General features: G+C 40.7%; 1 protein-coding gene across 2 annotated transcripts; it reads left to right on the top strand.

Annotated features, from left to right (window-relative positions):
* The first annotated feature begins 17,399 nt into the window (after nucleotides 1–17,399).
* Nucleotides 17,400–70,041, top strand: mdfic (MyoD family inhibitor domain containing). Of its 2 annotated transcripts, none has more exons than XM_063059630.1 (5): nucleotides 17,400–17,631; nucleotides 17,942–18,072; nucleotides 30,323–30,457; nucleotides 51,699–51,959; nucleotides 68,399–70,041. In XM_063059630.1, the coding sequence occupies exons 2-5, from the start codon at nucleotides 17,988–17,990 to the stop codon at nucleotides 68,647–68,649; spliced, it is 732 nt and encodes a 243-aa protein (XP_062915700.1). In that variant the 5' UTR covers nucleotides 17,400–17,631; nucleotides 17,942–17,987; the 3' UTR covers nucleotides 68,650–70,041. The 2 variants fall into 2 exon arrangements, with proteins under 2 accessions (XP_062915700.1, XP_062915699.1); XM_063059629.1 differs by having other exon boundaries at nucleotides 17,938–18,072; nucleotides 68,399–70,040.
* Nucleotides 70,042–72,089: the final 2,048 nt, after the last annotated feature.

The following is a 72,089-nucleotide window of genomic DNA, read 5'->3' as shown; positions in this document are numbered from 1 at the left end:
ATCATATTGAATAGAGTGGACTTGGGCGGCGGGGGGGGGGGGGGGTGGTTGCCTCTGTGTTCCTGAAGCCACTGAGCCTCTGCTGCTATCACTGTAATAGATTGGTTTTCATCAGACCCAAAAGGCCCAGGCAATTCGAGCATCTAGGAAATGTGTACAAGCACAACAAAGTAACTTAAGCCTGATTTATTATCATAAAGCAGGAAGCCCAAATAAACAACACTAAATACTATGGAGTAAGTTATAAAGATTTCAAGGCTCACGACTCTTCACCTCCACTTGATTGTTGCTGATGTTGGCGGACTTGATTGTCACTATTGTTGGGGGATCTCCGAATTCCACTCGTGAAAACATTCTGGGTGCATCCTAGGCACCAAGTGGTCATGATTCCTCAGTCTAGGTGAAGTCCCAACAACTCAACGAAAGGTGCCTCAGTAAATAAAGTTTCAATCCACAAACAGAGCAAGATACAAAGAGATACACAAACCATTTGGTCTTTTGTTCTCTTGCCACTAAATCAGCATGTTTTTTTTGGCAGACATGCAGAAACAGATAAACTCTTTGGTCTTTTGTTCTCATGCCATTGGTGCCTTGAGGCCAAGAAAGAATCCAGCCACTATTAGCAAACGTTTAACAAACCCATAGAGTTTAACTACTTGTACAGGCGTCTTACATGCTGCGAGCTCACAGAGTTAAGGCTTCACTTGAAATTGTTCAGACTTCAATCAATTTTTACAAGATTTAATACACCACAACGCAATCACTCATCTCTGTTACTGGGTTTCCTGCAGTGATTTTTTTTTTTGTACAACTTTACAGGAGCAGTTCTGAGGAAAATCCTGACCTAATCTGTGTGGATTTCTCTGTCTACTTTGCTGAGTAGAGTTTAATAATCTGATCACTAACGGAAATGATAACTAAGCAGAACTTGTCCTGTAGCAGAAAAAAAGCAAAAGTACTTTTTGTTTTAGAGGGCTTAAAATAATTAGAATTAGAAAGAAAAATGACTTTATTGACAAAGATTTTAAGAGGTAATCCAGACCTGGTTCCTAGTTATGTAAACTAGCCATGACACAGCAATTCTTTCTTGATATTAAGACAATTACAGATGGACATACGTCCTAGCGTGTATCACCATGCGTCTAGGTCATCCTGGGCAAAGTCTTTTGTCAGTCTAGCTATTTATTCTATGGTTTAGTGCAATTTCTCCTAAGCTCTCGATGCCATGAGTTTATTGACACTAAATGTGGACTTTCACTTTTCCAAATAAAAGCATTTGTTTAAAGATACAGCTGAAGTTCTTTCTGATCTGTTGAATCTAATGAGGTGCCCTTGCTGAAGCTGTTGGCTGCTCCTGTCATAATTGTGCAAATGACCATTAAAGACCAAGAAACATCCTTTTCCAATTTCTGCTTTCCTCTCTGATGACAGACTCAGTTACTGAGAAGGATCTTGATAGATGCTTACTTACAGTGTAATGTGAATGTAATTGGGTAGATCTTGACTTTCTGTGATAGTGTAAAACAGATGATAATGAGTTAGCTGCCTGTTTTAGATCTTTCCTGTTTTAGATTTTTGTTTCCATTGACTCAGAAGAACAATTCAAAGTGCTACACAACTAATTAATTCCTTTTGAAATGCAGTTCCCGTTCTTTGGTTGACAACTGTGGCAACTCACGTGCAGCAAATCTTATGAATAACAATAAGATTAATGGACAGTATTTTGCTGATGTTGGATCAGTGAGTCATGTTGGTCAGGATGTGACAAGAGCCCTTTATCAAAAAAAAAGTGCTGCGGAATTTCCTACAGCTGCAGAACAGGCAGTTGCTCACTATATTATCTCACTTACGATTGTACCATTGAAATGCGCACCCACTTTATTGTTTACAATAAATGCTGAAATAATAAACACAGATTGGGCAGATGCTGTAAATCTAGAGCCATACACACAAAATGCTGGAGGAACTCAGCAGGCAGGCAACATCTGTGGAGGGGATTAAGCAGTCAATATTTTGGGCAGAGGCCCCTCATCAGGACTGGAATGGAAGGGGCAGAGGAGCTGGAAGAAGGTGGGGGGAAGGGGAAAGTGGACAGGCTGCCAGGTGCGAGGGAAGATGGGTGAGTGGGGGAGGGGGAAGGAAGTGAGAAGCTAGAAGATGATAGGTAGGAAAGATAAAGGGCTGAAGAAGAAGGAATCTGATAGGAGAAAGGATGAACCATGGGGAAAAAAAGGAGGTGGGGGAGCAGAGGGAGGTGATAAGCAAGTGACGAGAAGGGAAACAATATGAAGGGAGCCAGAATGAGGAATGAAAAAGAGAGAAGGGGGAGGGGAGAAATTATTAGATGTTGGAGAAATTAATGTCTAGGTTGGAGGCTACCTAGTTACCCATCTGGGTAGATGGAATATCTACCTCCAAGTGGTTTCATCATGACAGTTGAGGAGGCTGTGCCCTGACATGTTGGAAAGGGAACATAAAGTAGAATTAAACTGAGTGCCCAGTAAGAAATCCTGCCTGTTGTGGCAGACAGGGCAAAGGTGCTCTATTCCACATGGGGTCTTACTGATATAGAGGAAGCCACACCAGGGGCGCTGGATAAGAAACTACCCTGACAGACTCTCAGGTGAAGGACTGTTTGGGGCTCTGAAAGATGGTGATGGATGAGGAGGTGAAGGGACATGTGTAGTACCTGTCCCACTTTCAGAGATTAGTGCCAGGTGGGAGATCAGTGGGGAGGGACGCGTGGGCAAGGGAGTCACGGAGAGACCGATCTCTGAAGGAAGCAGAGAGTGGAGGGAAGGGAAGAATGTGGTTGGATCCTGTGACGATGGTGGAATTTGCGGAGAATAATGTGCTGGATGCGGAGACTCGTGGTGGTGGGCAACTCTATCCCTGTTATGGCCGATATCAGGGAAATGGAGGAGAATAGGGTGAGGGGGTATCGATGACAAAGGAAGGGAAACTCCATTCTTTAAAAAGGAGGACATCTCCGATGTTCGGGGGTGGAAAACCTCATCCTGAGAACGTATGTGGTGGACACGTAGGAACTGAGGAAAAGGAAATAATATCTTTACAAATGACAGGCCGGAAAGAGGTATGGTCGAGATAACTGTGAGAGTTAAATGCTGCAGAACTGGGATAAGTCAGTGCAAAATCTTTCATTTAATTTCTTAGTACCTGGCATTTTTGAGAAGGTAACTGTTTTTTCTCCATCCTAGTATTGTAGCACAGTGAGCCAAGTTAACTCCCACACTTCAAAAGCCCTCTGTGTCAAATGAAGATAACCCATTCTCTGCAAAAGTCCTGCCTTCAAGTTTACCTGGTCCATTTCCGACACCTCCCTCCCCTTTCTAGATCTTTCTGTCTCTATCTCTGGAGACAGCTTATATACTGATGTCTACTATAAGCCTACTGACTCTCACAGCTATCTGGACTATTCCTCTTCTCACCCTGTCTCTTGCAAAAATGCCATTCCCTTCTCGCAATTCCTCTGTTTCCGCCGCATCTGCTCTCAGGATGAGGATTTTCATTCCAGGACGAGGGAGATGTCCTCCTTTTTTAAAGAAAGGGGCTTCCCTTCCTCCACCATCAACTCTGCTCTCAAACGCATCTCCCCCATTTCACGCACATCTGCTGTCACTCCATCCTCCCACCACCCCACTAGGAATAGGGTTCCCCTTGTCCTCAACTACAACCCCACCAGCCTCCGGATCCAACATATTATTCTCCGTAACTTCCGCCACCTCCAACGGGATCCCACCACTAAGCACATCTTTCCCTCCCCGCGCCCCCCCCCCGCTTTCCGCAGGGATTGCTATCGCTCCCTACGTGACTACCTTGTCTATTCTTCCCCCCCATCCCTCCCCACTGATCTCCCTCCTGGCACTTATCCTTGTAAGCGGAACAAGTGCTACACGTGCCCTTACACTTCCTCCCTTACCACCATTCAGGGCCCCAGACAGTCCTTCCAGGTGAGGCTACACTTCACCTGTGAGTCGGCTGGGGTGATTTACTGCATCCGGTGCTCCTTCTATAGATGTGGCCTTCTATATATTGGCGAGACCCGGTGCAGAGTGGGAGATCATTTTACGGAACACCTATGCTCTGTCCGCCAGAGAAAGCAGGATCTCCCAGTGGCCACACATTTTAATTCCACATCCAATTCCCATTGTGATATGTCTATCCACGGCCTCCTCTACTGTCAAGATGAAGCCACACTCAGGTTGGAGGAACAACACCTTATATTCTGTCTGGGTAGCCTCCAACCTGATGGCATGAACATTGACTTCTCTAACTTCCGCTAATGCCCCACTTCCTCCTTGTACCCCATCCATTATTTATTTTTATACACACATTCTTTCTCTCTCTCTCCTTTTTCTCCCTCTGTCCCTCTCACTATACCCCTTGCCCATCCTCTGGATTTTTCCCCCCTCCCCCTTTTCCTTCTCCCTGGGCCTCCTGTTCCATGATCCTCTCATATCCCTTTTGCCAATCTCCTGTCCAGCTCTTGGCTCCATCCCTCCCCCTCCTGTCTTCTCCTATCATTTTGGATCTCCCCCTCCCCCTCCCACTTTCAAATCTCGTACTAGCTCTTCCTTCAGTTAGTCCTGATGAAGGGTCTCGGCCCAAAACATTGACTGTACCTCTTCCTAGAGATGCTGCCTGGCCTGCTGCGTTCACCAGCGACTTTAATGTGTGTTGCTTGAATTTCCAGCATCTACAGAATTCCTCGTGTTTACCTCTGCAAAATTAACTTGCTTTTCAATCTCTAAGGTACCTTGAGTAAGGAATGTAGAGTCATACAGTCATAGAACACTACAGAACAGAAGCAGGCCATTCAGCCCATCTAGTCTATGACAAACCATTAATCAGCCCTCTCGACCTGCACCCGAACAATGGCCCTGTATACCTCTCCTATCCCATTAATTTCTCTTAAATGCTGAGATCAAACCCACATCCACTACTTGCACTGGCAGCTCATTCCACACTCTTGCCACTCTCTCAGTGAAGAAGTTTGCCTCATGTTCCCCTTAAGCATAACCCATGACCTTTATTTGTGGTCTCACCTCACCTTAGTAGAAGCTTGTTTGACCTACCTTGCACAAAGCTATGCTGACTATCCCTACTCAGTCCCTGTCTATCCAAATACTTATATATTCAGATCCTTATAGTGCCTTCCAATAAATCTCCCACTCCTGATGTCAGAGTCACTGGCCTATCATTTTCTGGCTTATTCTTAGAGCCAGGGAATTATATAAGGTGAAGATTGATCACGTTTAGCTCGATGAGTCTTTCAGTGGCCAAAAGCAAAGTGCCCTGAAATATATTTCCACGCGTGGAAGAGAATCACGCACTCAACTTCTTCAGCCTTGTTTAGTATATTACTTTCAATGTGGCAGTGCCTACATTGCAGAGACTATGTACAGTATCCTGGCAAAAACTACACCATGAAGACAAAAAAATACTTTAAGCAACTCTGCAAAAAGGTTATTGAAAAGCGCAAGTCAGGAAATTGTTACAAGAAAATTTCCAAGTCACTGAACATCCTTTGGAGTACAGTCAAGTCAAGCATCAAGAAATGGAAAGAATATGGCACAGCTGAAAATCTACCTAGAGCAGGTCGTCCTCAAAAACTGAGTGACTGTGCAAGAAGGGGACTAGAGAGGGAGCCCACCAAAAGACCTATGACAACTCTGGAGGGGTTACAAGTTTCAGTGGCTGAGATGGGAGAGACTGTACCTACAACAACTGTTGTCCGGGTGCTTCACCAGTCACAGCTTTTTGGGAGAGCGGCTAAGAGAAAGCCACTGCTGGAAAAAACTCACATGAATTCTTGGCTAGAATTTGCCAGAAGGCTTGTGTGAGACTCTAAAGTCAGCTAGAAGAAAGTTCTATGGTCTGATGAACCAAAATTGAGCTTTTTGGCCATCAGACTAAACACTATGTTTGGCATAATCTATTTACTGCACATCATCAAAAACATACCATCCCTACCGTGAAGCATGGTGGTGGCTGCATCATGCTGTGTGGATGCTTCACTGTAGCAGGTCATGGAAGGCTTGAGAAGATAGAGGGTAAAATGAATGCAGCAAAATACAGGGAAATCCTGGAGGAAAACCTGATGTGATTTGAGATAAGATTTGCTTTCCACCAAGGCAATGACCCTAAACATAAAGCCAAAGCTACCCAGGAATGGCTTAAAAACAATGAAGTTAATGTCCTGGAGTGACCAAGTCTGAGTCCAGACCTCAATCCAATTGAGAATTTGTGGCTGGACTTGAAAAGGGCCATCTACTCACGATTCCCATGCAATCCGACAGAGCTTAAGCAGTTTTCTAAAGAAGAATGGTGAAAGATTGCAGTGTTCAGGTGATAGAGACCTTTCCACACAGACTCAATGCTGTAAAATTGCTGCCAAAGGTGCGTCTAGTAAATCCTGACTTAAAGGGGGTGAATACTTATCCACTAAATTATTTTGTGTCTTATGTTTCAAAAATAGAGATCTGCTTTATGTTTCAAAATTAGAGTTTTGTAGTGAACTGTTTTCACTTTGACACAAAAGAGTCTTTTTCTGCTCAGTGTCAAAAAAGCCAAATTAAATCTGTTGCGATTCAATGTTGTGAAACAATAAAACCTGAAAATTTCCGGGGGTGGGGTGGGGTGGGGGGTAGTGAATACTTTTTAGAGACAATGTATGTTCCATTTTCTGCAATTTTCACCTTTAAACCTGCATTGGTCTGGTGGACATGAGCCCCTGGCACAATGGTAACACAATTGTTTCAGCCAGGCAGTCCTCTGTCTAGACACAGCAATTTTTTTCACGCTGACTTTCATTCCTGGCTGCAATTCAATTTAATCTCAATTGCTCTTTTAAATGTGAGTTGTGCTTTAGTTAGGAGCTATTTTTGAATGCTTTCTTGAAAGATCCCCAAACTAAATGATCTCTCAGTGTATCGTTAAGCTCAATACTGAACTGACAATTCTCAGATAATTTGTTCAATTTAGCCACATTTGCTGAAGTGGACTTCCCTTCATTTTGATTCTGCGTATAAAACTGAAAACATTCTAAATTGAACAGTGGCTTCAGTTCTAATTTTTCCAGTATTACTTCACGAGATCAGCAAAACTCATTTTGGCTGGTTTGGTTGGAGAGGTTAAACTTCTAACTAAACTGTATGCCTTTATATCCAATGCACTCAGCAAAATTGGCACTAGCTTCTCATTAGCTATTTCATTTGCTTCAAAGTACTGCTCAATTCATTCAGTATACATTATTCAGTTTTCTCTTGTGCAATCGAACACATCTATCTTTCCAATGTAGCCAGCCCTTTCTGCTCTTTTTCTCATTTATTATTATAATCTGGTACACACCGTTTATGAACCATTTATAAATTCATCCATTTCTGCCTTTTTCTTTAACTTGATCATCTCTTCCTTTCCGAAGTATGTGTGCTTTGATTTTTTTTAAATTCAAATGTCTTGCTGCGCTACAACAGGAAGGTAGTTGTCTTGGGTTTGTTTAAGACTTCCTCATCACCACTGTGATGTTTTGTAATTCCAAAATATAAAACAATAATTGCAAGAAAAACACAGAGCCTGGATAACTCGTGTACATCCTTAGTTTTACTTTTAGTGAGATGTGTTGTCATAATAGCATATACTTTTCATGTTCCTCTTACACATAACCCACGATGCATTATGTAAACACCAAAGAATACTTAATCAAGCAATGTATTTACAATATTACTGAAATATTAAATACACAACAGCAAGCAAACTTCAAACTAACATTGTTTAGCTTCTGGCAGTAAATGGGAGCCAGTTAAAATACAAATGGCAAGCAGTAATCAGCTTAAAGCTAAAAACACAGCTTTGCAAACAAGCTCTTTCTATTGAGCAGACTATTAGCCCACAACACCTGCCTTGCTTCTCAAGTGGTGCAGTATAAGACAATCAGTTATTTCATTTGGCTTGTTTTAAAACCCACAACACTGACTAAGTTGCTAAGTTTTGCACCTTGGCCCCAGGGAATCGTTGTTTCATTTGGCTGCATCCATGTATCGTTTGAATGACAATTAAATTTAATTTGATTTTTTTAAATTATTTCATTCAAGAAAGCATGCAGACTAGATGAATACAACATAGCTTATTAATAAGCTGGGAGTTTTATGTACTCAAAGAAGTTAGCTTCATGGCATTGATTATAGGGACTTGTCAAACCAGCTCAATGGGAGATAAACTTCAAGCCCGAAGGAGCAACCTCAGCATTACAGGACTATTTTTGAAAATAGGGACTGGAAGATGTTCAAGAAGGTGGCTACTTATGACCATCACATTATCATCGAAGAATATGCAAGATCTTTGACTGATTACATGGAGAAATGCATTGGGGGTGCTGTATGTGAGGGAAAATCAGAAGCCATGGCTGACAGCAGAGATCTGTCTGGGAACGGTTCAGACATTGGGATGCTGCCTTCAGGTCTCAGGTCAGCAAGAGTTGTACCTTCCTGCACCATTGGAAGGCCAAACAAGATTATGCACAGAGAATGTACAACCATTTCAGTGACACGAGAGACATGAGTGCGTGTGACAGGGCATTTAGTTCATAACAGACTACAAGTCCATTCTGTACGTCAATGAAAGTGACACTTCTCTTCCTGATAGTTTGAATGCCTTCTACAATCTGTTTGATGCACAGAACGACGTGCCAGTAAGGAAGACCACCCACCCCCCCGCATTTCCCCAAGTAGCTGGCACACTGTCTGGCAACAGCTGATGTGAGGAAGACCTTAGCAGGTGTCAACTCATATAAAGCTGTGGGGACTGATAATATAACTGGTTGGATGCTGAGAAACTGTTCTGCCCCATTAACAGAGGTTCTAGCAGGCATCCGCAACCTACCTCTGGAAGAGTTGACTGTCCCCACAGGCTTCAAGGTGGACTCCATCATCCGGGTGCCCAAGTGGGTGACAGTAACCAGCCTCAATGATTACTGTCCAATGCACTGACCTCAACAACAATGAAGTGCTTTGAGCGGCTGGTCATGGATCATGTTAGATCCCATCTTCCTGCTACACTGGACCCTTTCCAGTTTACTTATCACTCAGATCGGTCCAGTGATGATACCATAGCTTTTGCCCTCCACTCCAGTCTGTCCCACCTGGAAAATGGTGCCTCATATGACCGGATACTGTTTATCAACTTCAGTTCGGAGCTTAATATGATCACCTCTCTGTAATTAGGTCCTGGGCTTCTCGACAGAGAGGCCCCTGTCAGTCTGTGTTGATAGAAACATCTCTAGCTTCGTCACGCTGATCACTGTGTGCTCCCCAGGGCTGCGTGCTCCGCCTGCTGCTCTTCACACTGCCAACAAATGACTGCATTGCTAGATGCAGTTCAAACAGAATCATCAAGTTTATTGGATGACACAACAGTGGCTGGCCTCATCAGCGTTAATGACAAGACAGCATTCAGAGAAGACGGGGAGCAGCTGGTAAAATGGTGTGCGCACAACAGCTTGAATGTCAACGTGGAGAAGACAAAATAGATGATTGCGGACTTTAGGAAAGTGCAGGCTGACCACTCCTCATTGCGCATGTATGGCTTCACTGCAGAGAGAGTTAGGAGCACCAGGTTTCCAGGAGTGCGCATAACAGATGATCTCACCATGTCTCTCAACACCACAGTTTTGGTTAAGAAAGTACAGCTGTGTCTCCTCTTCCAGAGGCGGTTGAGGTGAGTGAGGCTCACTCCCTCCCTGCCACCTGTTCTAATCAACTTTTACAGGAGCACTATCGGGAGTGTCCTGACCAGTTGCATCACCATCTGGTACAGGAATTGCAAGGCATCTGACCAGAAGTCCCTGCAAAGTATAGCGAGATCTGCTAAGAGGATCATGCACCCATCTCTTCCACCCATCAGAAGCACTGCATACGCAGGGCCCTTAGCTTTGTCAATGATCCCTCTTATCTGGCCAACAATCCCTTTGACCCTCTATCATCAGGCAGGAAATACCATAGCATTAGGACAAGAACTGATAGGATGGGATACAGCTTATTCTCCCAGGCTGTAAGGCTATTGAACTCCCTGTCACCATGTATGAATCTTGTCATACAGTCTCATCACATATGAAATACAAGTAGCATTATAGTGTTTGCGTTTTTACTTGTATTATATATGCACCTTATTATTGTTATTTATTTGTGGTAATATTAATTTATGTATTATGTTCATGAGTTATATGTATTAAGTTGTACATCTTGGTCTGGAGAAACGTTTCATTTTGCAGTATACTTCTGTACAACTGAATGACAATAAACTGAACTTGAACTTGTAATATATATGTGTGAACTCACTCAAGTAGCAGAAGAAGGGTATAAATGTAGAAAACAGTTCAGGCTTATTAGGAGTGGAGAAAGGAACATCAAGAAGCATGAAAGAAACATGGAGTGACCTAGAATCCATTCCTCTGGCTTCCATTTTTTTGTGGATGATTTGTTCATTTGTACCATTGGTATGTCTTTTTAATTCTTTGTGGTTTAGAAATGGTTTGTAGTTTGTAAGTCTCTTATAAGATAAAAATCCTTTGTGAGTTTTTAAATGTGTTTTAAGAATGTTACTTGTATTTGTGTGTGTATCACTGAAAATAAATGAGTTGTGCTTAATCTACTTTGCTGGAAATATCTTCTCCTTGGTAAGGAAGGGGAACCAGCCACTCAAAGTGTGGGAGTTTGCAGCTGAACTCATAATGGAGAATAAGCAGGAAGTGAACTAGTCCTTGAAGATTGGATAGTTGCAGTGAGAGCACTCATGGCTATTTATATCCGACAGGGCTTAAGGTCTTTGTTTGAGTTTAGAATTTTGTGATCAGCAAATCTAATACTTTCACAAAATTTTTTCAGGCTAGTTTGAGTTACCCTTTACTTGTATTTCTTAAGGCACAATTTCTGATATTTGGTCTATTCTTTGATTATTCTTTGTTAAGATTAATCGAGCAGTCACACTTCTAGTGACAATTCTATTTATCATTTCAGATAAGACACCTCCTCATACTCAGATTGAATAGAACATGTACTCATGTTATAGTTCATTCCTATCCCAATATTTCAGACTGTATTGGATTAAAAATAGAAATTTCTGGAAACGCTCAAGCAGTGAGAAAAGGAACTAAGTTAATGTTTCAGGGAGAAGACCCTTCTGCATCTGGATTGTATGTTGCCTTCTGGGTGCCAGGATCCAGGGTATCTTGGATTGAGTCCTCATTATTCTCAAGTGAGAGGGTGAACAGTCAGAAGTCATGGTCCAAGTAGGTATCAATGACATGGCTAGGACAAGTAATGAGATTCTGCATAGGGAGTTCAGGGAGTTAGGTATTAAATTAAGGGCAGGACCTCCAGGATTGTAGTCTCAGGATTGCTACACACGCCACATGCTAGTGAGGCTAGAACTAGGAAGATTATACAGTTTAATACATGGTTAAGGAGTTGGTATAGGAGGGAGGGCATAAGATTTTTTGATCATTGGCCTTTCATCCAGAAAGGGTCTGACCTGTATAGAAGGGACGGTTTGCACCAGAACTGGAAGGGGACAAATATCTTAGTAGGAAGGTTTGTCAATGCTGCACGGTGGGGTTTAAACTAAAGTTGCAGGGGGATGGGAACCAGAATGCCAGAACAGTTAGTGGAGAGGTTGTGGATGCAAATGTTGGTAAGACCTCAGACAAAGTTAAGAATCAAAAGGTTGAACATGGTGCAATTAGTGTCCTGAGCTGCATATATTTCGATGCAAGAAATAGCATAGGAAAGGCAGATAATAGTGCTGATGATGAGGTAGCTGGTTTACAAATAGTGATGAGAGGCTGTTGAAAGGGCAAAACTGCAGTCAACAGGATGAGTTGCAATGTAAAAGGTAGACAAAATCAAAAAGAGAAAATATAGGCCTGCAGGTGTTGTATCTGAATGTGCGTAGTATGCAGAATATGGTAGATGAATTTGCAGCACATTTGCAGATTGGCAGATACGATTTTGTTGGCATCACTGAATCATGGCTGAAAGATTATAGCTGGAAGCTTAATGTCCAAGGACACACATTGTATCAAAACAATAGGCAGGAAGGCAGAGGGATGGTGTTTCTCTGTTGGTAAAAAATGAAATCAAATCATTAGAAAGAGGTGACAAAGGGTTGGAAGGTGTTGAATCATTGTTGAGAGAGTTAAGGAACTGCAAGGGTAAAAAGACCCTGATGAGAGTTGTATACAAATTCCCAAACATTGTAATTTGTGGCTCACAAAATTGAAAATGCATGGCAATAGGGTAATTTTACAATAGTCGTTGGAGACTTCAAAATGCAGGTAGATTGGGAAAATCAGGTTGGTGCTGGATTCCAGGAGGGGGAATCTCTGGACTGTCTATGAGATGTAATTTAAGAGCAGCTTGTGATTGAGCTATTCCGGATTGGGTGTTTTGCATTGAACCAGAATTGATGAGAGAGCTTAAGACAAAAGAACCTTTCGGGGCAAGTGATCATAATATGATAAAATTCAACCTGAAATTTGAGATGGTGAAGCTAAAGTCAGATGTATCAATATTATAATGGAGTAAAGGGAATTACAGAGGCATGAGAGAGGAGTTGGCCAAAATTGATTGGAAAAGAACAATGGCAGGGATGACTGTAGAGCAGTAATGGCTGGAATTTCTGGAAGCAGTACGGAAGGCACAGTATATATGCATCCCAAAGAGGAAAAAGTATTCTAAAGGCAAGATGACACAACCATGGCTAACAAAAGAAGTCAAAACCAACATAAAAGCCAAAGAGAGGGCATATAATAGAGTAAAAATTATTGGGAAACTTTTAAAAGCCAACTGAAGGCAACCAAAAAGTCATTAAAAAGGTAAAGATGGAATATGAAAGTACGTGAGCCAATAATATTAAAGATGATACCAAAAGTTTCTTCAGATTATTAAAGTGTAAAGGTGAGGCAAGAGTGGATATCAGACCACTAGAAAACGATGCTGGAGAGGTAGCAATGGAGACAGGGAAATGGTGGAAGAAATGAACAAGTACTTTGCATCAGTCTTCAATGTGGAAGACACTGGCAGTATGGTGGATGTTCCAGGTGCTGGGTATGAAGTGTGTGAAGTTACCATAACTAAAGAGAAGGTTCCTGGAAGACAGAAAGGTCTGAAGGTTGATAAGTCACCTGGACCAGATGGTGTACACCCCAGAGTTCTGAAAGAAGTGGCTGACGGGATCATGGAGACATTAGTAATGATTTTCAAGAATCACTAGATTCTGGAATGGTTCTAGAAGACTGGAAAATTGCAAATATCACTCCAGTCTTCATGAAGGAAGAGAGGCAGAAGAAAGGATACTATAGGACAGTTAGACTGAAAGAAGATGTTGGAGTCGATTTTTAAATTAGTTTTATCTGTATATATTGAAGGGTGGTGACTATGATTAATGTTAAAGTATGAAGCCAACCTTGGCATTTCAGAAGCTTCCTATTGTGTTTTTTATAGTAATACTATGAGAAATTGAATCTCAAGAGGGGGATGTCCATTTAGAACAGAGATGAGGAGGAATTCCTTTAGCCAGTGGGTAGTGTATCTACCCAGTCTATCAAAGTTTACAGGGAAGAGGGCAGAAAAATGCAATTGAAAGGGATCATAAATCAGCGATAATGCAATAGTGGGCAGATTGGCCTAATTCTGCTCCTCTGCCTTGCAGTCTTAAAATTACTCGTCTCGAGTTTTCTTTGGTGCTTTAGTCATACTATATATTTCCCGCTTTCTTGTATTTTAAAAATTTTAAGCATATAATCAGCCTTCATTATTGAATGATTGTCGCCACCATCATAAACTCCTCAATATTTGCCACAGATTGATTGATTGCACAATCCTTACATAGTGCCTTCCTCCAAGTGGACCACACCCTTTTCATAGGGATTAGAGGCTCGTGTGCCTCAATGACCCGGAGAGCTATGTTGGCTGGAGTCAGGGCTTTATGCTTTGGCTCTTGGCAGGGTCACCCATGCCAAACAGGTCAAAGGATAGAGGTCCCCCAGTCTCAGCTCAGGGCTAACAAATCTGACTGGTCAAAAAAAGCTGCTCCAGAAACAACAATGAAGTTTCTTTAAAGGACCTTCATTGCTGTCCTAAATGCCAGTGCTGTCATGACCAGTAATCACATGATGCCCTGGAACACTCTTTTTTAACAAAATGAGTTAGAGAAGTGATATGAATATTGTTCCAGACAGTGGCTGTGGACCATGAGAGACAAAGGCCCACGAGAAGGAGACGCAAGGAAGAGAAAAGTGACTTATCGCTAAATATAGAGCAGGTATCGAGTACTTTAGTTTGTATTTGGTACTAATAAATGTAAATTTCTTCTGTTCACCCTTAATAAGACTAGTGCCTGCTTACTTATAGTTACAACTGGCTATAATAGCATTACTGCAGTTGTGCAGAATGCCTAATGAAATTTAATAAACTACAAAAGACAGCATTTCCTTACTCTATAGTGAAAGACTATTGCTTAAAGTTTAGAGATGATAGTAACCTTGAGGTAATAACTGATACCAGGATATCATTCCTTTTATCTCTATCCATGTAAATCTCAAGCTGAGCACTGTGGCAATCCTGGAAGTCAATCAGCCCAAAATCCAATGAGACTTAATAACTTCTGTTATCTTTCCCTTACCACCTCCCTTGTGCAAATGGGCCACCTGACAATATCTGCTGCTGACTGTAGTACTCCTGATGTGAGCTTGCTTTTGAGGTGACAATCATCTTCGTTACATAATAAGGGCAAACAGGCCCTCGTTTCTTTCTCCCTCCTTTGCTTGGCTATTGATTGGCTGAGACAATCTTTAATATCACAATATCTTAATTTCTGAATCTCATCTGGGATGGTCAACTACTACCTCAAGATGATCTGGTCAAAAAGCAGAGGTTGTACCTTATTGGACTTCTGTGATGCTTTTGAGTTTATATGTGTTGCTTCAATACATTTCAAGTGTGCAGGCAGTTTTATTGAGATCACGCAACTGGACATGTTTAAAATCTCTAAACACTTTTGATCCCTTCTCTCTGTGCCAACTAAGCTAATTGCATGGTAACATGAAATGCCATACATATGCAAACAAGTTACTCAGCAGTCTTTCTGACACAATAATTTATTGTTTCTAAAGATTATAGCAAAAAGGAACAGAGTCTCTGTAATGCGATGTATTATTGCTCTGTGGACAATCAAAATCTATGCAGGGAGGGATCAGGGTGGTAGAATCAGCCACATGCCTCCTCCTTTCTTTACATTTCACAGAGCTCTCTTGGGAAATACTGGGATACTACAGTTTTGGTCAGCTCCTGGAAATGTGGACCATAGCTGTTTCTTCATGTACTGCTGACTAAATGTCCACTGTCCCCATTTTTGTAAAGTGTACTTAGCCACTCTTTCTGCAGCTGTTGCTCAAGTGGTCAGGAGGATGGGAATAACTGAGAAGACTAGGTGATTTTTATTTTTTATGAAGTGAATGCTGGCAAATAGGACAGTCTTGGGTTTGGGCATGTTTTAAGTGACACAGTTTGTGGATTGGACTATGCAGTTCACGTTTCTGGTTTCAAGTTCTCCTCTTTTATTGCTATTTTCTGCAATTTTGATCAGGGCGGACTGTAAAATAAAAACGAAAGAGACAGCACCAAATTGGATGGAACTGAACTAAACTGGACATTCCTAGGCTGTTTCAAGGACTCTGTGGTTTACCAAGTAGAGACAATTATTCTAGTACCTCGTTTGAAAAAGTGTAAGTTCCCCAACGACTAAGGAGAATCCATGAGACATGGCTGCTGAGATTGCAAAGATAGTGATGAAACCACAGAGGCCCAGAATACTCAGGAGGAGTGCAGCAGATCGCTGACTTGCTACCTGTATGATCTATTGGCATCTTCTTCCCTATCTGTGGTGGATCTCTCAATGGCTTTATTTACCAATCAAGAATGCACCAGGCTGAAGGGGTTAACTAAGAAGATGAGAAAAAGGAGTGTGTTATACCAGGTTACTAAGAATTTCAATAACTTTATTTTGAAGTGCAGATTGAATGAATTGAATTGAATTGACTTTATTACTTACATCCTTCATATACATGAGGAATAAAAATCTTTATGTTATGTCTCCATCTAAATGTGCATTGTGCAATTTATAGTAATTTGTAATAAGTAGTAGGTATAACAGGACAATCAATATAGCATGGAAATACAGTTGTATCAGCATGAATTAATCAGTCTGATCACCTGGTGGAAGAAGCTGTCCTGGAGCCTGTTGGTCCTGGCTTTTATGCTGCGGTACCGTTTCCCAGATGGTAGCAGCTGGAACAGTTTGTGGTTGGGGTGACTCAGGTCCCTAATGATCCTTTGGGCCCTTTTTACACACCTGGCTCTGTAAATATCCTGAATAGTGGGAAGTTCACATCTACAGATGCGCTGGGCTGTCCGCACCACTCTCTGCAGCATCCTGCGATTGAGGGAAGTACAGTTCCCATACCAGGCAGTGATGCAGCCAGTCAGGATGCTCTCAATTGTGCCCCTGTAGAAAGTCCTTAGGATTTGGGGACCCATACCAAACTTCTTCAACCTTCTGATGTGAAAGGGGTGCTGTTGTGCCTTTTTCACCACACAGCCCGTATGTACAGACCATGTGAGATTCTCTGTGATGTGTATGCCAAGGAACTTAAAGCTGTTCACCCTCTCAACCCCAGATCCATTGGTGTTAACTGAGGCCAGTCTCCCTTCCTCCTGTAGTCCACAATGTAAATGTAAGTTGGCATTACTTGGAGACACGAGACTGCAGATACAGGATGCAGGGTTTCCAACAGAATAGTTGCATTTCTCTCCCATCCACAGATGCTGCTTGACCCACAGATTCTCCCAGAAGGTTATTTTGTATTCCTCATTTTGTTTGGTTGTGTAAAGACTGAGCGAAAGTTCAAAGGCAGAAACTTTATGTCCGGCACCCTGAGTCCCAACGGTATCAACTGATAAAAGAATCGTCGAGTTATTCTGTTGCTTTCTGATACAACATCTGGATAGGCTCAACAGTTAAATCCGAAAACAAATCAGCAGTCTTGCAGTTTGCAGCTGTTAATATAAAGCTTTCAGTGAAGGAGTTCGCTGAATCTAGCTGAAATATATTTTACTGCAATTGTCTACATAAACTAAATATATAATTGAACTGATATCGAACCAGATTAAGGAAATAATGTGATAGAAATGTCATATTGACGCACAGTTGAAGGCGGACATCTGGACCCTGCGGGCGCTCAGCGCTCCCGGTGGCTTTATTCCAGCGCTGGATACCATCGGCATCCGGAAATGATGAAAACTGAAGTCTGGGGAGAAATGGGAAAAAGGAAAAGGGGTCCCTGTGAGAAAAAGTGAAGAAATGAGTTAGAAGGCATAGTGTGGGATTTGCAGGCTCGCCAGTGTGCGTGCCGCTCTCGTCAGGCACCGTTTACCACGGGGGCTGGGCTGGGCTGCAGCAACGGTAACCGAGTGGCGCCGTCCGGATACTTTGTAACTTTTTATTAACCCAATAAAATCACCTTGGGGAAAAATACAAGTGACTGGGAATGATCTCCAGGTACGTAACCCACGAAGAATGTAGGGTCCAGCCTAGCCATGCTGCAGTGTTAGAAGATGGTCTGTTTGCCCTTCGATTAATGTCGGTATCTGGAACTGTCCCATGTACAGTTACTGTTGATTTTCGGAATTTGAAACAACTGTTGATGTTGGTTATGCGACGGCTCGAAGTGGGAACGCGGTGATCATGCTGCAGATTAAACTCAGCACTTCAAACAGGGTAGAGTGGAGAAGCTTTTTTGCTTAAACATTTCAAGGGGTTAGTTCTCTGAGTTTGTTTTTTCTCTCTCCTCTTGTGTTTTCTAAGGGAGGCTGGTTCTGATTCTGGGGTCAGTGCCTGAGTGAGCTGCTTAGCTGATGTCCCAGGTGAAGGAGTTCCCCGGGCCAGAAGGGCCAGAAGACGGCTCTTGCACAGAAAACAGCCTCTTGCCCCACATCGATGGTAAGGAGGTTTTGGGTGGCGGTTTGGGTTCTCGCAGGACAAGCGTAAATTGTCTTTTACAGGTGGATTATCTAGCCTTTGACTGTGAGCAGAGTTGGGTCTAAACTTGAAGACCATAGTTTGATAAGGGTACGCTCAGTGTAGATTTAATTAGAGTGAGAATTAGAATAATTGGAAAAATATCTCCTCTAAATTTATACAGGAAACTTTGTTTCTGTTAAACATGTGAATATTTTAGAAAGATCAACCAGAGATCTATAATAAAATATGCTTTTGATTGGCGAAGCAAGTATTTTTAAAGTCAGGACTTGATTGAAAGTTGAGATTTTTTAGTTTGCGTTTAACTTGAGCTTTTAGAATATCTTAAAGGATACACGTTTTTCTTTACGATTTAAGTAAATAGTTCTCTACGAGTATTTTTATTCGTTTTAAGTTAATTAATTTCATTTTGTGGTACACACCGCCTTGAAGATTCGGGTGCACAGCATTCCAGGATTGTGGTATCCTCGGTAGTTTTCAGAGTTACACTGGTACTTCGATATGTGCACCCAAAAACAAATTGAACTGGGGGGGGGGGTGGGAATTGCAGCTTAAAAAAAAAGATTTTTGTAATGCCTGTCTTTCAAAAAGAACATATTTAAAGGAGTCTAATGTGTTGTTGGAATTTAGCAATTCTTTTTCATTTTTTTTAAGTACTGCAATTAAAATTTAAATTAATCCAATCACTCGAAAGCCCCTTTGAAGTAGATTGTCATTGAAATGGCTGCTTACTTAATTTAAGACCTCTGAAAATTTGATTGGACCATGGTTTCTATTGCTGCCTTTACCATCATCTTGTTGACTTCACTTCAGAAGAAAGAAGGCAACATCCTGTTGTCCCCAACTTAACTCATAAACTGAAGTCTTAGTTTCTCTGTTCTTATCAGAATATATGAATTTGCTAACCTCAATTACTGCATTACTAATTGATTTCATATGTAACAGAAATGCAATATTGAAAAGTCAAGCAAAGCTGAGGTTTCATAAATTAATGCAGTGGAAGTAAAAGACATCTATTTAGTAAACAGCTGTTTAACACAAACTGAACAGGCAATATGGCAAGAAGTCAGCTGATTTCATGTAAGATCTAGCTGGAGCAAAAATGTAGTTTGAATGCATGAAATTAGTGCTTGATCGTGCCAGAGTTAAATTTTGCCCGTATTTGTGCTTTGTATTAAGCAGCTGTTTACTGAATAAATGTTTTACTTCCACTGCATTTATTTATAAAACCTCAACTTTGCTTGGCTTTTCAATTTTGCTTTGTTCTTACACATGAAATCAATCAGTAACACAATTTTGTTTGAGGTTAGCAATTTCATTATATTCTGATAAGAGCAGAGAAATTGAGATTTTGGTTTATCAGTGAAATCTAAGGCAAAACGATGTTGCCTTGTTTCTTCTGATGAATAATAGCAACATTTGGTAAGATCATAAGCAACTAACTGAATAAATTATGTGTGGTCAGTTTTTATCATGAGAACATTATTTTTTATAGAATATATAAATGCTTAAATAGCTTAATTAACTATTTAAGTTTCATTATTTTACTGAGGGAGTTCACTGCTTTAGTGATTGTGGTTGTACACCCCCTCCCCCCCCCCGTACTAATGCTGCGGATGTACTGTGTGAGCTCTGCAACACCATCGATAATCTGCAAACCTCACACTCCAATGGTTTCTTTATTGTTGCTGGCAACTTCAACTGTGCTAACTTGAAAACAGTCTTGCCTCATTTCTATCAGCATGTTGACTTTGCCACCAGAGGTGAAAACACATTAGATTTGGTGTATACCAACATCCCTAGTGTATACAAAGCTGCTCCCAGCTCTCACCTTGAACTTTCTGACCACTTACCTGCTGTGTTGATTGCTTTGTACTGATTAAACAAGTCATACCAGTTTAATAGGAGATAAGACCAGAAGAAGCTATCTCAGCTTTGCAGGACTGTCTGGAAAGTGGACTGGGACATGATCAGGGAGGCAGCTACCTGCAACCATCATATTAACATTGAATATACGAGATCTGTTATTGGCTACATAGAGGAGTGCATTGAAGACATCAATATTAAACACGTCTAAGTGAGGACAGGTGAGAAAGGCTGTGGGAAAACTCAGACATGGAAAAGCGTTGGGACCGGGTGGTGTGAACCCCCAAGACCCCGAGAGACCCTGCTGAGCAGCTGTGTGGAGTTCTCCATGCATTTTCAATCTGAGTCTCAGCCTGGAAAGGCTCCCAACTGTGTGGAAAACATCGTGTTTGGTCTCAGTACCCAAGAAGGGCCAACCAAAAGTCTTGAATGACTACCATCCAGTGGTCCTGACCTTGCACATCATGAAGACCCTAGAGAGGCTGGTATTGGCTCACCTCACCCCTGGTTAGATCAGCCCTCGATCCCCTGCAATTTGCCTACCAGGAGCACATTGGAATAGACAACACTGTCATCTACCTGCTGAACAGAGCTTACTCCCATTTGGATAAACAGGGCAGCACTGAGGATCATGTTTTTTTTGATTTCTCAAGTGCCTTCAATGCCATACAGCCCTCATGGTTGGGGGGAAAAGCACTGTTCAATGCAGGTTGGCACTTCCATTGTATCCTGGATAATGGGTTACCTGACTGGCAGACCACAGTTTGTGTGGCTTCAGAGCTGTGTGCCAGATGTGGCTATAAGCAGCACTGGGGTCCCACAGAAGACTGTATTGTCTCCCTTCACATGCAAGAGAAAATCTGCAGATGCTGCAAATCCAAGCAATACACACATAATGAGTCCTGCAGAAGGGTCCTGGCCCGAAATATCGACTGTACTCTTTTCTGTAGATGCTGCCTGGCCTGCTGAGTTCCTTCAGCATTTTGTGTGTGTTGCTTGTATTGGCTCCCTTCCTGTTTACCCTGTATATCTTGAATTTTAGATACAACACTGAGTCACATCATCCACAGAAATCCACAGTACAATTTTCTATGAGACGGTGTGCTGGGGCAATGGCATCAATACAAGTGATGCCAACCGGCTCAATAAACTGATTAGAAAGGCTGGCTCTGTTATAGGAGTCAAACTGGTCACACTGGAGGCTGTGGTAGAACAAAGGACTCTATGGAAAATCCTGGAAATTCTGGACAATGCTTCTCACCCTCTGCATACCACCTTGGCTGAACATAGCACTTTTAGTAATAGACTTAAGACAACCAGGCTGCTCCAAAGAGCCCTTTCTGAGGCCATTCTCAACCTAGGCCATTTGGCTCTTTAGTGAGTCAACCTATAGCCAGGAAGTGATGACCCCTCCTCCTGCTGGACTGTTCGAGGTAACTTAATTTTTATTATTTCTTCTCTTCTAATATTTGTATACCTATGCACTTATAATCTTACTGTGACACTGTAATTTCCTTTGGGAACAATAAAGTATCTATCTGTCTATCAAATCTGAAGCCATGGCTGACAGCAGAGGTCAGGACATGGCTACCAGATTGGGATGCTCCCTTCAGGTTGAGGGATAAGACAGCTCTCATGGCTTCAAGGCACCCCAGCATCCAGGTGCCGGAGGGCGAAAGAGCAATCTCAAAGATTACCATCTGATGACTCTGACTTCAACAACAATGAAGTGCTTTGAGTGGCCAGTTATGGATGACATTAAATCCCATCTTCTGTCATATTGGACCCTTTCCAGTTGGCTTATCGCTCAAATTGGTTCACTGATGATGCCTGAGCCCTTGTACTCCACTCTGTCCTGACCCACCAGAAAAATAGAACCTCATATGCCCGAATGTTGTTTATCAACTTCAGCTTGGTGTTTAATATGACCATCCTTCAGAAGCTGTTGGGTAAACTCCTTGTTCGATCTCAACACCTCTCTATATGGATCCTGGACATCTCGACAGAAAGGCCACAGTCGGTCTGTGGTGGCAGAAACATCTCTAGATCCATTCTGGTGAGCACTGGTGTTCCCCAGAGCTGTAAGCTCAGCCCACTGCTGTTCAAGCTGCTGACACATGACTGCACTGCTCCATCCAGTCCAAATCAAATCATCAGGTTTGTTGAGGACACCATAGGGATTGGCTTCATCAACAACAATCATGAGACTGCATACAGCGAGGAGGTAGAGCAACTGGTGGAATGGTGTGACCATAACAACTTGAGTCTCAAAGTAGACAAGACTAAAGTGGTTATTGTGAATTTTAGGAAAGTGCAGGTTTATCACTCCTCATTGCATTTACAGGGTTCCTCCATGGAGAGAGTTAGGAGTACCATGATGCTGCACATAACAAATGATCTCACGTGGTCCCTCAGCACCACCACTTTGGTCAAGAAAGTACAGCAGCATCTCCACTTCCCGAGGAGATTGCGGCCAGTGAAACTCTTCTCTCCCCCCCCCCCCCACCCTATTGTAACTAATTTTTGCAGGAGCACCATCAAGAGTGTCACCATCTGATATGGGAATAGCAAGGCATCTGACTGCAAGTCCCTTCTAAGGATTGCATGGATTGCTGAGAAGATCATCGGGGTCTCTGTTTCACCCATCAGAGATATTTATCAGGAGTGCTGCATCCACAGGGCATTTGGTATTGTCAATGATCCTTCCCATCTGTCCATCTTTTTGAACCCCTACCATCAGGCAGCAGGCACTGTAGCTTTAGGACAAAGACTGTTAGGATGGTACATGGCTTCTTCCCCCAGGCCATAAGACTATTGAATGCTTTGCTACTACCCAGGTCTCATAATATATGATGCGTTAGTAGTGCTATACTGTTCACTTTTTAAATTGTGCCATAAATGCACCTTGTTAGTTGTTAGTTCATTTGTGGTAACATTACTTTGTGTTATGTTTGAGTTATATGCACTGTTTTGTGCACCTCGGTCTAGAGGAACGTTGTTTTGTTTGGTGGTGTATGTGGTTGAATGACAATAAACTGAAACTGACCTTGAGCTCATTCCCTTTTGAAATTTTGGTTCCTATGAAACATGGGTAGTGAGAATAAAAAATAATCCTGAGTTTTAAGAATTTGATTGTTTCCTTTTCTCCTGAAAAAGAAAATGTAAAGTGGCAATGGATTTTTCACTTAATGAGAAGATCAAACTTTTTATGTTCCATCCCCATCACAAATTCCATTCTCCAGCTGCTGACCGCATTCCTCTTTGCTGTTCCATGTTCCCCATACTCCACAATATGAGTGAGGTTGATGTTCTGGAGCATGTTGATATTAAGGGAGAGGAGGTGTTGGAGTTGTTAAAATACATTCGGACGAATAAGTCCCCAGGACCTGATGGAATATTCCCCGGGCTGCTCCCCAAGGCGAGGGAAGAGATTGCTGAACCTCTGGCTCGGATCTTCATGTCCTCATTGTCCACGGGAATGGTACCGGAGAACTGGAAGGAGGCGAATGTTGTCCCCTTGTTCAAAAAGGTAGTAGGGATAGTCTGGGTAATTATAGACCAGTGAGCCTTGCGTCTGTGGTGGGAAAGCTGTTGGAAAAGATTCCTACAGATAGGATCTATGGGCATTTAGAGAATCATGGTCTGATCAGGGACAGTCAGCATGACTTTGTGCAGGGCAGATCATGTCTAACAAGCCTGATAGTGTTCTTTGAGGAGGTGACCAGGCATATAGATGAGGGTAGTGCAGTGGATGTGATCTATATGGATTTTAGTAAGGCATTTGACAAGGTTCCACACGGTAGGCTTATTCAGAAAGTCAGAGGGCATGGGATCCAGGAAAGTTTGGCGAGATGGTTTCAGAATTGGCTCGCCTGCAGAAGGCAGAGGGTCATGGTGGAGGGAGTACATTCAGACTGGAGGATTGTGACTAGTGGTGTCCCACAAGGATCTGTTCTGGGACCTCTTCTTTTCATGATTTTTATTAATGACCTGGATGTGGGGGTAGAAGGGTGGGTTGGCAAGTTTGCAGACGACACAAAGGTTGGTGGTGTTGTGGATAGTGTAGAGGATTGTCGAAGATTGCAGAGAGACATTGATAGGTTGCAGAAGTAGGCTGAGAAGTGGCAGATGGCGTTCAACCCAGAGAAGTGTGAGGTGGTACACTTTGGAAGGACAAACTCCAAGGCAGAGTACAAAGTAAATGGTAGGATACTTGGTAGTGTGGAGGAACAGAGGGATCTGGGGGTACATGTCCACAGATCCCTGAAAGTTGCCTCACAGGTAGATAGGGTAGTTAAGAAAGCTTATGGGGTGTTAGCTTTCATAAGTCGAGGGAAGAGTTTAAGAGTCGCAGGGTAATGATGCAGCTCTATAAAACTCTGGTTAGGCCACACTTGGAGTACTGTGTTGAGTTCTGGTCACCTTACTGTAGGAAGGATGTGGAAGCATTGGAAAGGGTACAGAGGAGATTTACCAGGATGCTGCCTAGTTTAGAGATCATTATGATCAGAGATTAAGGGAGCTAGGGCTTTGCTCTCTGTGCAGAAGGAGAATGAGAGGAGACATGATAGAGGTATACAAGATATTAAGAGGAATAGATAGAGTGGACAGCCAGTGCCTCTTCCCCAGGGCACCACTGCTCAGTACAAGAGGACATAGCTTTAAGGTAAGGGGTGGGAAGTTCAAGGGGGATATTAGAGGAAGGTTTTTTACTCAGAGAGTGGTTGATGTGTGGAATGCACTGCCTGAGTCAGTGGTGGAGGCAGATACACTAGTGAAATTTAAGCGACTGCTAGACAGGTATATGGAGGAATTTAAGGTGGGGTTTATATGGGAGGTAGGGTTTAAGGGTCGGCACAACATTGTGGGCCGAAGGGCCTGTACCGTGCCGTACTATTCTATGTTCTCTTTCAATTCCCCCTGCTTTCTAATTTGTACTAACAATTTCATCCAAAAATCTGTGCTGAATGTCCTAACATGTTAAACCTGTTCAGCCAATGGTTTGTTGTCATCATCTGAAAGCTAATGGAAATTCTAAGAAACGCACTTCACACTGCTTTTCCAGTACACGTAATCTCTTTGGTCTCTCAAATTGTAACTATATTCTGACAAGTCCTTGGTTCATGAAGGATTTCATGCTGGAATTTTAAAAGCAAAGCAAGGTATGTTTTCTCCTTGAAGTGTTCAGGAAGCTGAAAGTTCTCAATATAGATAAGTCACCTGGGCTACATCCTGGAGTTCCAAAAGAGGTAAATGAAGAGATTGTGGAGGTATTAGTTGTGATCTTTGAAGAATCACCAATTCTGGAATAGTTCCGGAGGACTGGAAAATCACAAGTCCTTCCACTCTTTAAGAAGGGAGGGCGGTGAAAGATGGGAAATTGTAAGCCAGTTGGCTTGACTTCAGTAGTTGATTAGATAAACTATTGCAACAGATTTATCAGGCAAGATTTTCCGCTTTAGGAAACTATGCTGTCTTTGGCCTTTTTTTTTTATCATGTGCCTACAATTACCCTGAAACCTCATCCCTAATGATGGACTCTAATGAGAAACAAGCAGATGGGGTAGACAAAGGAGATTGTCGATGATGCTATCTTGGATTTTCAGAAGGCCTTTGACATGGTGCTGCATGTGAGACTGCAAAACAAAATAACAGCCCATGGTATTATAGGAAAGGTACCAGTATGGGCAAAAGATTACCTTCTGGTCGTCAACCAAAGAGTAGGAATAAAAGGTTTATTTTTTTCCAGTTAGGTGCCAGTGACTAATATGCATTGAAAGTATTCTGAGATCTGGGAGAAGTATTCAACTCTTATACACTTGTGTTTAAATACGAATTTGTAATATAGGCACATGGAAAGACTATGATAAACTCAAATTTCCTTCTGATAAAAGCAATAAAACAAATTACATTTTCAAGAATTTAGATCCACTTCTGTTTTCAAAAAAATATTTATTGAAATTTCATTCTAGGAAAGAACTGCTTGGCAAGTTTGCAGTTTAATGTCTTTGAATTTGTGTTTTGGTTTGAAATACTACTAAGGTTATGAATTTACTTTTACCACAGTTTTGAAGTGTAAAGGTTAAGAACTTGTTTTGGATTTTTCCTTTTATATTTATTGAGATGCAGCATGGAATATGTCCTTCTGACCCTTTGAGTCCCATTGCCCAGCAATCTCCCGATTTAACCCCAACCTAGTCATAGGACAATTTAGAATGACCAATTAACCAACCAGCTGGTACATCTTTGGACTGTGGGAGGAAGCCAGAGCACATGGAGGAAATCCACGTGTTCAAGGGAGAACGTACAAACTCCTTCAAGCTCCTTACAGGCAGTGGCGGGTATTGAACTGAGGTCACTGCTACCGTAAAGCATTGTTCTAGCCACTGCACTATCATGCCATCCCATTTTATAATCCAGCCTCTACTTCTGTACATTAAGTACATTTTTGGTATTTTAGGAACCAGTTCTTACAATTGAAATAAGAGCTGAAAATGCTGAAACACTTGGGTCAGAAAAATGTATGGAAAGCACAAAATGAACTTTTGAGATTTGAGACCTTTTGTCAGAACTAGAAAAGGCAGGAAACAAGTTAATATAATATTGCAGAGAATGTTGGTGGGGGGTGAGTCTGTATGGTTAGGGGAGGAAGGTTCAGACAAAGTTATGTTTGGGAAACTTTGCGGATGCTGGAACCTGAAACAAATGCTGGAAGAACTCAGCAGATCAATTGGCACCTGTGGAAAGAGAAACAGTTAACATTTTGGGTTAAAGCCGGTTCATTGGTACTGTGAAAGAGAGAAAGTCAATATGCCTGTGGTTGAGAAGGTAGGGGAGGACACTGAGTGAAACAGAATCAATGTTTAGTAGGGAGAAATGACGCTGCCATTGAATGGATGGCTAATTTTCTCTGTGTTATGTTTTGCTAACGTTGGCAATGTTAACATCCCCACTGTTGAGCACATTTACAAGGAATACTGCCATAAGAAAGCAGCAGCCATTATCAAGGACCACCCACCATCCAAACCAAGCTCTCTTTGTGCTACACACATCGGGCAGGATGTGCAGGACCCTTGGGTCCCACACCATCGGTTTCAGGAACAGTTATTACCCTACAACTATGAGGCCCCTGAACTATTGTAGATAACTTCACTCACGCCAACTCTGAACTGATTCCCCAACCTACAGACTCACTTCCAAGGACTCTGCAATTCCATATTCTCAGTATTAATTATTTCATTTTATTTGCACTATTTGTCATCTTTTCACTTTGGTTGGCTTTATTGTAACTTTTCATAAATTCTATTTTATTTCTTTTTTCCTTGTAAATGCCTGCAAGAAAATGAAACTTGAGATAGCATATGGCGATTATATACGCACTTCCATAATAAATTGTTTTTTTACTTTGAGTTCAGCTTCAAAGTGTGTCTGCTGTTGCATAGTCTAGCCTACTCTAATGTGCAGAGCTGCTGAGGATATAAGTAAATAGTGGGGCTGGGGTGGGCAGTGTAAAGTAGAGAAATGGTCAGTTTTGATATCAACAGAAAAAGATCTGGAGTTAAAAAATTCAATTTCCAGGCTGCAGTAAAGATATCTTTAATAAGGTGTTTGTACTTAGAAAGTGAGAATACAGGCAGAGGAACATGAGATGAAGTGAAATGCAGAACCTCTGGATGTGCATAGCAAGCAGATTCTGTGCTAATCAGGAGAGAACAACAGGGCTAATATCACAGATGGATAGATGGCTTGGAGCCTGCATTGAACTACAGGTGAGGAGGCTGCGGACAGAACAAAATGAGTGGGCTAGAAAACTAAAGCAAATTATTCCTGTTGACTCAATGCAGGCTCTTGTTATATCAATGACCCTATCTGCATTTGGTTTCCTCGTTTAATAGAGATCACATCGTAATGGCAGGATGAAATGCACCAGACTAGGGAGGATGGGTAGTGGGTGAGGAGGAGGTGCAAGTGAATTGCTGCTTCTCTTGGTTCGCCGGGTGGTGGATTTAGAAGATGGATAAGGTCAGGTCTCGCATTTTTCATTTCTTGCATTTGTGTAGGAAGGTCTCACAAGAAGGGGAATGGTTGGCCTGGACATAGACCAAGGAGTTCTGAAGGGAACAGTCCATTCTGTGCTGTGCAGCACAGAAGTAGTCCTTCAGCCAGTCCAGCTCATTCATGCTGACTGCGATCCCTATCTACAGTGATCCCATTTGTCTGAATTGCCTCAAGCACCTTTACTCCTTTCTTGTGTATTGGTTTTTGACTACCCCCCCCCCGCCCCCTTCCTTTCCAGTCCTGAAGAAGGGTCTTGGCCCGAAACGTCAACTGTTTACTCATTTCCATAGATGCTTCCTGCCTAGGCTCCTCCATCACTTTTGTGAGTGTTTCTTTGGATTTCCAGCATCTGCAGACTGACTTTTATATATCCAAATACCTGTGGAAGTCTGTAAATTGTTGCTGCTTCAACTACTTCCAACGGTAGCTCTATATAATCAGCACCCTCTGTGGTGAAAATAACTTGCTCCTCAGATCCCTTTTCAATTTGGGCTTATGTTGAACATGGAGGGTGTGTGCATGAGAGCTAAGGGTGGGGAGATCTTGCAGAAATAGTTTTGGTGGTGGAATCTGTTGAGGCTGGCAGAAAAGGTGAAGGATCATCCATTGAATGGAATGAAAAGTGTGGCCCAGAATTACTCTACCCTCCCTTTATCCAGGAGGGAGAAAAGAGCTTTGTCAGCTATAGGTAAAGGGAAATCAAAGTTCATCAAGAAGGAAAGGCATTTGTTTCCCATTTCTGATAAAAGGACTTAGAGTCTGATACCCGAACTCAGTTTCTCTTCCGAAGTATGCTGCTTCATCTGAGAAGTATTTACAATAGTTTATTTTTGCTTCAGGTTTCCAGTATTTGCTGTTCTTGATTTTTCATTCACTTAAGGTTGAAATGTATTCTAACAGATCTAATGCAATGCTTCAACACAAACTCGACCAAACTTGTGCCATTTTTGCTTGTGCAGTTTGAAATTTGTTTTTGTTGTCAATGCTGCTCTGCATATTGAGTTGAAACCCAGGATTTACTTCGAATTAGTTTGATCTGGTTTAATGTGGTTTGTAGAATTTTGTTTCTCAAAGATGTAGTGCTTTTCACCTGCAACACAGAATCAAATGGTGGAGGTACTCAGGAGATCAGGCAGCATGCATGGAAATTAATAAACAGCAGTTGACGTTTCAGTCTGAGACTCCTCTTCAGGACTGAAAAGGAAGGGGGAAGATGCCAGAATAAAAAGGTGGGGGGGAAGGGAAGGAGGACAGCTAGAAGGTGATGGGTGAAGCCATGTAGGTGGGAAAGGTCAAGGGCTGGAGAAGAAGGAATCTGATAGGAGCAGAGAGTGGACCATAGGAGAAAGGGAGAGAGGAGGGGACCCAGGGAGAAGTGATAGGCAGGTGAGGAGAGGTAAAAGGCCAGCGTAGGTAATGGAAGAAAAGGGGAGGGGGAGGAAAATACTACTTGCCTGAAGGAATAATCAGTATTCATGCCATCAGGTTGGAGGCAATCCAGACAGAAGCCCCTCCACCCTGAAGGTGGTCTCATCTTCATATACGAGGAGGCAATATTCCAATATGTCGGAATGGGAATTAGAATTAAAATGTTAGGCCACTGGGAAGTTTTGCTTTTGGCTGATGGAGCTTTTCACTTGTTTGCATTTACATTTTGGTTTCTATTAATTTTTCCTCCGAGGTTCTGTTTTTGAAGAATAATTTAGAATGCATTCTTTGTTACCATTAAATGTTGTGTGCAGATTTTTGTCGGTTATGTTTAAGATTTTATGTACAACTATTATGTCAATAGCCACTATTGTCTTCTGTGCAAACTCTGGAGAAGACATAGTGACTCACTACCTTCAGCTGTCTTAATTAATTATTAGGACTCGATCTGAGTTCAGCTGTCAGGTCTTTGGTAAGCATGAGAGAACATCGTAGGACTTGATGGGACTTCCTCCAAGTGTTTGTTTGGGCAGGAGTCTTTCTATTCTGGAATTATATTAGTTGTTAATTTGTGTGCTTCCAGGTTGGGAATCGTTGAAAATAATCCTTCCAAAGGAGGATTATTTAACTTTAACCTGTTTACATTTAGCATGTGGTGCAATGTGTTGAAACAGTAAATTGCTTTTCCTTGCAATAGAAAACAAGAATATAGATTAGGGTGCTGTTTTAATCGTTCATTTGAGAAATTACTGTTATCCTCAATGACCAAAATAATGGGAAAATTGTAGAGATTCCTCTAAACTGTTCTTAATAAGTGGAGAGGCAGGTACAATGTTGAATAATTATCTCTGGGTTTCAGATGCCAATAAGCATGAAGAAGAGAGAGAAGTTTCACCACAGGAGACCTTACCACCATCAGGTAACTGGGCCATCCATTTGGATGCACCACACCCATCAAACCAGATGAATGACGCGACTGGTGACCTCATTAGAAGTAAGTTCACAAAAGGCCTTTTGACTAATGTAAAGCATTGTGGAACAAATTGCTGCCTGACAGTATTACAATAATCCCACAATTACAGATATGATGATGCACAGTTAGCTTGTGTCAAATGTGATAATGTTACTGAACTAACATGCATTGACAGTATTGCTTTAACAGTATGATGGTTGTCATAGAATATTAATACTTTTGTCAAAAATAGCAGGTATTGCTGGGAAAATACTGCTTTTTTATTATCATAGAGCCAAACTTGTAAATGAGTTAATTTTGTGTAGCCTGGTGGAGATCTTTAAAATTTGTTGCATTGAAGAACAAATTAAACTGGTGGAATTGGTCCTGTGTGTATTCATTTAAACATCACGGTGAAGAAATCTTAATGTTGTATCTGATGTGCTAAGATTAGGACAATTCTCTTCCATACATTTCATATCTTATTTTAACTTGTGTAAAACTGATGCCGTGGGAAGGATTGATTAGTTTTAAATTAAAATCTAAACTAATCATGGCATATATTTACCCATCTTTCTTTCACTAAGTTAGTATGGTAAATCTTATAATAATACACTGAAGAAGAATCCAAAAGGTCAACTTTTGGTTCTTTGTAGATAAACTTTCAAATATTACTGGACTGTCTGAGACGCTAATGGGCACATCCTTCTTTACCCTCTCAAAACTAGATTCTTATGGAGTATTATTCAGCCATATGCCTTCAGTAAACATGTTTTTCGTATTCCTGAATTTGGATCTTATTTGATAGTCTGTCACTTCACCCGTGAGACCACCCAGTGCTTGGGCTTGGTTCTCATAATACTGAGAAGCCGTTAACCCTATTTTGCTACTTGTTCTCAAGCTTGGTTGAAATCTATTGTATTACTTTTGTAACCCAGATTGCCAGATGATATGGTTTGAGAAATTGTTATTTTGATTGGTATTAGTAATTAATAAACTATATTTCCTCATAAATTAGAAGCTAGGCTTTATACATATTTATCGGTTATCTATTCTTTTTCATACAGAATTATCCAAAATGTCATTTTGTGTTTATCTTTTCTCACTGAGCAATTTTAAGTTGTTTATATTTAACACCTCTAAATTAGTAAATTATTTTTTGTCGTCCTTTCCCACCAATATTCCTCCTGGTGTTTATCTATGTAGTGGCCAAAGTGCTACACCTGCCCATTGACTTGCTCCTTCACCTCCATTCAGGGCCCCAAAAAGTCCTTCCAGGTGAGGCAACACTTCAGCTGCAAATCTGCTGCTGTCGTCTATTGTGTCTGGTGCTCCTGGTGTGGCCTCTAAATTGGTGAGACCCGTTATAAATTAAAACGCAAACAACAGGAATTCTGCAGATGCTGGAAATTCAAGCAACACACATCAAAGTTGCTGGTGAACGCAGCGGGCCAGGCAGCATCTGTAGGAAGAGGTACAGTCGACGTTTCAGGCCGAGACCCTTCGTCAGGACTAACTGAAGGAAGAGTTAGTAAGAGTTTTGAAAGTTGGAGGGGGAGGGGGAGATCCAAAATGATAGGAGAAGACAGGAGGGGGAGGGATGGAGCCAAGAGTGGACAGGTGATTGGCAAAAGGGGATATGAGAGGATCATGGGACAGGAGGTCTGGGAAGAAAGACGTGGGTGGGGGGGATCCCAGAGGATGGGCAAGGGGTATATTCAGAGGGACAGAGGGAGAAAAAGGAGAGAGAGAGAAAGAATGTGTGTATAAAAATAAATAACAGATGGGGTATGAGGGGAAGGTGGGGCATTAGCGGAAGTTAGAGAAGTCGATGTTCATGCTATCAGGTTGGAGGCTACCCAGATGGAATATAAGGTGTTGTTCCTCCAACCTGAGTGTGGCTTCATCTTTACAGTAGAGGAGTGGATAGACATGTCAGAATGGGAATAGGATGTGGAATTAAAATTTGAGGCCACTGGGAGATCCTGCTTTCTCTATTATAAATTATTTCTTTAGGCAGATGGAGCAGAGATGCTCAAAGTGTAACTTTCCAGTGACCAAACTTTTTAATTCCGACTTCCATGGCTTCTGACATGTTGGTCCATGGCTTCCTTTTGTGCCCCGATAAGGCCACCCTCAGGGTGGAGGAGCAACACCTTTTATTCCGTCTGGGAAGCCTCCAACTTGACAGCATGAATATAGATTTCTCCTTCTGGATTTAAAAAAAAATTCCTTCCCCCTCACCTCTTCTATTCTCTATTCGGGCCCCTTACCTCATTTCACCTGCCTATTACCTCCCTGGATCCTCTCCTCTTTCCCTTTCTCCTATGGGCCACTCTAATCTCCTATCAGATTCCTCCTTCCCAACCCTTGACCTTTCCCACCTTCCAGCTAACCTCCTTTGCACCCCCCCCCCCCCTCAGCTTTTTATTCTGGTGTCTTCCCCTTTCCTTTCTGGTCCCAAAGAAGGGTCACGGCCCAAAACATTATTTATTTATTTCCATAGCTGCTGCTTGACCTGTTGAATTCCTCTAGCACTTTATGTGTGATTTTGGTTTTTTTTTTGAAGCTGTTCGTTTTGTGATTTTTTTTTTGGGAGGTTGTACTTGCTAGGAAAAGTTGAGCTGTTACTGGCTTTACCGTATGATTCTGTACTTTGTATGAAGTACTTGATTTGAAAATTTGCTTAATTCAATTTAGTATTAAAATGTAAAGCAAATTTATTGCATTTATAATTCGGAGTTAAATAATTTTAGCAAATTAGTACATTAAAATTGTTTCCAAGGCAGCCAAGGGAAAAACGATTGTTTTGTTGGTGTTAATTGCTGAGGACACAGAGAGAACTTTCAATAGAATTGAATGAATACTCTCACCTGAAAGAGAATGGCTTTAGATTACTAACAGCCTTTTACTCGCAGCGTACTTCAAATTCTCAAACCTCTGGTTGTACCTGCCTCATACTGATTTAGAGCAAGAGGATTACAATAATGACAGACAATGCTTACGTTGAGAAAGAAGCAAATTATAATCACAGCTGCGTGCATTGGAGTTTATTTTAAAAAAAATTATTGGGTGCGATGCTTCAAAACTCTAGAGTTTCCACAAGGATGGAAATCCTGCCGGAAGTGAGACAGGATGAGAGTGACGCACTGCTGATGTCACTGATACTGATACGGCAGTAGCTTGTAAGGTTCTTTGAGGGTCAGTTTAATTAGCATTTGTATCTATTGCAAGTGTTGCAAACTTCCCTGATTTAGGAATTGTTTCACTTTGCTGCAGGATTTAAAGACCTGCAGGAGTTTAACCCCTGTTAATGGTTTTGGCTGGAGTAAAGTGATTAAGTTCACTTTTTTGGTACATAAAATTTAATAGTCATTCTCCTCATGGGTTTCTTTGGCAGGCAAAGCACTGCTTCATCCTGCCAATAAGAACTCAAAATCAAGCTACTTCTTGTGTCTGTTACTAAAATCTGAAAGGGGATTTTAAGAAAGTCATATCACAGGAACAGCACTAAACTAGTTAGCATCTTGAGCTTGTTCTGCCTTTCGTTGAGGTATGGCTGGTTGGCCTTTCATCCTTTCATTACTTTACGTTGACAAAAGTCAGCCTCAGAACTATTCCAGCTGATTTTAATTCCATTTGATTTTCAAACTTTTATATACCATTTTCTTGTAGGGAAGTGTTACCTAACTATTTCTGCAAAGCCTGGCCTTGTTTAGACAAGGAGTTCCCAACTTTTTGTTTAAATGCTAAGGACCCTTAACATTAACCAAGGGGTCCTTGGACCTCAAATTGGGAACCTCTGCCGTAGACCATCTCCCTCAGAGCAGTGGAGAGAGAGTATTAATGCTGGTGAACGCAGCAGGCCAGGCAGCATCTACAGAAAGAGGTACAGTCGACGTTTCGGGCTGGGACCCCTTGTTGCACAGGCCAGCTCCCCATTTGTACTTGTCGATGTTACAGTTATTTAGTCATTGCAACATATGAAATGTTGATGTAAAGATTTCTAATACTTAAAAACAAATAGATTTTAATTGAGTTATTGTATGGCTAATTCCACCCAATACTTCACGTGCATACTTAACAAATCTATAAAATAGTAACTATAACAGAATAAAGAATGACCACCAAACAAGAACTTTCAACCAGTGTACAGAAGACAGCAAACTGTGCAAATGCAAAAAGAAGAAACAATAATAATGAATAAGAATACATTTGAATTCCTGTTCAAACCTATGTATGTATATGCTTGCATGGGAGTCCCTAACATGTAATTATGAATGTCCAGGCAGAGGGCTGGCTTTTAACTAGAAGTTTTCAGGTCATGGGTGTTTATGATAAAGTATATAGAATAAAATGAGTGTTCATGTTTGAGCCACATGTTCCAGAAGTTTTTCTTGACTTTGCTTTGCTTAATGAATCAGATGTTTTTTGACATGCAAAATCTTATTTGCAATGCCACACTTGCATTTCCTCTTATTCCATACTGAAATTGTTTTATTTTTGCACACTTCCATGATGTTTGAAAAAACTGGGATGATGGCACGATGTTCAGTATTGTTGATTTGTCTCCACTGCGTTCTGACTGCAAAGATTTGTATGTATCACCACCCCAGCATCAATCACTTTGGTAGTGGCTTGTCATGCTGTCAGTCACCACTACTTACAAATCTAGCTTAATAGCTTGCCATCTGTTCCAGTAGCACAATAAGCTTTCTATACCGCTTGTTGGCTAAATTTTAGAGTTCGGTTAAATGATAATTCCTTGTTTTCAATTCCAGTTATTGCATTGAAAAGAAACTTCAGTCTGTCTCAGAGCTCTGCAGATAACTTCTGACTTCATAGCATTTATTAAAAAGCATTTAAAAAGAATCACTGGTATTTGCTGTTTGGTGAGAAGTATATAGTGCCTTGTAAAAGTATTCTGCTCCCAACACGTTGTTCACATAAATGAGTATTGGAGTCAGGGATTTTGATCAATTTATCTGATCATTTTTATTTGTGAATTGCATACTCCTTCCCCACCCCCCCCCCCGCCCACAGCAGAGCCCAAAATAACAGGGAAAATCGTAAAGCATGAAAAATAAAAATTCAAAAACTAAAATGTCTGCAGTTCAAATGGGTTCATCCCCCTTTGATCAGTACTTAGTTGAAGAACCTCTCGCAGATATTACAGCCACTATTCTTTTTCGATATGTCTCTATTGGCTTTGCACAATGTGATGGAGCAAGATTTGCCCATTCCTCCTTGCAAATTTGCTTAAGCTGTCCCAGCTTAATTGAGGAGCGGTGGTGGACAGCAATATTGAGGTCATACCAAAGATGTTCAATCGGTTTACGGTCAAGACTCTGACTGGGTCACTCAAGGACATCAATTTTCTTCACTTGAAGCCACTCCATGGTGCTCTGGCAATGTACTTTGGGTCGTTGTTCTACTGAAAGGCGAATTTCCTCTGTAGTTTAAGCATTCTGGCGGAGACCAGCAGTTTTTTATCCAGGATCTCTCTGTACTTATGTAGCAGTATTCATCTTCCCATCAATCCTGACCAGATTTCTAGTCCCTGATGCTGAGAAGCATCCCCATGGCATGATGCTACCTCCACCATACTTTACGTTTACAATAATGTTACCAGGCTGATGCACAGAATAAGATTTACGCCATACGTACCACTTAGCATTGAGGCCAAAATGTTCCACATTAGTCTCATCCGACCACAAGACCTTCTTCTACATCTTTACATGATCTAAGTGACACTTTGCGAAGTCTTTATGGGCAAGGATATGCTTTTTTTTAGTCACGGCTTCTTTCTTGCCACTCTTGCATAAGCACTATTTAGAGATTGTGGAGCCATGAACTTCATCTTCAGTTGCAGCCACCGACTTTTGTAGGCCACTCTGTGACTGTTGGTATCACAGTAGCCTCTCTTACAAATGCTTTTCTTCTCTGGTGACTAAGTTTAAAAGGGTGGCCTGACCTAGGCAGTGTGGCCATGGTTTTTCCACTTTTTCATGATTTACTGCACTGAGCTCTGAGGTATGTTCACTGCCTTTGAGACAGTCTTGTACCCTTCCACAGATTTGTACTTGTCTATTATCATCTCTCTGCCTTGTCTTGAATCTATTGGTTTGTTCTGTTGAAGGTCTACCATGCTGTTGGACCCTGCAGAGAGAGGGGGTATTTCTTCTTGTGAATTAATTGAAAACAGGTGATCTTCTAATTTTTTTACATTGCCAACTCGCCCAATTTGTTATTGTAATACAGCATATTGTACCTGAGGATAATTAGTGTCATAATTACAAAGGCCATGAATACTTTTTCAGCCTCACAATTTTGGTTTATAATTTTTAGTAAATTGTTGACAGATTTTGGAATTTTTTTTATTTTACACTATGCACAATGCTTTGTAGATTAGTTCAAAACTCTGATTTCAGTACAGGGTATATTGTAAATTTAGAAAATGAGAGAGTAAAATGTGAATATAATTGTGGGGACTGAATAGTTTTATAAGTCACTATAAGCGAGAGCCAGAAGTCTCAGAAGGGTAATGAACAGCAAGATTTTCCTGTTGAAAACAAGTGTTTCTTCCTCTATTTTCTCCCCCCCCCGCCCCCAACCGCCTTCTAACTCTGACTCCTCAACTTTTTTTTCTCCAGTCCTGATGAAGGGTCTTGGCCCGAAATGTCGACTTATACTCTTTTCCATAGATGCTGCCTGGTCTGCTGAGTTCCTCCAGCATTTTGTCTGTGTAGCAAGATCTTTTTCATATTTTTTCTATGTAGGCAGTGACAGAAGGACCCCAATTTACATTCTGCAGTGTTATTATAGCTTGTTCAGTTCATTTGGAAGATATCAAGTTTCACCTACAGATCAGTCTGTAGTTTTCCCCCTCAGTACAAGTTTTTGATCTTGTAGCAACAATTATTGTCCTGTATTTCCTGGCACCACTCCACAAGTTACACTATTTAAATCTGAAAAGATCAGTATGGTCTGGAGGCAATTGTTCACTTTAGTCCAATTGGTAATCACTTGTTATGAAGAATGTTTTGATGGGCTGTAAATATACTACTTCACCCGTGTGCCTTTTAGAGTGTAGTGCTTCCAAATTCCTTCCTTCAAAGAGTTAGAGCTGATGATGTTCCCTCATCACACCATGTATAATTTCAGTCACAACTCCACGAATGAAGAAGCACGTGCCTGCTTGTATCAAGGCCTAAGCAACTTTGGGCATGGCTGAGAAAAGGCAAGTAATAACTGTGTCACAATTTGTTTCCAATGCCAAGGAGAGTATAAGCATCTGAATTTGATTAAGATTATTTGGCATTGCTATTCTTCCACCAATATCGATCAGAAATTCAGCCAGACCAGCTAAGTAAGTAATATGGTTCCAAGAGCAGGTCGGATACTGGCAAGTAGCTTGCCTCCTGACTTCCCCAAGTTCTTCCACCATCTATAAGGCAGAAGGCAAGAGTGTGATGGAATGCTTCCAAATGCCTGAATGATTTATAGAATCAAAGTAGTATGCTTGATTGGATCCTAAATATTCATTCCCTCCACTACCAGTGCGTGATGATTTTATACTATTTACACATTATTGCATTATTGTTATGTGCTCAGGTTACTCTGACATTATCTCCCAAATGGTCTAAAGGTAGATCTTGGCAACACTCACAACACCGCTGGAGGAACTCAGCAGGTCGGGCAGCATCCGTGGAAACAATCAGTCAATGTTTTGGGCTGGAACCCTTCGTCAGGACTGAAGAGGGAAGGGGCAGAGGCCCTATAAAGAAGGTGGGGGGAGGGTGGGAAAGAGAAGGCTGGTAGGTTCCAGGTGAAAAACCAGTAAGGGGAAAGATAAAGTGGTGGGGGAGGGGAAGCAGGGAGGGGATAGGCAGGAAAGGTGAACAAGGAATAGGGAAAGCACAATGGGTAGTAGAAGGAGGTTGAACCATGAGGGAGGTAGTAGGCAGCTGGGGGAGGGGGCAGAGTGAAACTGAGATAGGGGAAGGGAGGGAGGGGGATTACGGAAGTTGGAGAATTCAATGTTCTTACCAAGGGGCTGGAGACTACCCAGACGGTATATGAGCTGTTGAAGGTAGATCTTACTTGCCTGCAGGTTTCACTCCAGATCACAAGTGATCCTGAATTGGAAATGGTTGTTCCTGCATTGCTGGCTCTAAATACTGGAGCACAGTACCAGTATAGCACAGTGACAGTATCTTCATTAGAAAAGTGCAGCAATTAAGAAGGCAGTTAGTTCACTGCTGTCTTAAGGGCAATTAGAAACGGACAATAAAAGCTGTTCTTGTTTGTTGCATCAGATTTAAAAAAAAAACAGGTAAATCAGAATCAGGTTTAATATTACTGGGATAGGTCATGAAATATGTTGTTTTTGTAGCAGCAATACTTAATAAAAACTCAATTACGGTAAGTGTGTATTACTGTGTGCCTTCAGCCTCCTGTATCTGCTTCCTGATGGTAGCAATGAGAACAGTGCATGTCCAGAGTAATTGGGGGGGGGGGGGGTCCTTAAAAACGGATGGTACCTCTTTGAGGCGTCACTCCTTGAAGATGTCCTACATGCTACAGAGGCTAGTGCCTATGATGGAGCTGACTGAGTTCACAACTGTTAGCTATTAGCAAGTTCATGTGCCAAGCAAAACAGGAGTTAAAAGTAGTGCTATCTCATTAGCACAGTTGAATGTTTTGGAGCATTAATTTTTTTTTGCAGAATCTCATGGGAGAACTTGTAAATGCCTCTGATTATATATAGTTCTGGTCTCCACTGAAGGCTCACATTTTCCATTTTGACTGTTCCACTTGGCATTCTTAAAAATGCAAAACTTAGACCAATTTTGGATAACTGTATGTTTGTATTTATCTCGTACCATTTGGTGATGGGATCTCCTCAAGCTTCCTGTCATTGGTCTGACAAGTGTTTAGAGAAAGTTCGCAATATTAATTGGCTTCTTAGTAAAATCAAGATAATTATGTCTAATTGTCTAATGCAGCAGGATCTTGATGAGTAACCGTAAACTAAATTGAGCAATATTTTGTTTGCATTCTGTGTAGCGGTGGACAGTTGATTTTTCCACATCTGTTTGTGATTTTTGAGATTTAATTTTCCTGAAGACAAAGTCTGCCTGTTCTGCCGGAGCAGTGGAATTTAGGCTTGGAGATGGTTTAAACAGAGTGCCCAAATCTCAGCAAAGGGCAGTACGGTGAATGGAAAACATTTGTAAGTCATTACTTCTCTGACTTTTCATCATAAAAACAAGCACATGCTAAAACATGGGCCGAGAAGTTGTATTTAACCTGTAAAATTAATCTATTTGAAGCTTTGGTGCCAGCATTTTTCATCAAAGAATGCATGGAATGGGTAAGACTAATTTCACACAACAAAAGCCATAATTTTAAAATGGGAAGGAATTAGAAGGTTGTTCTGTGGCAAGCGGTTTTGTATGGTGACCATCTACAATTCTAAATGTCAGCACAGTGGGAGGGAATAGTTTAATTAATAGACTTTTTAGCCTTTTTAGCTCAGGATATTTATGCTATTGTATCAACTAGATGTCATAGGATTTTACGGTACTACGACTTCTGTTTAATGTCATAAGTACATGAAACTTGTCTGTGGCAAAATATCTTTCAACACTTTGTTGAAAGAGCAAAGGGCTACCAAATAAGACATTACCTATGTTTTTGCAATCCGAGTGTTCCCTTGTCATTCGAGAAGTTCTATCAGAAAAAGATGTACTTTGCATTTCTATAAATAAATGCCAGAACTGACTTTATTATGAAACCAATTGAAAACTTTAATCAAGCTATACTTTCCTTTGTACAGGACATTCTACGTTTGAAAGTTGGAGTTCAGTTTGCAACAGCCATTTGAAGCTTGGTAAAGGTGCAGGTAGTTTAAAGGGAGTATAATATATCTTTTAATATAGCCACAAACCATTTTCTAAATATGGTTTTCTAAAGGAAAACTACTTTAGATCTATTTTTCCAAGGAGGTGTCGTCATGGCCTTAGCTGGTCAACTCTGAACTTTGTCAATGAGTGTGCTTATCAGCTAATAATATTTCATTTTTCCTATGTTCTGAGCTGATGTAGAAACTGCCTAAATATGACACTTGTGAATTTTGCATTCTTTGAAGTCTTTTCTAAAGTGTTGAGTAATTTCTAAGTTTTAGCAGTGATATGGATGAGCTGTTTGCCTTCATTACAATCCTTTGCAGAGATGTTTTCCCCATGGTCACTACAAAGGTGATCTGACTTGGGATCTATTCAAGAACAAAACGATCCTGATGAAAACTGATGATGGTAGAGCATTAGTTTGGATGCTGCATGTCCTGAAGTACTGATGGATCAGCTACATTTTAATGGAAATAAATTTTGGAAGGAGAACTCCTAAGGTTTTGTTCAATACAGATAAGTGTAAGGCACTAAGTGTAATAGAACAGAGAGATCTAGGAATACAGGTGCATAGTTCATTGGAAGCAATGTGGCCCAAGTGCAGGACTGTCTGTGTGGGCAGCATGGTCTCGTTGGGCTGAAGGGCCTGTATCTTTGCTGCATTGTTCCATGAATCTGACTCAGTGGTACTTGTAGCTAGGGGTGCATTGCTGTCCTGTAACTTCTCTGGATAGCGTTTTGCTAATTCAAAATTACACCAGAAAGAATGAAGGACTAATGCAATTCCTTTAAATTGCATCTCTTTTGAAGAATCTTTTAGTGATTCAAAAAATGTGACTTAAATCCCAACCAAATTCTTCTTTCGGGTTTTACGTTTTGTCAGGTAAAGTTAAGTTGGTCACATTAAATTGGGCAAACTTCAACAAGCCTTGTCCCACATTAATCTAGTCCATATCAGTTGATTTTATTTTTTTTGCCATCTGTATTGAGAACATCCATGGCAGCAATTAATTTTTAAATGCAGGGCAGTTTATAGAGACCTGATGAATGGCCTACCTTGTTTCATTCGATGACCTAACTTAATTTGAATTCATTTGAGCCTCGTTTAATTCTTCAATGCAAAATGAAGATGGAGAAGAATCACCTTGCCGTGTAGTTTGTTTTCCTCTGTTTTTAGTATCAGCACTAATTCTGGGAGAAACTTGGGCTGGTCAGCAAGAACATAGTAGGACAACATATTATTATTATTATTATTACTACATGGATTTTTTTTAAATAATGCATGGTGGCATCTACTGTGGTAGGGGATTTGTTTCTTCTGTGTCTGGGCAATTGCAAAAAAAAATAGTGACTTCTTAGACGCATTTTGTTCCTGTAAGAATGATCACTTAAAAATCCAGATGTACCCATGTATCCAACAACTGCCAGTATTCATGATGGTGTTTGGCACTGTCTTCTGCTTGGCAGGGATAGGTCTATGTCTGGAGGGGAAAGAAATTAGAAATATAGAGCTGCCATGGTCCAGTTACATATACAGTGGTGGCATGATAAACCGATTAACTTGAGAAAAGCACATGGCCAGCTGTCTCAATAGAAGGCAGAGGTACAGCTGGGAATATCCTTTTGTGACCAGATTCTCAAAAGCGGAAGTTAGACATCTGTAACCTCCTTAACTTCCTCGGTACAGCATGTCTAAACACTTGGCAGGTTTCTGTTCTTTTGAACTGCAAGAAGAATAGCTTATAGAAAAAAACTATTGCTTTCAGTCAGCATGCTATTTCATCCAATCTCTTGTACATAAACTCTTCCTCTTTCAGAGGAAACTTGTTTCTAAAGTTGTTCTGTATTGATTAGATCTGCTCTTCAAAAAATATTGATGTGCCCTTCATTGTAGCATCATGTTATACAGTAATAAGTGTCATTTTCTAATGTATTTGGTGCAAGATACAGGATGAGTAAGTCTTGTCACCTTTAGTAAATTTGTATGGTAGTAGCTGTGTCTTTTGTTTCAAATATGATTTGTATAATTTATGCTTTTCTTTTCTCATGTGAACCTGACATAAGAGTGGTGTGTAATGTTTGAAATAAATCCATTATAAGAAAATAAAGAATTAGAAAATTTACTGAACTGTTTTGTTATTTAAAGACTACTTTATGATTTTTTTTTCCTAAACTTAGCTTAATGGGATTAGTTTTAGCTCTGTGCCAGGAAGAATAACAAGTCTTGTTAATCATTGTGCAGAACTACCTAATGTTACGGAAATGCTTGATTTGTTTTGTTTCTGAAATGACAATTTTGCAGTGTTAGTTCATATAGTGGTTTAATAGTGGAAGTTTGCCAGGTTTTTGCTATCTTTGTCCAGAATGACTTGGGATTAGAAGAAGAATTGAATGGTCTAGAAACATTTTGGTTTTCTGGATGGTGACCTTGTGCTGTTCAGCTGTTTCCTACTTAAAACTTTTATTTGGGAGAAGAAGCAAATGAGGGACAGGTTGTTCACAGGTTGTTCTCGTAAAGAGCACTATGCGCGATATTTTAATTTGCATTCTTTCATGATTACATAATGAAGAAAACTATGTGAAGAATTACGTATATTCTTTGCCAATGTAGGTAAATAAAACAACCCATAAAATTTGGTCCTGAGCACATTACATAAACTTAACACACATCTTATTTGCCTCCTCTCCCTCTCCCAGTTTTACCTATCACCTGCCACCTTCTTCCTTTCCCCCCTGCCTACCTTCTTACTCTGAATTCTCTCCTTTTCCAGGCCTGACGAAGGGTCTCGGCTTGAAATGTCGACTGTTACTCTCTTCCATAGATGCTGCCTGGCCCGCTGAGTTCCTCCAGCATTTAGTGTTTTGCTTTCGATTTCCATTATCTGCAGATATTCTCATGTTTGTAATCCTTAAACACCCAGATTTTGTTGATATTGCAACAATTTTCAAGTATAACATCCTTTAAATGAATATTGAATGTTAATTAAGTGTTTTTGTCATCAGCAAAAATGTGGAGGTTGCTGGTGATGTCATATGGAACTGAGGTTGTGGTGGGCTTCCAGGAGCTGCTTCAATCCTAGCAGTGATAGACTACCTACAGTGATGCTAGACTGGGAGTTTCATGGACTTGGATCCAGTGGTGATGGATATTCAATTCTGAAAAGGGTATAGCCTAGAACGGACTTTGCGGTTGGTGGCATCCAATTTATTTATTGCCCTGATCTTTCTAGATGGTAGAGCACACAAGTGTGACATTTCCTTGTGCAGTTTATGAATAGAACATGGTGCAGTAATGAGGGAAGAAGTGGATGTTTAAGGTTGGGTGTAGATGCTGACCCTACAGCCTATGTCAACCAGCCTGTCCTTTTGAATTTTGGAGGATTTCAAAGTACTGAAGTTGGGTTTTGAGGAACTTGAGTGGGAAAGTACTAGTGAAGGCAGTTTTACAGAGTTGAGGGATAGTGATATATGTGTCCATCACCAGTGGTGGGGTGGAAAGATACACAGAAGTCATAAGCTGGCAGATGATGGCTGTGAATTAGGAAGTCATATGAGATATGGTTTTGGAAGACCATGTGGGAATTTAAAGATAAGGGTAAGAATTCTGATGGCATTGTAACAAGTAGTCAAACCACCTATGAAAATTGGTTAAAGCAGGAACTTGATGAAAATGAAGCTTGGTGCAGGATTGAATTCAAAAGGTAAACTTCCAGATGAAGTGGAAATTGTAGATCCTGTACATCAAGGAATATCAGAACCACTCAAAGCATTTGGGATGATACTGAGAGTCTTGACTCCATGCATTTGAGAATACAGGTGCCCTGTATTAACATGTAAGGAATACACCACCTTGCAAACTATTCAATTGCCTACCTTGTCTGCTTTCTCACTTCAAACTGCTCAGTTACTTCGGAACCCACAAAGCTGGAGTGGATGCAAGTCCTTGTGAATCCTGGGGGACTGCAAAAGAAAATGGTTAAATAATCTGAAGGTAGAGAATACTGGAATTAATATCTTGGTTGATGGCTTTGTATTGTAGTAACATTAAGCAATGTAGCATATAGGTCTGGGTGACGGGGTTGAGGTATGTCCCTACCAGAGGAGGTGTAAGGCGTTCCTTCCCTCCGCTGGCCTGCAAGTCACACTTGGACAAGGTGTAGCACCTGTCACCTGCTTAGTCCTGAATCAGGGTCATGTGAAGCCACAGGAGCAGGTGGTGGATGATGGAATGAGCAGCTGGTGCACATCACAAGTCCTGGTTATGTGACCACTGACCCCAGGCAGACAATCTCTGAAGAGTATTGATAATGGCTAGGATTACCTGTCTTGTAAAGACATTGCCCAGAAGAAGGCAATGGCAAACCACTTCCGTGGAAAAATTTGTCAAAAGCCATCATAGTCATGCAGGACTATAGTCACCTACATCTCATGATATGGAGCATAGCGAATGAACGACAAAGATGTATGGAAGTGGTTGGAAATATCCAAACTATATTTCGCTGAGGCCTATTGATACCTTGTCAGAGTTATGTTCACCGGCAGTGTGGTATGTTGGTTAAGCTTGTCATATAGGGTTTAATGCAAGCAAGTATCAGTTGTCAGTTCAACGCTTTTGATTCCATTGGCCTTAGTGCAGCCATATCCGTAAGATGTGACTACAACTGCAGCAGTAAAGTTTGCATTCAACTTTGAAACTTGTGTTTAACTGGAGTAAGTATCCTTTCATTTTTAACTAGATGCCAAATTGTTATGTGCATGAAATTGAATGTTTACAAAGATAGCGCTGTAGAGTTAAAGATCAGAGTTTGCAATCGCTACTTAGAAAACAAATTTTAATAATTCCACCAGAAATGCCAATTATAGGTTTTCTTTACATTTTCTTTATTATTTTCATATGTCCAGGTTGCACGATTTCTTCTCCACATTATTTCCTTTGATAAACCATAGAAACCATAGAAACTACAGCAGAGAAACAGGCCTTTTGGCCCTTCTTAGCCATGCCGAACCATTTTCTGCCTAGTCCCACTGACCTGCACACGGACCATATCCCTCCATACACCTCCTATCCATGTATCTGTCCAATTTATTCTTAAATGTTAAAAAAGAACCCGCATTTACCACCTCATCTGGCAGCTCATTCCATACTTCCACCACTCTCTGTGTGAAGAAGCCCCCCCTAATGTTCCCTTTAAACTCCGCCCCCCCTCACCCTTAACCCATGTCTTCTGGTTTTTTTCTCCCCTTGCCTCAGTGGAAAAAGCCTGCTTGCATTCACTCTATCTATACCCATCATAATTTTATATACCTCTATCAAATCTCCCCTCATTCTTCTACGCTCCAGGGAATAAAGTCCTAACCTATTCAACCTTTCTCTGTAACTGAGTTTCTCAAGTCCCGGCAACATCCTTGTAAACCTTCTCTGCGCTCTCTCAACCTTATTTATATCCTTCCTGTAATTTGGTGACCAAAACTGAACACAATACTCCAGATTCGGCCTCACCAATGCCTTATACAACCTCATCATAACATTCCAGCTCTTATACTCAATACTTTGATTAATAATGGCCAATGTACCAAAAGCGATTTTGGTACTTGCCATTTTCCTTTGAAAACAAAATATGAGAGTTCACATGTAACACAGATTATCAGTTCAGTGCAAAGCACCTATCTCTACCTGTGTAAATTGCTAGATTGCTTGTCCAGCAGACATTACATCATTAAGCAGACAAAATTGAAAAAGGTGAATGCAGGATTAGAGGTGTTGTATTTGAGTGCGCATAGTTTATGGAATAAGGTTGATGTACTTGTAGCACGGTTACAGATTAGCAAGTATGATGTTGTAGGTATCACTAACTCATGGCTGAAAGAAATGGTGTGCACTTCAGATTTTTTGAAAGGGGTGGCTGAAGAAATTATGGAGGCATTAGTAATGATCTTTCAAGACTTCTCAGTAACCGTTCAAACAAAAAAAACTCTATAGGTTCAATCTTGGAGAAATCCTGCTAATGGAAAATATAATTTTAACAAGCTAGAGAAGGATTATAGATGGTTGAATAAGCAAGGTGTATTTTGGCCCAAAGTAATATGGATGTTGGGCTGAATAAATATGGCAGAATGCACCCAGAAACTGAAGGTGTTGGGTAGGGGCTGGCTTAAAACATTTAAGAACAATACCTTGTTTAGGTTCAACGCTTGGTGGAATTTGGGATCCAAAACATTTCTATCAGATTTGCTATCTTTACATTTTCATTTGGTGCAGTAGAGGGATGTGAGAGTGTTAGCAGTTCCGTGCCTCACTTGGACCAGAAGTACAAACGTTGTAGTTCCCTGTAGGTCATCACCAGGAGAGGGTATGGCTGTGTGGATATCATGGAAAACACTGCAGGACAGGCACTTGGAACAAGTAGTGTGAAAACTTGCAGTCGAAAATGCAAGAATGATGGCTTAATTGTTTGTGGTTGAACGATAAAGTACATGAGAGCAGGATGCTATTAAAGTGACAACATCCCAAGAAAGGTGGGAATGGGTGGTTGTGACTTTCAGTTGCTTGCAGAAAAACTAAAGTGATTCACAGATCCAAAAAATGCACTTCAACAACTTTGCCTCCAACTTCCACCCTGCCCTCAAATTTACCTGGTCCATTTCCAACGCCTCCTTCCCCTTTCTCAATCTCTCTGTCTCAATCTCTGGAGACAGCTTATCTACTGATATCCATTATAAACCCACTGACTCTCACAGCTATCTGGACTATACCTTTTCCCACCCTGTTTCCTGTAAAAATGCCATCCCCTTTTCTCAATTCCTGCGTCTCTGCCACATCTGCTTTCCGGATGAGGCTTTTTATTCCAGAACGAAGGAGATGTTCTCCTTCAAAGAAAGTGGCTTCCCTTCCTCCACCATTAATGCCACCGTCAACCACATCTCTTCCATTTTGTGCAAATCTGCCCTCATCCATCCTCCCACCGGGGATAGGGTTCCTCTTGTCCTACCACCCCACCGGCCTCTGCATCCAGCACCTAATTCTCTGTAATGTCTGCCATCTCCAACGGGATCCCAATGGCAAGCACATCTTTCCCTCCCTCCCACCCCCACCCCACTTTCTGCTCCTACGTGACTTCCTTGTCCATTTGTCCCTCTGCACTGATCTCCCTCCTGGCACTTATCCTTGTAAGCAGTGTAAACAAATGCTACACCTGCCCCTACACCACCTCCCTCGCTACCTAAAACAGTCCTTCCAGCTGAGGTGACACTTTGTCTTTTGGGGTCATCTGCTATATCCGGTGCTCCTAGTGTTTCCTCCTATATATCAGTGAGTCCCGATGTAGCTTAGGAGACTACTTTGCCGAGCACTTATGCTCCATCCACCAGGTAATGAGAGATCTCCCAGTGGCCACCCATTTTAATTCCACTTCCCATTCCCATCTGACATGCCAATCCATGGCCTCCTCTACTGTCGTGACGAGGCCACACTGAAGTTGGAGGTGCAACACCTTGAATTCCATCTGGGTAGCCTCCAACCTGATGGCATGAACATCGATTTCTTGAATTTCCTGTATTGACCCCTCAATCTCCTTCACCATTCCCTATTCCCTTTTCCCTCTCACCTTATCTCATTACCTGCCCATCATCTCCCTCTGATGCTCCACCTACTTTTTCTTTCTTCCATGGCCTTCTGTTTTCTCCTATCAGATTCCCCCTCATCCAGCCCTGTCTCTCTTTCACCAGTCAACTTCCCAGCTCTATACTTCACCCCTCTTCCCACCCCCCAATTTCACCTATCACCTTGTGTTTCTTCAACCAACATACATCAAAGTTGCTGGTGAACGCAGCAGGCCAAGCAGCATCTATAGGAAGAGGCGCAGTCGACGTTTCAGGCCGAGACCCTTCGTCAGGACTAACTGAAGGAAGAGTGAGTAAGGGATTTGAAAGCTGGAGGGGGAGGGGGAGATGCAAAATGATAGGAGAAGACAGGAGGGGGAGGGATAGAGCCGAGAGCTGGACAGGTGATAGGCAAAAGGGGATACGAGAGGATCATGGGACAGGAGGCCTAGGGAGAAAGACGGGGGAGGGGGTGACCCAGAGGATGGGCAAGAGGTATATTCAGAGGGACAGAGGGAGAAAAAGGAGAGTGAGAGAAAGAATGTGTGCATAAAAATGAGTAACAGCTGGGGTACGAGGGGGAGGTGGGGCCTAGCGGAAGTTAGAGAAGTCAATGTTCATGCCATCAGGTTGGAGGCTACCCAGACAGAATATAAGGTGTTGTTCCTCCAACCTGAGTGTGGCTTCATCTTTACAGTAGAGGAGGCCGTGGATAGACATGTCAGAATGGGAATGGGATGTGGAATTAAAATGTGTGGCCACTGGGAGATCCTGCTTTCTCTGGCGGACAGAGCGTAGATGTTCAGCAAAGCGGTCTCCCAGTCTGCGTCGGGTCTCACCAATATATAAAAGGCCACATCGGGAGCACCGGACGCAGTATATCACCCCAGTCGACTCACAGGTGAAGTGATGCCTCACCTGGAAGGACTGTTTGGGGCCCTGAATGGTGGTAAGGGAGGAAGTGTAAGGGCATGTGTAGCACTTGTTCCGCTTACACGGATAAGTGCCAGGAGGGAGATCAGTGGGGAGGGATGGGGGGGACGAATGTACAAGGGAGTTGTGTAGGGAGCGATCCCTGCGGAATGCAGGGGGGGGGGAGGGAAAGATGTGCTTAGTGGTGGGATCCCGTTGGAGGTGGCGGAAGTTACGGAGAATAATATGTTGGACCCGGAGGCTGGTGGGGTGGTAGGTGAGGACCAGGGGAACCCTATTCCTAGTGGGGTGGTGGGAGGATGGAGTGAGAGCAGATGTACGTGAAATGGAGGAGATGCGTTTAAGAGCAGAGTTGATAGTGGAGGAAGGGAAGCCCCTTTCTTTAAAAAATGAAGACATCTCCCTCGTCCTAGAATGAAAAGCCTCATCCTGAGAGCAGATGCGGCGGAGACGGAGGAATTGCGAGAAGGGGATGGCGTTTTTGCAAGAGACAGGTTGAGAAGAGGAATAGTCCAGATAGCTGTGAGAGTCAGTATCAGTGGATAAGCTGTCTCCAGAGACAGAGACAGAAAGATCTAGAAAGGGGAGGGAGGTGTCGGAAATAGACCAGGTAAACTTGAGGGCAGGGTGAAAGTTGGAGGCAAAGTTAATAAAGTCAACGAGTTCTGCATGCGTGCAGGAAGCAGCGCCAATGCAGTCATCGATATAGCGAAGGAAAAGTGGGGGACAGATACCAGAAAAGGCACGGAACATAGATTGTTCCACAAACCCAACAAAAAGGCAGGCATAGCTAGGACCCATACGGGTGCCCATAGCTACACCTTTAGTTTGGAGGAAATTCCTATAGCATTTTGAAGATCTTGCTTGGATTTCTAGTGTCTGCAGATTTTCTTTTGACTGAGAACATTTTATAGGATAAAGGACTGGTACTGGGATACTCAATTGGTAACTGACTCTGGGCATGTATTTTTTTTGAAATCAAAGAATATTTGATTTTAAGGGGTGAAATTGAAAGCAGCGCTGTGTGGGATAAATGCGGCTATAGTGGAGAAAACTCTTCTCAAAGCACCTCCTGGGCTCTGGTTTTGGAAGATGATGAAACCAGCAACAGGAAGGGACAAGGCTGATTTGGGTAAGCTCAGATAGCTATCAGCTGTGGTCTGGTAGCGCTAATGAAGGCAAGGTCCACATCAAGACTAATGGGGATCTCTCACACAGCCTGAAGCAGGATCACATAAGTACCAACATCTGAGGATGCTGTTTCAAAGATTGCAGGGTGCCTGAGATTTTGCTCCTCAGCCACATTGCTAATCATGTAGCTCCTCACAAGGGTCAGCCCAATGCAGATGGAGTGGGACACCTTGAGAGCAGAGCGCATAGTACTTATGGCTTTGGCATTGAGTTACAGGATAGGCAGCGAATCACTGAGAAGAAGGTGTCTGGTTGAATGCGGTGTTCACTCATAGTTCCTTCACTGTGGCACAATGGTTTTTTCGTGAGGGTGGAGACCATGATCTGAGAAAATGAAACCTGTTTTGATCAGAACTTGGAGAGTACAGAAATGAAACTTTTGATAGGGTTCATCAAAAGTACTGAGGGTGCGGGATTCATAAGACCATAAGATATTGGAGCAAAGGCAGGCCATTCGGCCCATCGAGTCAGCTCCGCCATTCAATCATGGGCTGATTCAATTTTTCCAGTCATCCCCACTCCCCTGCCTTCACCCCATACCCTTTGATGCCCTGGCTAATCAAGAACCTATCTATCTCTGCCTTAAATACATCCAATGACTTGGCCTCCATAGCCGCTCGTGGCAACAAATTCCACAGATTTACCACCCTCTGACTAAAGTAATTTCTCCCCATCTCAGTTCTAAAAGGACGTCCTTCAGTCCTGAAGCTGTGCCCTCTTGTCCTAGAATCCCCTTCCGTGGGAAATAACTTTGCCATATCTAATCTGTTCAGGCTTTCTAACATTCAGAATGTTTCTATGAGATCTCCCCTCATCACCAGAAGTGATGGGGATATTTACAAAGAATGTACTATTCCCATTGGCTCCTCTACCCGTCTCCCCTTTGCTCCTCTACCAGTCTCCACTTTGCTGCGATTTTCCTTTGAACCTAACTCAATTAAGTTATTCGCCTTGCAGACTCCTTGTGTAGCTTGTTAAATTTTTTGTTGGTGCACATATGAAGTGTCTTGTAATATTATAAAAAGTGCTGTGTACATAAAAGATGTTACTGAATTTGTTGAGCTTTCGGAGTAAAAGCTGTCTGTGTGCTACTTTAGAAATCACAGGCATGTGCTCAGTAAATAGTCAGCCGTGCTGGTCACTCAGCATGCCAGTTTGCAAAGAGCCAGATAACAAAGCTTTTATTGTAGTTTGCCTAATGGTTTCCCTGAATTTAAAAGTAGAAGGAAAAAATTCTTTTTGACTCCTCGTCATGCAAACATAGAGCATCTGAAAAAGTGTCTTTACAACTGAATCGTTCTTTTTGAGGTTTCATCATTGCTTTGTGGGACTCCCTGCCTGTAAAATGATCCAGCTTTAGAAATTGTGCATCAAATGTCATTGTTTTTTTAATATTAATTGGGCAATGTTTACCTATATAGGGTTGGATGTAATTTTACATTGATTCTCCCCCCACACCACCCCGGGTATTGTAGAACGGTCCTTTCTTGTTCTGATATGTTAGGTTTAAAGTTTTTGTTGTTTTTGTTCAATCCAATGTTCACTGAAATCCCAAGTTTTCAACATTTTACTATTCATTGCCCTTTTCCAAAATGTGAGAATATATTTTGTTTGAGAAATTAAACTGAATCATCTTCTTACAATTTCAGCTCAACCTCAATCCACAACAGCACTGGAACAGACCGAGGGGGAAACTGGCAAATTACGAAATGGCCACACAAGCCTGAGTAATGTAAATGGAATTCACAATGGGATCACACATGGGATTTCGGACCACAGAAAGCTTTCTGCTCCAGTCTCTCAGAAAATGCACAGAAAACTCCAGTCAAGCCTTTCAGTTACTAGTAATGCCAGCAAAAAAAGCAAATTAAGCTCGACAAATTCTCAGAAACCAGCATCGACACCAGAAGGTATGTTTAATCATCCAGAATTGTAATTTTTTTTTGCACACTTACTTTAAGCATTCTGGAACAAAGTTAAAATTCAATCATATATCTAGGCTAACCTTTTTTTTTCTAAGAAGACATGCTTTTATAATACATATGAAGAAAAATACTTGGGGACGTAGTGTAATTTTCAGTTGACATTGTCAATGAATTTATTTGGCAAACTGCTGCAAGCAAGTAGAAATAAATAATATAGATTCCTTGTGAGCTTGAGAATCATTTTACTTTGCCTGGCCATCCAGACCCATCAGCAAATAGCAACTGAAAATACTTCAAGGTAATTTGGGGATCTGTGATGATGCAAAGTTTCTTCAGATACATAGTGTTACAAACTTTCTTCAGGTATATAAAGTGTATAAAAGAGATGAAAGTAGATATCGGATCACTGGAAAATGTTGCTGGAGAGATAGTAATGGCGGATCAACTGAATAAATATTTTCTATCAGTCTTCACACTAGCAGTATGCTGGAAGTTTAGAAGTGAGTGAAGCTGCCATTACTGTGGAGAATGTGCGTGAAAAACTGGAAGGTCTAAAGGTAGATAAGTCACCTGGAACAGATGGTATGCACCCTAGGATTCTGAAAGAGGTGGCTTCCTACAAAGTGAATCCCAATAGCATGAAAGGTAGCGATGCTTCACTACTAGATGGTCTCAATGCTTTTTATGTCCACTTTGAAAGGGAGAATATAACTACAACTGTGAAGATCCCTGCTGCACCTGATGACCCTGTGATCTCTGTCTCAGGTGCTGATATTAGGCTGTGTTTAAAGAGGGTGAACTCTCGCAAGGTGGAAGGTCCCGATAGAGTACCTGGTAAGGCTCTGAAAACTTGTGCCAACCAACTGGCGGGGATATTCAAGGACATTTTCAACCTCTCACTGCTATGGGCGCAAGTTTCCACTTGCTTCAAAAGGGCAACAATTATACTAGTGCCCAAGAAGAATGATGTGACCTGCTTTAATGACTATCACCCGGTAGCACTCACATCTACAGTGATTAAATGCTTTGAGAGGTTGGTCATGACTAGACTGAACTCCTGCCTCAGCAAGAACCTGGACCTATTGCAATTTGCCTATCGCCACAATAGGTCAATTGTAAATGCAATTTCAATGGTTCTTCACATAGTCTTAGACCACCTGGACAATACAAACACCTATGTCAAGATGCAGTTCATCGACTATAGCTCAACATTCAACACCATCATTCCCACAATCCTATTGAGAAGTTACAAAACCTGGGCCTCGGTATCTCTCTCTGCAATTGAATCTTCGACTTCCTAACTGGAAGACCACAATTTGTGCGGATTGATAATATCTCCTCCTGGCTGATGATCAACACTGGCGCACCTCAGGGGTGTGTGCTTAGCCCACTGCTCTGCTCTCTCTATACCCATGACTGTGTAGCTAGGCATAGCTCAAATACAACCTATAAATTTGCTGATGATGCAACCATTGTTGGTAGAATCTCAGATGGAAATGAGAGGGCGTACAGGAGTGAGATATGCCAACTAGTGGAGTGGTGTCGCAACAACAACCTAGCACTCAACGTCACTAAGATGAAAGAGCTGATTGTGGACTTCAGGAAGGGTCAGATGAAGGAACATATACCAATCCTTATAGAGGGATCAGTAGTGGAGAGAGTGAGCAATTTCAAGTTCCTAGGTGCCAAGATCTCTGAGGACCTAACCCGGTCCCAACATATCGATACAGTTATAAAGAAACAAGACAGCAATTATACTTAATTAGGAGTTGAAGAAATTTGGCATTTCAACAAATACACTCAAAGACTTCTATAGATGTACTGTGAAGAGCATTCTGACAGGCTGCATCACTGTCTGGTATGGGGGTCTACGGTGCAGGACCGAAAGAAGCTGCAGAGGGTATAAATTTAGTCAGCTCCATGTTGGGTACTAGCCTACAAAGTACCCAAGACATCTTCAGGGAACGGTGTCTCAGAAAGGCAGCGTTCATTATTAAGGACACCACCCAGGGCATGCCCTTTTCTCACTGTTACCATCAGGTAGGAGGTACAGAAGCCTGAAGGTACACACTCAGCGATTCAAGAACAGCTTCTTCCCTTCTGCCATCCGATTCCGAAATGGACCTGTGAACACTATCTCACATTTTTAATATATATTGTTTCTGTTTCTTCGCACAACTTTTAATCTATTCAATATATGTGTACTGCAATTGATTTACTTTATTATTATTTTTTCTTCTATATTATGTACTGCATTGAACTGCTGCTGCTAAGTTAAAAAATTTCACGGCACATGCTGGTGATAATAGACCTCATTCTGATTCTGAAGAGATTGTGGAGACATTAAGAATGATTTTTCAAGAATCAATTGATTCTGGCATGGTTCCAGAGAAATCGAAAATTGCAGATAACACTGCAGTATTCAAAAAGGAAGAGAGGCAGAAGAAAGGAAAGAAAGAAAGGCCAGTTAGTCTGAACTCAGTGGTTGGGAGGATATTGGAGTGGATTGTTAAGGATGTGGTTTTGGGGAACTTAGAGGCATGTGATAAAGTAGGCAAGAGTCAGCATGGTTTCCTCAAGGGAAAATCTTGCCTGACAAATCTGTTGGAATTCTTGAAGAAATATCAAGCAGGATAGAGAGAGGAGAATCAGTGGATGATGTTTACTGGCATTTTCAGATGGCCTTTGACAAGGTGTACACATGAGGCTGCTAAACAAGTTATAGCTCATGGCATTACAGGAAAGATATTAGCACAGATGGATTGGCCGGAGGCAAAGAGTGGGAATAAAGGGTTGGCTGCCTGTGACTAGTGATGTTCCACAGGGATTTGTGTTGGGACTGCTTCTCGTTACGTTTTATGGCAATCATTTGGATGATGGATTTCATGGCTTTCTTGCAAAGTTTGAGGATGATATGAAGGTGGGTGGTGGGGTAGACAGTTTTGTAGAAGTTAAGAGGCTGCAGCTGGACAGACAGATTAGGAAAATGGGTAAGGAAGTGGTAAATGGAATAAAATGTCAGGGAGTGTATGATCATGCAATTGGTAGAAGTAGTAGGAGGGTAGACTACTCTCCAAATGGAGAGAGGATTCAAAAATATGAGGTGCAAAGGGATTTGGGAGTTATTGTGCAAGATTCCCTAAAGGTTAATTTGCAGGTTAAGGTGAGGAAGACAAATGTGATGTTAGCATTCATTTCAAGAGGACTAGAATATAAAAGCAAGAATGTAATGTTAAGGCTTTATAAAGCACTGGTGAGGCCTCACTTGGGATATTGTGAGCAGTTTTGGGTCCCTTATCTTAGAAAGGATGTGCTGACATTCAGAAGGGTTCAAAGGAGGTTCACGAAAATGATTCTGGGATTTAAATTCTTGTCATATGAGAGTGTCTGATGACTCTGGGACTGTACTCACTGGAATTCAGAAGAATGAGGAGTGACCTCATTGAAAACTATTGAATGTTGGAAGGCCTCAGTAGAAGGATGTGAAGAGGAGGTTTCCTATGGTGGTGGTGTTTAGGGCCAGAGGGCACAGCCTTGGAATAGAGTGGCATCCTTTAGAATAGAGATGAGGAGGATTTTTTTCATTCAGAGTGGTGAATCTGTTGAATTTTTTTTACCATAGATGGTTGTAGAGGCCAAGTCAATGGGTATAGTTAAGGCAGAGGTTGATGGATTCTTGATTGGTCAGGGCATGAAGGGATATTGGGGAGAAGGCAGGAGATTGGGGCTGAGGAGGAAAATGGATCAGCCATCATGAAATGGTGGAGCAGGCTTGATTGTCCAATGGTCCAATTCTGCTCCTATGTCTTATGGGCTCCTGATCTAAATCTGCTTGCATGTTATATGACTATCAGTTTGAAGACTAAATGGTTAAAATGTTGCACAAATTTTCTAGAAGCATTACAAAAGATTCAACCGATCATCAGCCCCCATCTCTTGTTCACCACCTCCTCCACCCTCCATACCTATGTCACCAATCTATAAGGTCATAGTTGATCTTTACCTGCAGGCCATTGTCCTGACTACCCCACAATCCTCATCTAAAACACTGTCTGTAACCATCTTTGTGCTCAGTGAATGATTTACCATTGGCATCATGGATGGAAAATTCCAAAGGTCCTTTGCCTTCTCAGTGAAGAAAAGTCTCTCTGCCCTTGTTTTGAATGGTAGATTCCTTATATTGAGACAAGTGCTCCCTGGATATGGGTACTCTAGCCATGGGAAATATCAACCTTCACACCTACCCTGTCAGGAGCCTGAAGAAATTTATGCACTCTGTAACCTTGTCTCTCCATTCTTCTAGGATTAAACTTGAGACTCTGTGCTTGATCCCCCTTCTAACAACAAGCCAACCATCCTTGCCTTAGTCTGGTTATTCTATTCTAAATTTATCCTTTTTTAGTTAGGGAGGTAATTCATCTTGAGCAGGGCCTTGTAAAATTGGTGCAATAACTTGCAATATTGCATCCAAGCTTATTTGAGAACCATTCATAAAGATTTGGACACTTTCACACTTAGCAACCCTGATCTTACCCCTTTGTGATACCAGAGTGTATAATGAACCCACCCTTGTCTGGTTGAAATCATCTAACTTAGGACAGTATAACATTTGACTTTGAAAATTGCCTGCCCATTGTTCAAAATGGCCTTACTGCTTTGGCATTGTTTTAGCTCCTAGGATTACTTTGAGTAGAAAAAGATCTGTTCACAATAAGAGAAAATCCACATTATTTGTGTATTCCCTAACACAGAAGTGATTAGTTTGGCAATGTAATAGGCAAAATGTATTGGGACAGAGCTTGTTGTCAGCCATAGACCGTAGGTGCCCACCATGTGGGAAAAGTGACAATCTGGGGCCTCTTGCCTTTATGCCAATACCACATTCTGTTAATACTGATTAATGACTGTCCCATGTTAAAACATCTGCAGAAACAGCTTTCACTCGGAGTGATTGAGTCATCCTCAATCCCACGGAACTGCTTGAAAAGGAGGAGGAGGAAAAATATGGACTTGCCATCTGTAGCATCACTGACTTCAATATCTTAAGTTCAATGTTATATCATGAGGCTGTGCACAGAAGTGGAGTCTTGCCATAAGATCACAAGACTATAAGATATAGGAGCAGAATGTGGTTATGTGGGTGAACTGAATGAGCCCTGTTCATGGCCTCGCTGGAAAGCAGTGGCAAAAAGCATTTGAACAAGTAAACAGAATTAAATCACCAAACACTGAAAATGCAAACATATACTTAATTTAATTTGCCTTTTTTCTTGCTCCTAGCCTTGTAGCTACTCCTGTATATTGAAATAAATTGCCTCGTGTATCCTTGCACCATGTCTAACCTGGCTTGCTGCTTCCTTAGCATAACAGGCATCTCTAGTGTCCTTCTTGAGGAGAACTAAACTCAGAATGTTCTCACACAGATTACCAGTAGAACTTGTGCAGAAAATACAGAACTCCTAAACCTCCTGATATTTAAGGGCACTTGGTATTTTTTTTGGGTGGTAGATTTAAAAATGCTTTATTTTGCACAGTTAACAAAAAGGCTCTAGGGTAGAAATTGCTCCCTTTTGTGTCCATTTACTGAATAAAAAGTTATGATAAAGAGAATTTTGGCATTAAACTTCTGTAATACAGTAAATAGTCTAGATAGTGGCCCAAATTTCAGATTCATTAATTTATGACATGTACATTGACATGGAGTGAAATGTGTCATTTTTGTCAACAAATAACAGCAATCAAAAGAGGTGCTGGGGGCAGCCTTCAAGTTTTGCCACACAATCTGGCACCAGTATAGCATGCCTACAGCCTTCAGCAGAACAACACAAATAACAGCAATACAAAAACAGCAACGAAATATAACAACAGCCAAACATGTCCCTTTTCTCCTTCCTACTCCCAAAGAATTAGAATCAGAAACAGGTTTATTATCACTGGCATGTGCTTGAAATTTGTTAACTTAGCAGCAGCAGTTCAATGCAATACATAGTATAGAAGAAAAAAAAAATCAATTACAGTATATGTATATTGAATAGATAAAAAAATCGTGCAAAAGCAGAAATAATATATGCTTTAAAAAAAAAAGTGAAGTAGTGTTCATGGGTTCAATGTCCATTTAGGAATTGAATGGCAGAGGGGAAGAAGCTGTTCCTGAATCACTGAGTGTGTGCCTTCAGGCTTCTGTATCTCTTACCTGATGTTAACAGTGAGAAAAAGGCATGCCCTGTGTGCCGGGGGTCCTTAATAATGGACGCTGCCTTTCTGAGTTACCGCTCCTTGAAGATGTCCTGGGTACCTTGTAGGCTAGTACCCAACATGGAGCTGACTAAATTTATGACCCTCTGCAGTTTCTTTCGGTCCTGCGCAGTAGCCCCCACCCCATCTCCCCCATACCAGACAGTGATGCAGCTTGTCAGAATGCTCTCCCCATCCCCCCATACCAGACAGTGATGCAGCCTGTCAGAATGATCTCCATGGCACATCTGTCTTTAGAAGGACGGGTCTCCATTTGCAGAATGGACATGCTAATGTCCAGTCCCTGGCCTGACCCGCAAATCATAGGTTTCTGACTTCCAGTGCCACTGACCCAGGGGCCTTGACCGTGGGCCTCAACGTTTGGATTCACTGACTTTGACATTTGACCATTAGGTTTTGACCTTTAGTATCAAGCCGAGGACTGGCCGATCATGGGACTTTCAACTCTGAACATGACCATATGGACCTCCTATTCCAAGACTCAGTGCCCTGGGTTGTCACCAGCCCTGTTCCCTGGGCCTGCTGTCACAACCTGTCACTTAACTCCACATGCTGCCCCCAAAACCACCCTGTGAACTTTCTAAAAAGAACAATTAAGTCTGAGCCACTACCTCAGTGCCAACAGCAGCTCGGCATCATCTTGACCGGATTTGGATTTTAGACCCCTTGTGCAATTAAAAGAGGAAACAAACTATTTGTTCTGCAGTGTCTTAGAAGCTAGCGGAGCAAAGTCAGGCAATATTCCAATTAGAATTCTTGGCTGGTGCAACCAAGCACCAATTCCAGGCTTACTTTCAATGCTCTGGATTGTAAATCCATTACTAGATATGCACCTGGAAAAGGATGATTTTCAATTTCCATGCACACAATTTGTTTAACACAGAAGGGAGTTGAATAAGTTTTCAGTCTCAATTTTCATTTCCATTGTCCTCTGATCTTAAATATTTGGACCCATGCTGTATACTTTGCAGGTGTGGTAACATAAACTGTCCTCAAAGCCCAAATACAGATATGCACTATGATTCCAAATACTTGTGTAGTGATAATAATCATTCCAAGGATACTTGAACACTTATCAAATGAATAAGAGACTGATGTCAGTTTTGCTGTAAATTTTTAAAAACTGTTTTGAAGTACGGTTGGATTTTGAGTTGTATAGTATGAAAGTGGACATCCTGCCTACTGAGAGATTGAACGTCAGTCATCCAGTTTCACCAGTCCCATTCTGTTCTGTCTACCTTCCCCTTGACTTCCTCATGGACTTTTCTCGTACCTGTGGAAATTCATAAGCCAGCTAACTTGCAGAGGAACTTGTATTAGAGGAAAGAAGAGCACACGGATGCGGTCATGGAGAAGATGTGCAAACTCCACCTGGATAGATGCGGGAGGGGTGGGGGGTGGCCAGGATTGAGCCTGGGTCACTAGAGTTGTGTAAACATGGCTCAGCATACTATATGTTTTAGAGTCAGAGAAAAGTACAGCACAGAAACAAGTCCTTCAGCCCATCTAGTCTATGCCGAACTATTTAAACTGTCTACTCCGATAATCTACGCCGAGAGCTCCATATCCCTACTATCTATGTACCTATCCAAACTTAACTTAAATGTTGAAATCAAGTTTGTGTCACCATTTGCGCTGGCAGCTCTTTCCACACACTCACGGCACTCTGTGAAGAGGTCTCCCCTTGTGTTCCCCTTAAACTTTTCACCTTTTGCCCTTAATCCATGACCTCTTGCTGTAGTCCCACCCAATCTCAGTGGGAAAAGCCTGTTTGCATTTACCCTATCTAAACCCCTCGTAATTTTGTATACCTCCATCAAATCTCCCCTCATTCTTCTGTAGTCTAAGAAATAAAGTTCTAATCTATTCAATCTTTCCTTATAACTCAGGTCCTCCAGACCCAGCAACATCCTTTAAATTTTCTCTGCACTCTTTCAAACTTGTTTGCATCTGTCCGGTAGGTAGGTGACCAAAACTGCGCACAATACTCCAAATGAGGTTTCACCATCGTCATATACAATTTCAGCATAGCATCCCATCTCTTGTACTCAATATTCTGATTTAGGAAGGCCAATGTGCCAAAAGCTTTCTTTACAACCCCATCTGCCTGTGCCATCACTTTCAATAAATATATTCTGTATACACCAGAGTAGCTGCAACTAACTGATATTTGTTTTAAATATTGCCCAAGTTCAGCAATGTAAGTAGGTCGGTATAATTGTGGCTTTTCCCACATTCAACCAATACCTATCTGGTGCCATCAATACAAAAGGTAGGAATGTAATAGTTTTTAAAATTGGAACTGGCCATGTATTTCATGTGTACCCTTACATTTATTTCTCCATTGTTTCAGTTAGTTAATTAAAACTCTTCAGTGAGATCAGTTAAATTATTGCTTTATTGTACGGCCAATGGCTGAATATGCAGAGTGACAATTAGAAAGCACGAACGCAACTTGCCTCGTTTCAGGTTGCTCCTGAGAATAAGAAAAATATTAAACTGTGGCAATATTCCAGTGAATGGTAGGGCATTGAGTGAAGTGGAACAAAGGGATCTGGGAATACAGGTCCATAATTCATTGGAAGTGGTGTCACAGGTTAATGGAGTCATAAACAAAGCTTTTAGCACATTGGCTTTCATAGATCAAAGTAATGAGTACAAGAGGTAGGATATTATGTTGCAGTTGTATAAGATGTTAGTAAGTCCTAATTTTTAGAATTGTGTGCAGTTTTGGTCCCCTACATACAGGATAGATGTAAATAAGGATGAAAGAGTACAGAGAAAATTTACAAGGATGTTGCTGACTGGAGGCTTTAGTGAAAAGGAAAGATTGAACAGGTTAGGACTTTATTCCTTGAAACTTAGGGGACTGAGGGGAGATTTGATAGAGATATCAAAATTATGAGGGGCATCGATAGGGTAAATGCAAGCAGGCTTTTTCCACTGAGGTTGGGTGGGACTACAGCTAGAGGTGAAGGGTGAAAGGTGAAAAGCTTTAAGGGGAACATGGGAGGAAACTTCTTCACTCAGGGTCATGAGAATGTGGAACAAGCTGCCAGCAAAGTGATACATGCAAGCTTGATTTCAATGTTTAATTCAATGTTTAAGAGAAGTTTGGGTAGGTACATGGATGTGAGGGGTATGGAGGTCTATGCTCCCATTGCCAGTCGATGGGACTAGGCAGCTTAAATGGTTCAACATATACGAGGTGGACCTGTTTCTGTGCTGCATTTTTTTTTGTGACCATTACTCTTAGTCTTTAAGAGGACCATTTTGATTGGCTTCCCATGTCAATTCATTGCTAAAAGGTGGAGTCTAACCTCTTATCCGATAAGATTTAGCCAAGAGCACGTTTTCTGTTTCTATTTCTGGACACATTGGACTGGTTGTGGTTTTTCAAGTGGTTAAGTGACCTCTATGGGTGATCATTTTATTAACCTAGAGAATAAGTTATCTTTAAAAACGTAAATATTGATGGTCATTATGGTCTGCATCATAGCCGTGACCTATCTACACAAAATGGGTGGCTGTTTGGGTGGATTTAAGAGGAAAACAAGATTCCTTTTTTGAGCAGCATTGATTAATTGGGCCAGAATTTTGTTCTTGGTTTTTGTAGAACATATAACATTGAGGCTGCCTGACATTATGTGCTCTGATTCTGAATTTTGTTTCCAAGTGGAATACAATGTCCAGCTTCCACTACGTTTCGGGGGGTGAAGAGGGGGACTAGGAATTACTTTTTACGCTGCTTTTGCCCTCTGCTCTAAGCTAAATCATGCAGGCCTACAAATTTTAAGTCTTCTTCATGATTGGAATGCAGAGAGAATAAAATGGTTTAGGGTAGTGATAGTGTAAAATTTGTTACTTGATGGTCAGCAAGGACTCAGCTGAAAGGCCTGTTTCTGTACTTTATTTCAATGATTCTGACTGAGTTTTGTTACCAATGCTAAAACTACTACTTCTCAACCAGAACTGTTCAAAATTAAAGATTTTAGATGTTTTGAACAAATGTAAATTGAGGTTTTTTTACAATCCAATACTTCTAGAATGGAGCAGCAGAAACATTGCCCTGTATTCAGTTATTAATATCAAGCAGAAATATAGTAAGAGGTACTGAAGCAAGCTATATGTATATACATACGGGCTTTGTAGTTTTATTACTTATAGTTGTTCTGTGGTGGCTATCTGTCTAAAGCCTTCCCCTAACTTGAAGGCATGAGTTAAGAAATTTGATAGAACTTTCCTTTTGGTTGTCTAGAAGAGGGTAGTGCTTGGGTTGTTTGGTATAATCAAGGTGAAAACAGCTTACATAATTAGAATTCTAACCAGTAATCAAGGCCAAAACAGCTTGCATAATTAGCATTCTATCCACCAATGGTTCTTCATAGTTGCAGTCTGTACCATCTGCAAAATGGAGGAGCTTGCCAAAGCTTCTACGCTTGATCTTGATCTGGATCTAATTTACCATCAGGTCAAGGACGATGGACACATTTTAAAAAAAAAAGCTCATACATCCTGATTCGAAAGTGCATCATTGGTTCATTATCCTCATAGGGTTTTTAAGCCTGTCGTACCAGATGCTTAAAAACCCTATGAGGATAATGAACCAATGATGCACTTTTAAAAGTGTTAAACTTCATACCTAGAATAAAGCAGATTGGATGGTGACGGAGTTCCATCTTTTGAAGGGAAATTGAGGATAGGTATTAAATATTGAACTTGGCTGTGAAACCACTTCCTATAGTTTAAAAAATATCAAAATTCACCTTTCAAGTAGATATTCTGGTCCAGATTCTACATGATGAAGAGCAGAAGCATGAGTTATACAAATGCACTCTTAGTCTTTAAGAGAAGAAAGTCTTGCTTAACTGTGTGCTGATCATCAAATGGCACTCAATGGTGCTATAACTCAGATAGTACTGTGCATATTTTTGAGGAATAACTAAGTATTCCATTTTTTTATTTTGATCTCTTCTAGGGTTCATATTTATGTTGCTTAAATATAAAAATCTCTGAATGTTATCCCTTCCCTAGGTTTAAAATATATGGATTAATCAAATGCTTAGTTAGCTCCTTTTCTAATTTGCATTTAAACGGAGAATAGTCTGTTCAGTTTCTGATCTGCATTGAATAAAAATGTGATTTATTCATATGTGCAAATTTCTCTTTCGGTTAAACCAAACCTAGTAGTTTATTTTACCAGTGCCTTATTTGCATTTAATAATGGAGTATGCGAGTAATTCCTGAATTCATATTTAACCAATGAAATACCAGTTAACTCTTGTCCTTGGTGTGTTTTTTTTTGTTTTTTTTTCTTGAATCACTTCAGGTTTAGTGAAGCTAGAAAGTACATTATAGTGTTTTAATCGATGTCATGAACTTGGATAATACCTGAAAGTGGAGATAAATTGATGAGTCAATTACTGCTTCTGCCTTCGGGGCCTAACAGTCAGTTATATTAACGATAATTAATAGGCTTTAGGGAGCAACTAATTTTTCAGGAAATCCAAACAGGATGTACAAGACATAAAGGAAGTGAGCTGAGGACTCCTTGAAATAGAATATTAATGACTGATTTTTTTTCTTAAAGAACCAAATCGTTGATTATGGACATTTGTTGACTTAATGCTGCAATGTTTTGAGGTTAAAAAAAAGTAAATTTGTATGAATTTGTAAAATAATTACAAATATTCCATCAATAGAATATAAATATTCAGAGATTTTATGCTTTTTGTTTTGTGAAACCTTTTCTGCCATAATGATTTATATATGAAAGGAAAAAGTTACTAGAAACTGCATTCGTCACTGCTTTGTACCGTGGTGGATTTCAGGTCCTTGCTGATGCAGTGTTTAACATTACTGCACAATTTTGCCCACTTCAAATCGAATGAAATATACTGTCTGGCAACCTTGCTTTTTTTCCCCGCTGCCCCCTCCCCCACGTTTCTATATTCCTGTGCTTTGTAAGTCCCATTGTTTGAGCAATATTCAGATGTCAGCCATAGAAAAGTCGGCATTTGCAGTTATTGTTCGGGTATGCTGTTAAAGCAGTGAATGACAGTTGTCATAATGACTACCATTGGCGAGTCAGTGAATTTGAATTTTTGCTTGCTTTGAGTAATAAATTAAAAGTGAAATATTGGGTGCTACAGGGGTTCTTCAGAAATGAGATGTGCTATATCAGTAGCATCATTGAGAAAATACTTTGCTACAGTAAGTATGGCCAACTGTTTGTGACAACTTACAAGAGCAAGCATCCTGTAAGGGTGGAGAGGATGTTTCCTGTAGTGGGCGAGTCTAGGACCGGAGGGGACAGCCTCTGAATTGAGTGATATCCATTTAGAACAGAGTTGAGAAGGAATTTCTTTAGCCCAAGGGTGGTGAATCTGTGGAATTCATTGCTCCAGATGGTCATGGAAGACAAGTCATTGAGTATATCAAAGTGGAGGTTGATAGGTTCTTGATTAGTCATGGTATCGAAGGTCATGGGGAGAAGGCAGGAGAATGGGGTTGAGAGGGATAATAAATTGGCCATGATGGAATGGTGGAGCAGACTTGATGGATGGAATGGCCTAATTCTGCTCCTATGTTTATTGGTCTGAGGGGATGTATTTCTGCACAGATGACTTCAGATCAAGATGGGATGGTTATTGGCCACTCAATATTGCAGATCTGCATAAGTGATTTTTACCTTGCCTGTCAGGAGACTGCCAGGATCTAATGTATTGGTGGGTATTCATTTTGCTTACTTTACTATCACTGAAGTCATTGGGATATAATATGACCTACAATTCAGTATTTTACCTATGGGTTTCCTTTTCAGTTAGTTACAATTAATTTATTGTATTGTTTTCAAACCCCCTACATTTACATTTACTTAATATGCATAATCTGCACAATTTTGGGACAGTGAAATATTGATCTAGATTATGTACTTGTAAAACCAATTTGCTGGTGTCATTGTACCACCAACCTGACAGTACGGGAAGAGTTGATGCCAAAATCTTGAGGTTGGAATCAATAATTCCCTACTGTTCTTGAAGTATGTTTTTTTTGCAATCTTCTCTAACGTAATTGAGAAAAATTGTCACGGTGAGAACTTGAAGTACATATTATTGCTGTAAAATACTCTGGAAAATTAACTTTTTGCATCAGCTATTATTGCCATGGTAAGCCACAATAAATATTACACCATTTTTGTTCCTTAAATCTGAGTTTGTATGTGTAGGTTTTAATTACGTTAGATAAACAAAAATATAATACAATGGATTTTTAAAAGTTTGATCTGCCATCTGTATATTACAATCTTAATATTGTGCTCTGTGAAATGTTTTAAGTTAAAGTTTAAAGGTTCATTTTATTGTCAAAGTACAGATGTACAATACAATTTTGGTATTCGTCTTCTTCAGATAGCCATGAAATACAGAAAAACCATGGGAGTTGTTGAGAACCAAGACATCAACCCCATTCCTCCCGCATGAAAAAGAAAAGGAAGCAAGACTTGCAAGCCCCAAACCCCCACCCCCTCCCCCACACAAAAACTAACAGATCACTCACAAGGGAGAAAACAGCGGCTAGAACATCAAACCCCAAATCTCCAACCCCTCCCTTGCACAAAGTTAATTATTGCACTTCTTTATTTTCTCGTTGGTGTCTGAGCTGATCAGGTGCTGTGGGAAACTTGGTTATTGGTAGCCTTTGCTTCTTTACTGGTTACATAATCCAGACTATTCATTTCTTCAACAGTGGAAAATTTTCAACTTTTAGTGAGCAAAAAGCACCTGAAATCTTTTTGATTGTTATTTCTGTTCCTATTAAATTCTACAATGAAATTTTTGCTGACATGTTTTTCTCGTGAAGAGGGCAGCAATGTGTGGTTAGAAGCTTTGCTCCTCTCCTTACTGGGCTCCTTAAATTTGGTGTTCTCCCACAGTGTTTAATCTAGTGGCCCAGTTGATGGGTGTAAAAGCATAATTAGGATTTGACACCTTTTAGTTGAAACTCCAATTAAATGTAGATGGTACCATTCAGCTGTTCATCATAATTGTTGAACCTAAAACTTGTTTGTTCAAAGGAAGGACATTATTTATTCTCTTCTCTTAATTTTTTCTTTCCTCTTTTCAATTTACTCCTTTCTCTATCCTGCATGAAGAAAGAATCAAATATTTTAATTAAAAGCATAATGTATTTCATACTCTGCAGGCCGGGCACCTGTAAAGGGAGGAATCCATTAACGTTTCAAGTCAATGACTTAAAGCATTAATTCCATTTCTCTATCCACAGGTACCGCCTAACCTGCAGAGTATTTCTAGCATTTTTCATCCTCCACAATATTTTTTCATTTGTAATAGTAAGTGAATATTTAAGCTGTAATGCTATGTGTTCTGTAAGATACGGGAACTCAAAGACATACAATGTAAAGATAGTTGGAAGTATGCATACAGAAAATTTTAAATAAATCTGCTTTTTTCAGTGAAGCTGCATTTACTTTATTGACTTTGTTCAAATCTTTCTCTCTGCATTAGACTGCTGTGCTTCTTTGGTTCTGGCCTGTCTTTTCTGTCACTGCACCGAGCTCACCCTTGGGCTGCTTGAAGTTTGCTCCTTCTGTCAGCATGGTTTCTCTGATTCCTGCTGTGTTTGCAGTGGCTGTTGCTGCATCAGCCTTCAGGAGACCCCTGCTGAGGATCTCAACTGTGCCTGTGACTTCGACTTTACACTCTTTGATTCTTGCTGTGAGACAACTGAATGTCTGGAAATTTGTTTAGAGTGTTCTGAACTCTGTCAGCATAGCTAGCTGAAATGACCAGGACCAAGGTTTGTGTTGTATATGTTAATGTCTTGTTCAATTTTAAGCTAACTGTTGAGGCGAAAACCACTGAAATAGATGCTGAAATATATAGTTCAAATTTGAAGCTTTTGCATCATTCAACTTGTATGCTCAAACACCATTCATGGTCAGATTGATTCGCTATGAAAACTACTTTTAACTTGGATAAACCAGGTTTCTGTTTTTATTTAGCAAGTTTGCACAAATCTTGTGTTAAATTTCTGGTTGCATAAAAGAAAAGCAAAATTAAAATGTCAGTTGTAAATGATCGAGGAAGTAGATGATGTAGAGGATTAGATAGGGTATTCACAATTACTATCCATGTTCAAACTGAACTCAGATCCCTGAGATAATTGTACAGTGTGTGATTGGTTCCTATTGTAAACTGAACCCAGTCTCGTATGCTAAGCTACTATTGGGCTTTTGTGGTAGGTATGAGGTTAAAGACCAACAGCAGTTTAACAGAATTCTAAAATGTTTATCATATGTTGCTGGGGTGAAGTTTAATAAAGTGTCTGTTGGAATGAAGTTTAGAGGGCATTAAGTAATCTTTTTACGTGCGGTCTTCAGTATAGCAAGAAAAAAATGTGCAGAATCCTTGAAATAGCAGTTCAGTTAGCATCTGCGGAGGGTAAAAAAAGAATTAATGTTCCGGATCAGTGATGTGTCAAATGAAGGTCTGCTGTTAAGAAATATTAACTGCTTCTGTGATCATAGATGGTACCTGTCCTGTTGAGTATTCCCTTCATCTGCATGATTTTATCCTTCAACAGAGCTGTTTTCTCATCTGCTTCTATTTAAGAGTTTTGGTGATGACCCTATAGCAAACACTTAAACCATTTTTTTGAGTATGTCTGGCTAAATAAGATTTTAAAGAACTCCATTGCATGTATTGATTGAGCCAAACTTGTAAATTGATGTAATACATTTTGGGGGTGTTAAAGATTTTGAATATTTAGGGTTATTGCAAGTAGTAATCAGAAGTGTTTTAAATCTTGACTGTCTTGATCTCTTTTTAATTTTTAACACTTCTAACTAATGACATACTTATTTTAAAAAAAGAAACAAAAAATCGTGCTTCAGTCTCTATCGCCGAGGTGGGATTTTGTGTCAATGTTTTTGTGGGATGGGTATAGTGGTGGGGTAATGTTATAAGGCATATTGCAATAGAATAGTGAGTTTCTTGACTATTTCTGTTAAATGTTAATGGTTGAGAAAAAGAAATTTGTTATGGAATAAAAGATAGTTATGTCAGTATAATTTGATTTAATGTGGCCTTTCCTTCCTTTTTCTTTCCCATTTTATAATCGGTTGGATGGGTGATGACTTACACTTGAAGATGGTTGTGTGCATTGCATTCTCGCCTGCCTATTCTGTGAATTTGTCACCTTTTGCAACATTATTCTGGGACAAGCTACGTGTGGTATATGCACGTCTGAAAACACTTGCTGCTGTTGTGGACCAGATGACTTTGGGGATGACTGCAACTGCCCATGTGATATGGACTGTGGCATGATGGATGCCTGCTGTGAGTCCTCAGACTGCTTGGAAATCTGTATGGAATGCTGTGGGATATGCTTTCCTTCATGATCATCTGACTTAACATTTTTTTTAAAGCTTTGCTTTTCAAAAATCGAGATAATGCTTCCTTATGGACATGATGTACCCATGTGATTATTCTCAACAGACCAGATACATATAAGCTTTTACATTGGTATTAAAAACAATTACTGTGGAAATGAAAATCATCTCTGAACTATTATGGGCAATGATCTGGCATGTTTATTTGTTAAATGTGCAGGAAAAACTTCATTAAAGCTTGCAAATATTGCTTTATTAGGTAAAAATGTTGTTATGGAATATTTTGTCTATGATTAGATTATGTACAGTTTCAAAAAATACTGCACAGACTTTTATGTATTAATGTTGTGTATTGTTATTAAATGTGTTTTGACTAATTGGATTATACACTTAAAGTTTATAATCTGGGCTTGTAGTTCTCTGTCCTGATTATTTTTGTTTTTTTAAAATTCAAATTAGAGGAAGGGGTTTGGTTGCTGTTTCTACTAAATTATTAATGATATGCACATTAATAGAACTTGCTATCTGTTACGCCACTGGTGTTTAGGGCAACAATGAAGGTCCTCTATCTCTGTCTGTCCATACAGTCGTACACAGATATACAAGGATTCTTCATTGCTGTTTCATAACTTTTTTTTTAACTGGAGGGCCAGTGGATCACTCTTTGTCTGGCCTCTACCCTATGACCTGTTTGGCATGGGTAACCCTATCAAGAGCCAAAGCACAAGGCTCTGACTCCAGCCTGCACAGCTCTCCAGGTCTTTGAGTCACACAAGCCTCCTAATCCTGTGACAAGCTTGGAGGACATTAATATAAACAAAGTGTATAATCTTTGTGTTTAGTGCCTTGACTTTATAAACAAGTTTTGTAAAAGTTTCCTTTTTGTTGTGTCCAACAAACAGGAACAATTGTAACAAGTCTTCATCTCTGCTTATTTTCTTGAATGAATTGTTATAAATTATAAATCCTCTTAAGCATACCTGCATGGGGAATTAGGAGGGGTTTTGAATACACTCATGTATTTCATTAATTTAAGAACTTTACTTATTTTTTTCTGGAAACTTATTGAGTAGAATAGCAATAAGTCAAATAAAGTTGAAAAGCAATGCAGGTTAATGGGGGGAAATAACTTGTCTTAATTTGTACGTAGCTTCTCTTTCTGAGAGAAGCAAAGGCTGACCATATATTTTTTATAGCTTATGTTTTTAACAGACTGCAGCATTGGTCCAGGCCATGTACTAAAACCAACCAAGACAAATTTTAAAATAAAAACAATTAGACTTAGTTAAAACTTTGACTATGTTTTCTTTGAAATGTATGATTGCATAATCCAGTTAATCTGTTGAATTTTGTTCTCACTCATAATGATAATAAACTGTAAACCTTTATATTTATGATGGAAAAGAGGATGGGACCCATGTGGCAATATGCAGTGATTAGTGCAATACTATTGCATCAGAGAACATCCAAGTTTGGAGTTCAGTTCTGTCACTGACTGTAAGGAGTTTATACATTCTCCCCATGACAACATGTGTTTCAAGTACCCTGCCCAAAAGAGCCCATTCCCCATTCTCCACACCTACCCCAATTTCTAAATAAATAAATAAATTTGTTTCTGATTGTTCTCATATATTCAGGAATCTCTTCTAAAGACATTGTGTACATGTGAAAGAATCCTTGTTCAAGATGGCCTTGTTAGAAAAGATATTTTGCTATCTTAAGGTGTTGCCTTATGGGAGGAAATTACAAATGATTCTTTATAATTATGGTGAACTTAATTATGCGATTCAGATTTGGAGCTTGACGAAAGACTTCAATCGAGGTATGTTGGCATTTGTCCATGACGTCTGACTTGTTATCACCTTGAACTTGAAGCTTAGTTTGGCGGTTAAATGAGCAACCAATTATTTGGATTCCATATTTTAATGTATATATTAGGTGAAGATTCACTTCAGTAACAGTACACTTGCATATTGCATAGAAATCAAAAATATCAGAAAGCAAATCATTTTCAGGAATTTACTTTAAAGTAGTAAGCTTCTACATGGTCATTATTTCCAAAACTTTTTCTCATGGGAAGTTGGACTAGTTCTCTTAGGTCTGTGAATTCAGAAGAAACTTCATCCTAATAGAACTACTTGAATTGGAAGGGAGAACTTGGGTGAAGGTTGAGAGAAATGCACTCCACTTCAGAATGATTTGTTTTCACCAATTTAATCAATGGTATTATAAAGTTTGCAAAAATATTAGTGCATATTAAGTTGCTTTTCTCAGCTGATTTACACAAATATTTTGAACTAGCTTCTGGAATTGATATAGTAAAAGATTTCTGCAGCATTTACAATGGTATCCAGTTTGGCAAATGAACTCAGGATGCCCAAACACAGTGGGTCAGAGAAATATTTCAAATTGACAACAGAGTATGATTCTACATGTGGTATAGTGATCTATAATGGGGGCTCTATTCATCAGACTAAGACGGGCATTGGATTTTAAATTTGTCCTAAATATCTAGAAATTTGGATTACATCCATTTTTGAAGTGAGGTACTTCCGCAGTGAAACAAATTAGTGATCATATGGTCAGGGGGAAATAACTGGAATAGCCTTGCATTACTTATGCTTATTTGTCTTTTCAAATAACATTAACACCTAATCACAGTTAGGCAGGTGAGCTATCATTCATCTGGTGGCTCATGGGAAGTAGTCTGGTCAAAAGAGCTTTTGCCGTTGGAGCCACGGACCGCTGAGAAGGGGAGAGAATAGGAACAGAGCACAAGTCTTTATCTGAAATCCCCTCTTTGACACCAGCCCAAGCAACCACAAGCAGTGGCAAAGTTGGCTCATAGAGGTAAGTGCAACCTAATGCATTCATGCTTTACTCTGTTTTCAAGGTAGCAGGTAACGAAAATTTTTAAGACCTTGAAATAACTGAAATGGATATCTTTGAAAGATACATAATGCTGTGTGTGTGTGTGTGTGTATTAGCAGTCTGATCCCACTGCAATTTGTAAGTATGTGCTAATTTCCTACATTCAGACAGACGCACGCTTTACTTGACTGTTAGAGGAGAATCCTAGTTCCTGCCATTTCGATCGAAGTGTGTTAATGTGCTCCACACTGAGTCATCACATAAACAATATATAAGGAAATGACAGCTCCTTTATGGTGAATCATGACGGGAAGTGTTTGGACTAACTTCCTGATGTTTGGTACTTAAGTAATGGGTGTAAATGTATCAAAATGTGAGCTGTATTTTTCTCCTGCATGATTTGTACTTTAGAAGATGTTCAAAATGATTTTTGTAATCCAATCCCTAAGCAGAAAAGTTTGAAATGATTAGATACTGCTCATTAAATAACAAGATGGTCTAAATTTGAAATCAACTCTAGAGAGGAGGAGAAAATTCTCGTGCAGAATTAATCTTCCTTCATTAAAGTGCAAGAAGTC

This window comes from Mobula hypostoma, chromosome 9 (assembly GCF_963921235.1).
Source record: "Mobula hypostoma chromosome 9, sMobHyp1.1, whole genome shotgun sequence".
NCBI lineage: Eukaryota > Metazoa > Chordata > Chondrichthyes > Myliobatiformes > Myliobatidae > Mobula > Mobula hypostoma.
This window is presented reverse-complemented; position numbering and strand designations above follow the sequence as displayed.

Bases quoted from the DNA above. Each gene is read 5' to 3' on its own strand.
- mdfic (XM_063059630.1), top strand. From the start codon at position 17,988: ATGTCCCAGGTGAAGGAGTTCCCCGGGCCAGAAGGGCCAGAAGACGGC. The intron at 18,073-30,322 runs GTAAGGAGGTTT...TCTGGGTTTCAG, and splicing joins CCTCTTGCCCCACATCGATG to ATGCCAATAAGCATGAAGAA. The intron at 30,458-51,698 runs GTAAGTTCACAA...TTACAATTTCAG, and splicing joins GACTGGTGACCTCATTAGAA to CTCAACCTCAATCCACAACA.